At 49.2% G+C, this 70334-nt stretch overlaps 4 protein-coding genes, 2 long non-coding RNA genes and 1 pseudogene across 8 annotated transcripts; 4 read left to right on the top strand and 3 right to left on the bottom strand.

The window, feature by feature from the left end:
- Window positions 1–1393, top strand: part of LOC136486553 (uncharacterized) — a 5605-nt pseudogene extending 4212 nt beyond the window's left edge.
- Window positions 1131–6862, top strand: LOC136486554 (uncharacterized). Its single transcript, XM_066483468.1, has 13 exons — window positions 1131–1247; window positions 1359–1394; window positions 1483–1602; window positions 1681–1772; window positions 1926–1976; window positions 2477–2799; window positions 2875–3058; window positions 3145–3264; window positions 3359–3697; window positions 3770–4474; window positions 4677–4754; window positions 6283–6323; window positions 6444–6862. Exons 3-10 carry the CDS (start codon window positions 1545–1547, stop codon window positions 3905–3907), a joined length of 1305 nt encoding a protein of 434 aa, XP_066339565.1. The 5' UTR covers window positions 1131–1247; window positions 1359–1394; window positions 1483–1544; the 3' UTR covers window positions 3908–4474; window positions 4677–4754; window positions 6283–6323; window positions 6444–6862.
- Window positions 6863–9738: 2876 nt separating this feature from the next.
- LOC136486552 (uncharacterized) lies at window positions 9739–10551 on the top strand. Its single transcript, XR_010766868.1, has 3 exons — window positions 9739–10058; window positions 10143–10268; window positions 10362–10551. It is a non-coding gene; the product is annotated as an uncharacterized lncRNA (long non-coding RNA).
- A 115-nt stretch (window positions 10552–10666) lies between these two features.
- On the bottom strand, window positions 10667–19237 carry LOC136486551 (uncharacterized). 2 transcript variants are annotated; one of them, XR_010766867.1, is made up of 4 exons: window positions 18830–19237; window positions 17298–17555; window positions 11455–11532; window positions 10667–11356 (listed from the first exon to the last, which is right to left on the bottom strand). XR_010766867.1 is itself a non-coding variant. In XM_066483467.1 (4 exons), the coding sequence occupies exons 1-4, from the start codon at window positions 13838–13840 to the stop codon at window positions 11273–11275; spliced, it is 594 nt and encodes a 197-aa protein (XP_066339564.1). In that variant the 5' UTR covers window positions 13841–13879; the 3' UTR covers window positions 10667–11272. The 2 variants fall into 2 exon arrangements, 1 of the variants encoding a protein (XP_066339564.1); XM_066483467.1 differs by lacking the exons at window positions 17298–17555; window positions 18830–19237 and adding exons at window positions 13320–13391; window positions 13481–13879.
- A 34161-nt stretch (window positions 19238–53398) lies between these two features.
- On the bottom strand, window positions 53399–54330 carry LOC136484862 (uncharacterized). 2 transcript variants are annotated; one of them, XR_010766232.1, is made up of 3 exons: window positions 53696–54330; window positions 53504–53616; window positions 53399–53432 (listed from the first exon to the last, which is right to left on the bottom strand). It is a non-coding gene; the product is annotated as an uncharacterized lncRNA (long non-coding RNA). The 2 variants fall into 2 exon arrangements; XR_010766233.1 differs by having other exon boundaries at window positions 53537–53616.
- Window positions 54331–55895: 1565 nt separating this feature from the next.
- On the top strand, window positions 55896–56663 carry LOC136488522 (zinc finger BED domain-containing protein RICESLEEPER 2-like). Its single transcript, XM_066485431.1, has 2 exons — window positions 55896–56275; window positions 56393–56663. The coding sequence occupies exons 1-2, from the start codon at window positions 55896–55898 to the stop codon at window positions 56661–56663; spliced, it is 651 nt and encodes a 216-aa protein (XP_066341528.1).
- A 4548-nt stretch (window positions 56664–61211) lies between these two features.
- Window positions 61212–65506, bottom strand: LOC136488521 (uncharacterized). Its single transcript, XM_066485430.1, has 3 exons — window positions 65135–65506; window positions 61525–62603; window positions 61212–61479 (listed from the first exon to the last, which is right to left on the bottom strand). Exons 1-3 carry the CDS (start codon window positions 65504–65506, stop codon window positions 61212–61214), a joined length of 1719 nt encoding a protein of 572 aa, XP_066341527.1.
- Window positions 65507–70334: the final 4828 nt, after the last annotated feature.

Raw genomic sequence — 70334 nt, 5'->3', positions numbered from 1 at the left:
TCACTCAAAACATATATGGCTGTGCCATTTTCCTGCTAGTAAATTTCTTTTCATCCATCCATCTTTTTATTTATTTTTTTCAGCTTTCCTACCACCTAACAATGTATGGTTGTGCCAATTTTTTTCACCCCTTCTTTTTTGTCAACAGGTATACTATCTCGACAACATTGACCACCCTGTCTCATTGGTGGACCGGACTTCGACTCCACGCCTCACCTTTTATGATAATGCTCTAATAGATCGCTTAACTGTTGCTGATACAACTATAACCACTCAGGGTGCACATGCTTTTGGTGTCCAACCTGTGAGTCAGCTATCTTATTTGTTATATTCCTTTTCTTTTTTACAACCATATTATTAAGAAGCTTGTTTTCTTCACTTCAATGCTATCTCTAACAGTTCAAGCCATGGAGTACCACCTGCTATGCTGCTGCAGATGTCCGTGGTGCTCCCTGTCATAACATAAATGTTCCTGCGGCAGTAATACCCAATTTAGACATCCCACGCCTCCTGGATTTGTTATTTGAGCCGCTAGATGATCTGACTGGCTCGCATAGAGACAGAGTACGGGGTTTCTTTTTTGAGTTTGATCACACACTCTCTCAGAACAAAAGGTCCATTGAGAATTCTATTGCAAACATTGTGAGAGCCCAGTTTCGGTTAGCTGATCAATGTCGTCCATTCATTCATGAACTCGTGGCATCACAAACCTGGGACACCAACATTCCAGGTGACACTTCTAGGACAATGCATACACGCAACGATCATGGTACCCGTCAATCAGCCCATTGTACCCCGCCTTCAATGCCAGGCAAACTCTTGCTTTAGTTGATAGATTTGTTATCTCACCCTGTGTCTTATTGCTACGTATCAAATATAGTCACACAATTTTTCCATTTATGCCCAGGTCATGAGATTTATTCTCATGGTAGCTTTGTTTCTGCTGGTACTTTACTTTGGAGTCAGATTGATGAACAATCACCCGTTCGCAACACTCCAGGTATTGTCTACTTCCCCGATTGCATGCTTTTTTATCTCCATTCTTTGCTATTTCTATTTGTTTTGTTATGTCATTTTCGTTATGTTTCATGTCTTCTACATTTGTAGGTCCTAGTTCATTTAACCCCACTTCACCGACAGGCCCATTTGGCTCCCCTGTTCATTGTGTAGTTTCACCCCTCACATTTCTGAGGACTTACCTCGTCCATCAACTGCACCGTTGTACACCTCTTCAAAAGATGTTTCTGGTGCACCCCTCATAGTTTGTTTTTCCTCATATTTTCGACTATTGTTCCATTGTGCTAACTGCATCACTTTTTACTATCCTTTATTATGATTTCTCTTGACTGATACTTCAGTTTTCTCACATGCTCCTAACTCTTTTCCCACCTCAGGTATGTCCACGGCCTCCTTTTCATGTTTACAATTTAGTTCTTACAGCAAACTGAAATTATATATTTTATTTCCTTTTCGTCCACACAGGTTCCTTCATTGTCACAAATGATCCTACTGTTCATCCTAACAGTCCAGTTCACACTCCGATTATGGCTCCAGTTCGAAGCACCACCTCGGAAAACGGCAGCCCAACACCTTCTCCACACGGTTACCATGCTTTTCTTTTTGTTTCATAGTTTTTCCCTCAATTTTATGTCTGCTATTTTTCATCCTATGTACTTTCAGCCTATGGGTTCGATTATTCCCCACTTTTTCTGTCAACAATGGACCGATCAGGCCATCAACAATCATCGTCTATTGTGACCAGGCGTACAGATGTTAGTCCATCTAACGTTATTCCAAAACTCATTCCACCCTTATTTTTAAATTAACAACTAAATTACATTTATACAGCATCTATCATTTCCTTAGTTTCAATATTCCTGAGGTGGCATCTGTTTCTAATTTCCTGATTTTTCTCTTATTGGTAGACTGAGTTGGTACAAAATGATCCTCCTTTACATAGAGGCCGAATTATTCATGTAAGTGCACCTATCTGTTAATTCAATAACATTAGTTTTGTATACATGCTTGTGTTTTTGGCACCATCTTGTATGCTGCTAGATAACATTTTACTGCCACAAGTCACTGGTTTTCTGATTCATCTGAAAAGGGATACCTTTTGTCTTGTATTTAGTGCACAGTCATTTTCATTGACATGTCAATGTCGACAGCACCCTTCGTTTGATTCTGAACTTGTACAACAATTTTCTAATACTATTCTACTGTTTTTATTTGAACATTCAATTATTTGTCCACCATACCTTATTTCATTTTCCTATTTGTTATTCAGTTAGTCATGGATGTCTCAATTCCAATTTCAATGTCAGCCCCTCTTTTGATTTTTAACATGCACACTATTATTTCATTGCTATTTTACTGACTTAGCTTCTTGTTCTCTCAATAAATCTAAAGTCTTTTATTTCAAGTTTTATATTATACTGATCAAGAATCTTATCTTATCTTTTTTTTCTTCTTTTAGCCACAAGGCTTCTCTTATACTGAAACTATTCCTACTTCATCTGCCTCCCACCATTCCCGTTCTGAGCATAACTCTCCTTATGCTCCTGAACTTCCTGAAGCATGCAGTAACAAAACAATCGGAAAAGACACCACTTCTGCATTAAAGTGGCCGATTCTAGATGATCTGCCTATGTTCAAGTTTCCTGGAAAGAGACTAACCAAGAAGCCATCCAAATTTTATTCACCCTTCAAGCATGGCATTTTGTCTCGTCCTCCACCCAATTTACAGTTTTCTTTGCGTATGCATGCCTTCCTTTGTGCAGATGACTCTCCATTGAAAAGGTTCATTCTGATTTCATTTTCAAGCTTTTATTCTTTTCCTTCCATACTCCAGAATGCTTATTGAATTCCATTCAGGAAAACTTTGATGCACTTTGGGACAGAGTCATTGACTGGCCGAGATATTACACTTTCCTTTGGTATTGGGAAATTCATAGACCCTGTGTTCATGGATGCATTTGTCAAATGCATAGCTGAAGATGACTTTAATGTTCGTCCTGAATGCCATGGGTTCAGAATATTCCTACAACCTCTTGTCTCGGTACGTCTCCCTCATTTTTCAAACTAATCATTTCAAATTTTATTTTTTGATTACAACATTGATAACAATCCAATCATACTGTACAGGATATTCTTAAGTCAGACTCCTTCAGTATTCACAAAACTCAGCCTCAGTGCAGCCAGGAAATTGTACTAGAAACTATCAAGCGATGCCTCCCCACGACTGACTTACAAAAGGCAAAGATGGTATGTGTATCACGAGTACATTTTTTTTCTTTCTTGCTTTCATCCCAGTAGTATACTGCTAAAATCGTATTTCTTTTGTATACACATCTTGCAGATATTTCTTCCGGTTTCTCATCTTAGTCACTGGTCTGTATATTGTATCAATCTTGGCCAATCCCGTGTCGATGTCCTAGACTCAATGAACTATACTTCTAACAATGAGGTCACATGGGATACATATCATTCACCTATGGGCCAAATACTCATGGAACGCCTTTGTGCTGCACTATCTTTAGCTGCACCCCGCAAATTCCCCCAATTTGCAAACTGGAGACGTGTACCAATTCGGGTTCCATTTCAAAATAATATATGCGACTCTGGCATATTCTCCATGAAGTTTATTGAGTTCTATGACGGTGAGGGCCATGGTTCTCTGCAAACTACTATAGATCCGGTACGAATCCTTTTTCTTCTTAATATATCCCTCATTTTATTTTTTGTTCTATCTAACCTTTTTTCCTTGCAGGATCGATCAAAGGAGATGAGGGCAGAAATGCTACAATATCTAGCCTTTCATACTGCCAACAAAGTCCATGCTCCTCCTGAGCTTCTTCAATTCCGTATTGGAGAGTTCCATCCTTCTTTCCATCCTCTCTTTTATTAGTGGAAGGCAGCTTTATTCCTGAAGATGCTCGTCATTGTAATCCTTCACAGCCTCAAGGTCCACTCCCAGAATGTGCATTTATTTTGTCCAACATCACTTTTCCAAGAAGAGAAGTTCATCCGCAACTAATTCCAAGCCTGGTTGGGCAGCAGCAGATAAGGAGATCAAGACGACCAAGGTGGCAAGTGAAGAAGCAACAGGAAACTCTAAGGATGAAGCCAAGTTATTTTAGATGCAACAAAATTAGCTGGTCACACTTTTGGACACTGCATTACACTATGTAGCTTTTGAGCAAGGCATTGAGTAGTTCTGTCTTGCCTTTTTGTTCATATCAGCAGCTTTTGTAAATTTAGAAGCATCAAAACAATATACATGCTATGTTGTGCTTATCAGGTTTGATGCATCAAAAAAAAATGGATGGAATCCTGTTTAATTGTAATCCATTCAGCTAATACAGAGGCTAGGAGAACTTATTTATCCTCTTTTCTCACTCTTTGTTTTTTATGCAGATCTCAGGCGCTCGCCATCAAAGCATCCTCCATCTACTCCCCATGATTACTCACATAGGTAGTTTCTTCTACTTCTACTGATTTGTTTGTGTGCTTAATTATGGTTGAAGATTTACAAGAGTATAAATATTGCATTTGATTCCTTTGGAAATTAACTTCTTTTTCTGCCTTGCTAATTTTCCAATTTTACACATTTAGTTTATGGCGGCTGTAGCTTCGAAACCATTAACACTAGTTATTTCTGATTTTTGTTATTTTAGTTAGCTTTCCACCAGTATGAGACGTCTTCTTCTTCTGCACTCCATCAGCAACAGTGGCATGCCGATAGCATGAAAATGGTATGCTGGACAATGCTCTACACTTTTTTGGACTTATCACTATCTCCACCAGTCATAAATTTTGTATTGTTTTTATGATTTATCTATCTTGATCTATGTATGCACTTGTTCATATTATAGATTTAAGGTTTCTTACTGTTAATCATTGTGGTGTTCTTTTGACAATTGCATGTCTGAGCACCTGATGCTCATATGCTCTTGAATCCCAAAGCTGATAATTGTTGTTTAAAATTACAGGTTTATTAGCTATTTGGCAGTTGAATCTTACTCAAATTGGTGTATGTTGAATTATTGAATTATATGAAGGCCCTGCTAGCTTGCTATGGTCGACCGCTTTTTAGTAGTAGGTACCATATTCATTCGGCACCAAATCATAGCTTTCGACTGTTGCCACTCATGCATTTACTTATATCTGCTTATGGCTATTGCAAGTGTAGTATCTCTCACAAACTGAAACAATTTATCAGACTGCTAGCTTCTAGTGGCACCAAGCAACAATGGATCATGGATAGTACTTTCAGCTGCACAAGTAATACATCAACTAATAATGTCTGGAGCTGAAATAATGACACCATCAAAGAAGTTGACACTCCATCAAAGAAGTTGCAGCAACTTCTACTGTTATTAACTGTTGTCATCCCCAGAACATGGGCAGCACAACATTGCTTTAGGAAACCTATACCTTGCACACACTGCCCACAATTCCCACTACACTCTCGCTGCCTTTCTTCCTGACTGAGCACATGGAGTCTCCACTCTGCTATCAGTTATCACCGTCTTGTGTAACACCTGACAGAGCACCTCTCAACCAAGTTGAAAGACGGCCATGGTGTAGGCTGTAACTCAGCATCACAACTCTTCGACCTTAGTTCGTCAGGTGTCGGCCATGGTTGGTTTTGTTTGACTCCCTGCACCCATGATGGCCACAAGGACATGCCACTAGATTCAAAGATAATACATTACCACCCAGCCCTAGCTCATTTAGGACTATGCAGGATAGAATATGATTGGGCATTATCAGCATAACAGATAGCATATGCTTCTTGCTGCATCCATTGAAATTTAGGAAAACAAAAAGGCCACTGAAAAGCTAGGGAAAAATTGCATCAAGAGTGAACAATTGGCCCTTATCCTGAATTAAAACTAGAAAATGATCCATATTAGCACCTGAAATCTCATGCATAAGGATTGGCCACATGAAGATTTGCACCATGCTTCCGCTACTCTGCCTGGACAGTACAAGTGGACAAGGCCATGGAGACTTGTACTGCACAGCAACCCAACCTAAATAGAATGGCGACCAGAAACCAAAACAAAGCTGTGTGGAGGCCCCAAGCATAGTATTCACTGAGAGTGATGTCTTCCCGTGCACAGGGGCTGCATAACCACATAAAAATGTCAAAGGGATCACCCTGGATCTCAAACAACATAAATGGCGACCATGGCGCCTTGGCAACCATTTGGTCTTGTTCATGCCTTTTTATAAGCACTCTGTAACGTCTTGTTCGCACTCGCGCTGCTTCCACAGGCCCATGGAAGGAAATGATGGATTTATACAAAGATGGAAAGGTGTGTTGTTTAATTGAATAATATATTTTTGTATGGTGCAATTTGTCTCATTTAATTTAGCTTTGGCGAGGATCATGGTAAATTGGGTGTTGTCAACTTTGATATGTTTAATACATGCAGGATTTGGAATTACCATTACAAATGAAACGTAGACCAGCATGGTTTGAGAAGATGCAAGCAGCAGCAGCATATGGGACTTCGACACTCAGCAGGGAAGAAAAAGAAGATATGGCTGCAAGGTTTCCCACCGATGAGGAGCAGTACGATGAGACGCATTGGTACAATCGGGCTTGGCATGATGTATGGGATGAAGATGTGTGGGGCTTGTGCGCTATATGCGGATTTCAACACCATGATCCAAAAAATTGTCCATCTCGATTGAAGATGCGGCAGGAGCTAGATGGAACGTTGGATGAGAAGTGGAAAGCGTGTCATTGTGTTGCTTTGAATTTAGTTGCATAATTAAATGAGAACAACTGGAAGGTTGTTGATGCCTTTCATTTTTTTTGAAATGAAAATGCATATTATGAAATTGTGTTTCAAATAACAAAGAAATTTCGTCTCTAATGTGAGTAAGTGGATTGAAAATGTATATGGGTGTCATGATGAAAGTGTTGATGAAGCTGGCCTAGTTTAAAACTTAGGCACAATATGAACAATAACAATTTTCTATTAAATCATTCTGGTAACTTGACAGTATATATTTGATCCATGTAATGTCGGTTGCATAGAAACGACTTGTCTATTCTTATGACATGAGGTGTTGTACACATGAAGATATGAAGATTTTTTGAATTACATTTTTGTATGTTGGGTTATTCGTGAGTTGATGCATGTATGGAAGCGCATGTATGCATGTGCAAAAAAGTTGCCGGTTTCATATTCCCAGTTCAGTTGAGCTCCAGGCTTGTACTCCAGCTTTTAATCGGACGAATCTATAAACTACTTGACGCCTACACTGGTCATGCGGAGTGGGGTGTGCGGAGGCCACATGTTGCGCACGATCATGGCTACAAGCTTGTTATGTACTTGGCGTAGTTAGCGGCACCAAAAAAAAAGACATGATAAAAATGAATGGTTGCATGAACTGTTACATTCGGAACAATATAAGTGCATCAAAACATACAAAAATGACTAAATTCATGTGCTCCTCTTTACAAATAATGAAAAAAAATTCTATTGCCCAAGACAAGAATGATAACATTTGATGGTAGTGTGGAACCAACGTGAGCATGGTAAACAAACAAACAATTCACTACTCAGCTTATTTGAATATAATGCATAAATCAATAATGCTAAACAACAAATGAACTAGAACAACAACTTCTTCTTGGCTTTAGGTTTAGATGTGTCGTCGTTTTCATGTGACTCATTGTTAGGCTCTTTGCGAACTGGACCCTTAACTTCATTTGAGCCTTGTCCTTCATCTTCGGTGCCAGAAGACTCTTCCGACACTTCAGGGGTCAGTAAATCTTCATCACTACTATCACCATAAGGATCATTGTCGATCCTTTTAGGTTTCTTGATGATCTTGTCAACGGTCGAAGGATCTAAATTTTTCTCCCTAGGAACGGCAAGAGGGTTTATATTTACCACTGTGCGAGAAGGATTCACCTGCCCTTTAGGTGGTGGGTTAATTGAATTGTTGTGATTCCTCATTGTGTACCTTGAATTCGATGAGGTTGTATCCCTAGCTCCATGCTCATGTAATGCCATACGGTTTCGATAGTACTCCCAGTACTCCTCGTTAGACATACCAGGGGGCTTGGGCATGGTTGAATTTGTGGTTGAAAGCAACAGATATAAGGATGAAAGGTGAGTTAGCAATTAAAGGAGGGAGGTAAATATAGAAAGAGCTATCCTCTGCTTGGTCTATGCCTTTGCATGGGCTCCAGAGATGCCCTACCTTTGCTTGGTCCTTTGCCGCTGCATGGGCTCCAGAGATGGCGTGATCAAGGCTTGGTCCTGTACCGACGTGAGCGCGGCTTGGTCCTGAGCCGCTACATGGGCATGAGAATGGGCACGCTGGTCCTGTGCAGTTGCATGTTCCTGTACAAGCAACGCGGGTGCGAACAAGACCACCAAGTTTTGGTGTCTATAAATAGCAAAGAATACTGAATGGCTGCATGTATAGCTTAGAGAAGAATATATATTCGTGGGTGGAGCGTATTCATTTGTCAAAAGCAGAAAAGAGGGGCAACATGGCAGGAAGAAGCGAGGGTGACAAAGGAAAAAAAGTAGAGCCTTACAGGGAGGAGGAGGTTGATTATGACGTGAAGAATTCACGTGCAAGGAAGCTCATGGAAAAAGCCATGAAAATCGTCAAGAAAGCAAGTAAGTCCAAAAATAACTATAGGAAATGCATGGGTGACCTACAAAAGATAACTTCCTTGGATGGGCCTAAATACAAGGATGATGCACACACAGATGGAAAGGTGAGTTGATTAGCAATCCGAATAGTTTAATCTAAAATTTTATCACAAAGGGAGTAAATTTGTATCATACTTGCAGGATTTGAAATGACAAATGAAGATGAAGAAATTACCAAATGGAGATGAAATGAAGACAATGAGTCAGCAAATTGTTAGTCTCCAGGGAAGATGCTTATGGAGTTAGTCGGTGTGTGCAAACACATGTTTGAGAATTTGTCTGGATAATGTAGGCATTTGTGTTTGAAATAATAGATATTTTTGTACTATAATGTGAGTTACGTGTTTGAAGGTGTGTACATGTGTCATGTGAGTAATAAAATACTGACACACACAAAATCTGATTTTAAAATTTCTAGATTTTTGTTGTTTTGATTATGGATTGATCAATGGAAAAGCAATAAAATTAGCCAGATGCAGATGTGTTTATTGTATAAAGAATACATGGTTGGAAACAAACATCAGACAAGGATTGTTCATGTCTCGGCAGATGGATTATGTGAAATTGTATATGGAAATATTGTAATGAAAAATGTGAGGACCCACATTTATATGGTTCGCTTCAAGTAGTAACGAGTGAATAGATCACATGTAACGAGTCAAACTCGTCTTAATACAGCATGCCCATTATTGCAGACGTCTTTAATTTACATGGAAATTAATAGCACCATGAATAAGAAAAATGCCTCCAGGGAAGCTCGGATAACTCTTTGCTAAGCAGTTTTACCCTTTGGCAATTAAGTTAACTACCACTCCTGTATAGAGAATGTTAAGGCAATTTAGGTCTTCTTTATTTAAAATAATTAGGGAAAATAACTCTTGGGAAATAACCGGAAATGTTTTGTCACTAGTGAACCAAGCCATGCAAACTCTTGGGAATAAAGCACATGCAATGGATCTACCTAAAAAAATTATTTATGGTACTTTGAATACAAATTTATCCACCTTTATAGCCCGCCTTGGTCCTGTGCCGGTGTGACCATGGCTTGGTCCTATGCCAATGCATGATATCAAGACATGGCATGCACGAGAATGAGCACGCGGACACGGTCTTGCGCCCCTGCATGGGCCTGTGGAAGCAGCGCGAGTGCGAACAAGATGTTACAGAGTGCTTATAAGAAGGCATGAACAAGACCAAATGGTTGCAAGTACGCATCCATATCACATTACTTCATTGCTACTTCCTGGTTAGTCATTCATACACAGACAACACGATATGGAGGGAATAAGAAAGGAATCTTGTAAGGAAGAAATTGCGGACAAAATGCAAAATGGAATGGGCATCGGCAAGGGAAAGGATGGAAAGGTAATAGCTTGCATGAATCCATTTTGTTTTGTTTTGATTGTGAGTTTTGTGATGAGTATACTAACAAAGTTTCAAATCATAAAGAAAAAAGATGTATTCAACTAGCGGTACTGGCATGGAATACAAATTTATGAGGACCTATGCCTGGTAGACGGCGAGTTACCACCACTCTTGGCACGGAATGGATCAACCAAGGGTCAGATAACCAAGGTGAGTGGTGATCCTCGAGGCTTTAGTTAGTTAAAGGGAATATTATATAGAGGTCGTGAGAGGTAACAGTAGGTGCTTATTAAAATCATGCAGGATGAGGTAGAGGAGGAAGGGGAAGATGCAACAAGTAAGAATCGGAAGAATAGATAAAATAGACAAAACAATTTGACCAATAAGTGCATTGATGTACTGAAAGGTAAATGTTGTGGCCGCCGACGCCATCCGCCAATCGCCCGGTCAATATCATCGTCATCGCCTCGTGGGGGTGCCAAATCCAGTTGTGAAGTGCCAGAAATAGGCATGGTAAAAAAGAATATTTGCATTCAAGGACCACAGATGGTTGCGGACCACACAATTTTTAAGGGTGAAATACTCATGCATGTAATTAATTATAAGTGTTAGATAAATACTCATGCATGTAATTGATTATAAGATGGAAAGGCGTGTTGTTTACTTGAACAATACACAATTGTATGCATGTAATTACTGTTCATATTGTGAGTAACTTTCAAACTAGGTCAGCCTCATCAACATTTTCATCATCAACATATTCATCATCGTCATCGGAATTTCTATGTTTTTCTATGTAAGAACGGTCTTCCAACTGCCTCCTCCTTTCCATCGGCCTTTCCTCCTGCATGTTTCTATCATTTCCATGATCAGACAAGTTTTTCTTGTTATTTGCTCCTGCAGGTCTGCCCCTCTTTTTATTCTTTTTCGCTTCAAGGCGGTCTTTATTCTTTTCCAATGTTGGGCATGTCACTGAGTTATGTGTTGAATAGAGGTGACAAACGCTGCATCTTCTGTTTCCCTTCTTCTCTCCTTGTGCTCCAAGAGTGACTTTATTCTTTTCTGATGATGTCTTGCAACGTCCCTTTGTCTTTGCTTGAGGTGGTCGATCCATTGAAATCCCCGTCTCCTGTGTTACACCGACCTGTCCATGTTTTTATCATAAAAATTTGCTCAACCATAATATAATATTAGTTCTTTAGTGACTGCCCAGATTATCTCACATTGTCTGCTCCTATAGTGTTCTGGACACTGGACTCCCTATTCTCTCTCCCATCCCATCTTCCTTTTCCAACTCCCTGCAGTTCAATAATCATTTACTCATTGTCAGTTAAAATTTGACACATACAATTATTATATGCACTCCAATTCCAAGTTTCATCCAATTTGAATTTACCTCTGCTGATACTCTTTCAACATGATCATGACATATGTCAATTACTGTGCCAAGTGCATTATTTGTTTGCCTGCTCCCCTGTAATCAATAGAATAGCATACTGAAAACCATGGAAATAACAGGATACTCACAATACAAAAAAACTGAAACACACTAATATGAGGAACAAATTAAAAAAAGACATTTTAAATAACCGACAATCTCTAGATGACATTTTGAATAACTTTACTCTCTTCCAAAGGATGCAAAGTACTAGTTCGGTCTTGGTGTCTGCGGTTCACCAAGCCAGTGAAAATCCTAGAGACTGACAGCATCCATATATCTATGGCACCATATAATCAGCTTATTTACTTTGCAGTCTTTTACGGAACAAACAAGACCCTATCCAAGCAGGTCCTTCAAAAAAATCAAATGGAGACAGAGGTGATGGCCTCTGCAGTATGCAATAAGCCTATTGTACGGAGACGCAAGGTATAGGACACATCATGGTTCTATTAACTGAACTGAGATTCAGCAAAAAAGAACTGAAATGGTTCACACTTGTACAAACAAAAGCACAACCAACACACGCAGCAACGACAGAAGAGTTAGCTGTACAAACCTTGAAATGGAATAACCAAGCACTAACTGCATCTGTATCTGTCACCTCTAAAAAAAAGACTGCATATTATTATTGGGAGTGACTACCCATCACTCGGTTGATAGTTGATACAGTTATCATCCACTTTTTGAGCCAATCATAATTAAACACGTCATCGGTATGATATATATATATATATATATATATATATATATATATATATATATATATATATATATATATATATATATATATATATAACGTCACAGAAACAATTATTGAAAAATATGATAAAATCAACCAGATTTTCTATGCTGTAAAGACAGATACTGCTGCTAAACAATGATTGAAAAGCAATACTGTAAAGACAGATACTGCTGCTAAACACCAAAAGTTTAGAACCAGCACACACGTAGACCACTGACAAAAAATCATTGAACCGATTACTGAAAAAAATCATGCAAGCAATAAAATAAATATTGATAGAATTAAAAATTTTAATAATTTATGGCTATCGAGCACCAATTTCTGAACCAGAGAATTGCAGTGTAATTGAAAGCTTGGGTATATGCAGGCTACTGAATCTGAATAACTTTGCAGTCAGAGATGGTTCCTTTCTTTTTCAGTCAAAAGGCACCAGAAACATAGTAGCCAACAGATACTGTGCTGGAAAATGATTTTTGAAGTACAACTGAACTGTCTATATTGCTATTATGGATTCTTGTTCACTGACAGAAAAGGGAAGAGCGCTCTGGCTGCAAGAAGCCTAGAACTGAAACTTTTAGCATTACTCGTGGTACATATAACCTGAACTGAAGTTATCTGCTGAAGACAATGACGGAGCATAGTAACACAAGGAAACACTTGAAGTGGGTCAGCAAAAAAGAAATGAAACGGTTCACACTTGTACAAACGAAAGCACAACCAACACACGCAGCAACAACAGAGGAGTTCGTGTGTGAAGAAATGGAGCATGTTTGAGTTCTGGGCAAGTCAGCATTGGCATTTCTTCAGACATGGTGCTAAACGAAAAAAAACACCCCAACTGAAAACTGACTGAGCAGCAGCTATCTACAGTTCTAAAAAACCAAACAATTAACAAGAATAAATAGAATAGCATACTGAATAACTGAAATAATAGGATATTACTCACAACAAAATAAATTTTCAAAACTGATCGGACTCTGAAACTTGAAACAATAATTCACATGTAATGGTACTGCAAAACATATTATCTAGCCAAACAATGCCACCTTGTTGGATGGCCCAAATAAAAATCAATTACCTGTGTACCCTCTTCGTGCCCCCGCACATCATGCTGACCCCCCCTCTCCCTATCATCTTGCCTAAATGTTTCCTGTGTTTCACCAACATTACCACAATTTTCATAAAAAACTTTATAACTTGGAACCATTACCATACACTCTCAATTCACCATTCAAATACCTGTCCAGTTGTATTCCTTCCTGTCGCATTTGAATTTGGCCCAATATCATGTGGGACGTCTTTTATTTCGTTGAACAGGTTATCCATTACTTCAATTGCTCTTTGGAACGCAGCATTCGACATGGTACCTGCTTGCACAACTTTTGTGCTCTTGGTCAGTAGCAACTTTGTTCTATAGCTTGTTGTGTTGCCATCGGCTCCTGTCAAAAGCTTGTCTTCCCTGCTAAATGCCAATTCATTTCTTGCAAACTTGGTGTATCGCTTAAAAATGTACTTCACAGGTATTTTATCAACTTGAATGTGAATGAAGGTCCGCAGCAAATGCACGCAAAATAGGCCTACATGGTACGATTTCAACATCCTTATGACTTAGCAGAGTACACCAGTACGAGATTAAGAGATCAAAAACTAATGTTCAAATATTTATGATGCCTGTGTGTTCCCATTCTCTACACTCGCAACTGAAATCACCCTTCTCTTTGTCTGCCCTTACTTTGAATTTGTGTTGCCCCCATGTTATCTTCGCAGTCTTGTTTGTGTGACATACTAGGTAGCAATTCCTTCCGCTTCAGTGTTGTCCTCAATCTTATATGCAGTGCAGTCTACTACTTTCTTCTCAAAGTCTTTAAACACATTTCTAGTGTAAATTCTTCCCATTTGTATCTCGAATTCACATTTGCTCTTCGTAAGCGTCTTGCTCTGCATCAGAAAACAACACACCTACATTATAGATTTCACTAAAACCAATAATGCATTCTTATATTATGGGTTCAAAATTTGTTTACCGTTCCCTGGTAAGTCTCTGCAGATTCCTTCATCTTCCTTGTATGCACAAAATTCAGCACTTGCTTTGCAAACCGGTGCAATGCTGTTTTCTTTCCCACAAAACATTTTTTCATTATAAAATTAGTGCTTTCGCTGCGCTGTGTAGAAGCCATTCTTCCACAATATTCACCTTTGAAATACGCGGGGATATACCTGCTGCGTTGATCATAAAGGCTCTAAAGTGCACTATTTTTTTCTAGATTAAATTCTGTTATTAGTTCCTTCCATGCCAACTCGAACTCTCCTGGTGTTAGTGGATGGTTTAGCACAGAATTAAATTTTTCCTTGAAGTCTTCTTTCTCATACATGCTATACAATTCATTCAGGTTGGCTGATAGCTTGTTGACTACATGCCACCTGCATATTTTGTGAGTTATCCCTGGAAACTCCTTCTTGATTGCTGCTTCCATTGCTGAATCTTGGTCTGCAAGTTTTGTTTCACATGCTTTCATTTAAATCATGAAAATTGACAGTATATCACAAAACCACATTACACTTGTTTATTCCAAGCAACTAAATTTATCATATAAATAAACTTATGCAAAATATAAAAAATTGGATACCTGTCAGAATGCATCTTGTTCGGTTTTTTCCCATGCATTTTTAAATGCTCTGAAAACCCACTCGAATGTTTCCGTTGTTTCATCTCCGAGTAGTGCACATCCAAAAACAGTGTTATGGAGGTGATGGTCAGAGCCAACAAACATAGCCAGTGGTTTATCATAAACATTTGTTTTATAGGTTGTATCAAATGACATTGCATCTCCAAAATCTACATATTCCCCTTGCATGCTGGCATGACTCCAAAATATGCTGTGTATACATCCATTCAAGTCAACCTTTGCCTCCCAGCGGAATTGGGGGTTTTCTAACTCACAGTCTTTGAAGAATTCTAGCAGCTTGTTGACGTCATTTGCATGCTCCGCCCTCATATTAGCCGTCTTTCTGCAGGTTAGTCATACATAAGCTCATCACATATCGATAAGAATTGAAAAATATATTATGTTTTGCCACTCACCGGTTTTCCAAATCTTGATCTGTCATCGCTATATTCTCCTCACCTCCATGCATATCTCTTAATATGTTTCTAATGCTATGGTTAGGGACATCATTTGATTGTAAGTCATCAACATATTCTAGAAGCAAAGGATTCTTGTACTTGTGCGCCCTCATCTGTTTTGTTTCTGTAGGTTTTGGGAGCAACACGTGGTTATGGTTCAGTCTGACATCTGTAATCTCTGCAAATTCTTCACTATTTTCTTTGTCACATCTAAACTTTAGCTTGATGAATGCCAGGCATGATGTCTTCTTTGTTGTCTTGCCCCTGACGCGTTTTGCCTCGTTCCCCTTGTAGTATTTACCTATTCCATAATTATTGCACCTTAAGTACCTAGTATAATCTGTTTTGTTAGCCTTCTTTGGCTGGAAACCTGCCCTCTCAGCATATGTACAGTAGAATTTATGTGCTTCATCCTCTGTTTTGAAGCACATACCCACTTTAGGAATCAAAGCTTGGTCCAAGTTTTCTTTCTGTTCAAAAAAATAATTCTCATAACCATTTCAGAATTATATGTTTACCATTTACACTACTGAAACAAATAGACTGTTTTTAAGATCTACTCAACTCAAATTACCGGCAAGGCCAATATTACACTTACATGGCTGTATTTATGCTCTTCGTCTGGTGTCACAATCACTGATGGGTCAACAGTTTCAGGCGGTGAGAACAAAGTTATGCTACGTCCTTCTTGACCTGAATGAGAATAAAGCTTAAAATGTATGAAGCTGTGCAAACCTTTAAATGGAATAACCAAGCACTAACTGCATCTGTATCTGTCACCTCTAAAAAAAAGACTGCATATTATTATTGGGAGTGACTACCCATCACTCGGTTGATAGTTGATACAGTTATCATCCACTTTTTGAGCCAATCATAATTAAACACGTCATCAGTAGGATATATGTATATAAAACGGCACAGAAACAATGATTGAAAAATATGATAAAATCAACCAGATTTTCTATGCAGTGCAATAAAAAACTGATTGACAAGTAACAAAATAATCAAACCAGATTCTCCCTCTCTGCCCAAACGCAACTACTCACAGGAAAAGTCACGTGCCCTCTGTTCACATCCAACCACTCCGATTCCTTTTGGCAAGCTAACTGAAACTTATCATCTTGGAGGCCAAGAAAAAAAAAGAATAAAAGGAAGATAGAGCCAAAGATAAGAAAAGAAGTGCTATTTGCTGATCAGAAATGGACATTCTAAAAGCAATAATGTAAAGACAGATACTGCTGCTAAACACCAAAAGTTTAGATCCAGCACACACGTAGACCACTGACAAAAAATAATTGAACCGATTACTGAAAAAAATCATGCAAGCAATAAAATAAATATTGATAGAATTAAAAATTTTAATAATTTATGGCTATCGAGCACCAATTTCTGAACCAGAGAATTGCAGTGTAATTGAAAGCTTGGGTATATGCAGGCTACTGAATCTGAATAACTTTGCAGTCAGAGATGGTTCCTTTCTTTTTCAGTCAAAAGGCACCAGAAACATAGTAGCCAACAGATACTGTGCTGGAAAATGATTTTTGAAGTACAACTGAACTGTCTATATTGCTATTATGGATTCTTGTTCACTGACAGAAAAGGGAAGAGCGCTCTGGCTGCAAGAAGCCTAGAACAGAAACTTTTAGCATTACTCGTGGTACATATAACCTGAACTGAAGTTATCTGCTGAAGACAATGACGGAGCATAGTAACAGAAGGAAACACTTGAAGTGGGTCCCAGATTAGCCTACTTTGGAAAAAAAAAGTGTAACATTCAACTGCGAAGAAGGATTGGACAGCAATGAAAGTTACTGCAGACTGAAATACAGAGCAAAATAGTGGAGAGAAAAATTCAGAGGGAGCACAACTGAAGACTGAAAATATTCAGACTGAAAATTGAAACAATAAAATACTGAAATCTGAAACACTAACCCTCGGTTTGGCAGCATGCTTGCGGTGTGCGGTTTCCTTCGGTGCTTCTTTCACTTGAACCATTCCCCTGGATTCCTTGATAGACAAAGTTGCAGCATGGAGTGTCAACCTGTTGCATCCCTATATTGCATCTTGTCACCTCTTCAACAGCGACACCCTCTTCGTTCATCTCTGCAACACATCTATTCTTTCCTACTTCATCAAATTGCAGCCTTCTCGTTGCCATCCTTATTCACTGATCAACAAATGTTTAGGGCCCTTCAAGACAATTGTACATATTTATCATCATTACTCAATGTCAAACATTTTGGAAACAAAAACTCTCGAAGCCTACACCTCTCCTTTCCTTGTCTCAATCTCTTATATTTTTCTTTCCTTATGCAATTCATTATTTTTTTTGCCTATTGATGCATGCAGATTCATAAATTTCTTTCATAATAATCGGATTGTTTCTATAAATCTAATTTTCCATCTCTCTTTCCCATGTTGCTTTCTTTGCTCCTACCTCCAGCTTCAATTGGGTTGATTGGGATCAGTTGTCATTTCAGACATGGCACGTGTATGCACAGAGCAGAAACTAATCTCCACAAATTAGTCAACAATCAGTCCCATTGAATGAACTGGTTCAACAATCTATAAGAGTGCATCCATAAATTGGGGACCCAATCAACAGGAAAAGAATTGATAAGAGCCTGTCCCATTCACTGAACATGTAGTTCATTTTTCATACCACAATCTAATCCCCAAAACAAATTTATGATCATGTAGGTTATTATGGACCAGAAATTGTACAGGATGCACTCCTATTGAATGAGCCGGTTCATTCAATCCTATTGAATTGATGGACGCTTTTTGCGACAGTGACATTCAGAAAAACCAAACTGGACTTGCAATCACTTTCAAAGCTTGCCCATACATGTTGAACAGAGAAGAACCAAGGACTAAGGTTTCCAGCAGTGATTTACCCTACCCCAAAAGTAAATATAAAGTGTCAATAACAATCAACTGTGATTACCCTCCCCTGACTTTACTACCCTGGAAGTGCCCCTCACCTAAGATTTATCAGTATGACTCCATGGTGGCATTTAGTATCGGAAAGGTGCTTTCTTTCCCTTAAGCAACTTAATGGTATGACAGCGACTGACAAAAAATATCAGGACAAAAGTTTGACCTCATAGCTGATCCAAGGAAACTGGTGAATCAATCCGTATATATAGAGTGACAAATTTAGTCACTGGAAATCAATCAAAAGCACATCAAGTTGCAAGATTTGAATGAATGAGAAGCGAAATCCTCAGGTCAACTGCTACAGCCAAGATTCTACAGTGCAATATTAGGCCCCAAAGCAAAGGTAGCACAGATTATTCATGCATCCAATGAATCTCGCACAAATCAAGAACGTATATGCTACTACATAGTGATAACATACAGGATCGTGTAAGGCAAAAAGGAAACCAGGATGGAGAGATGAAGCAAATGAACGCAGCAGCAGGGCAGCTACAGGATAAACAGAGAGAAGGTCATGGTCTGACCTCGCTGTCCGATGGTGAGGGCACCGGGCGCTGGCCAACGGGGGGTGCCGGCCGCCGGGCGCGCGCAGGGCCGGAGGGGACGGCAGCGGTGGCGGCGTCGGGCTTCCGGGGCGGTGGCGGCATCGGGCTTCCGCGGCGGCTCGGGAGGCCAGCAGGGTCGCGGGTATGGCGCGCGTCAGGCCGGCGTGGGCGCGCTAGGCTGGGAGAGGGCACGGCGAGCGCACGGCGAGGGCTCCCGCTCGTTCGTCAGGCTAGGGCGGCCGCAACCGCACGGCGAGCGCTGCTGCGACCGCAAGGCGAGCGCACTGTGGTCTCGGTCGTTTAACCGGGAAATTGACTTCCTGCTCGGAGTAGCAACCGCACGGTGGTGTTTTTTCGGAAGAAGATGCGTGCGGCCGAATCCAATTTTTTTTTGGAAGAAGTACACTGGGTACCAAATAACTCAATAATACTCCCTCCGTACTGGTATTAGAAGTTGTTCTGGGAAGATAGCCACGCGTAGCAAAGGAAGTCGCCGGGGGTGCGCGGGCGTGAGTTTGGACTGCTTTGCCCTTGTCGCTTCGACTGGCGTGCATCATTAAGTCGTTGCCTCGCTAACACTCCAGCACGTTCAGCTTCCGCCGCCTCGCCTCGCCTCCCACTCCCAGCGTTGAGGTCTAACCCAGCGTTGCCTTCTTCAGCTTCCGGTACAGGCACGTTTAGATCGAAGGTAGCAAGTGAGCTGGCCATTTGTGCGGGTGTTTTGTTTGTGCTTGTTAATTTGCAGCCGGCCGGGCGTATAAATACGAACGGGAACCCAATCATCGTCGCAGCCGAGCGTCCAGCGAAAACAAGGAAAATTTGGCGTGGCAAAACGTCCAGCGAGCGCGCAGCTAGGCGTCCAGTGCGCGTTCAACGAAACGCAAAAAATGAAGCGCGCCATCGACGGAAAAACGGAAAAAGACGCGCCCAGGCACCAGCGTGCACGTCCCGCACAGTGCCATGCAAACACATGCAAAACAAAAACAAGCAAAAAATACGACGCGGTAGGGGATCGAACCTGCACCGCGATGGTCCCCGCGCCCACCACGCTGGCCTAGCCAGTCCGCCATTGGTTTGATTCTCATATGAAACATACCGCAATTGCATTTAATAGGGGTAGACAGGGAAAACTTACCCCTAATTAATGACTCATTGGTATGCACAATCATGTCCTAAACGACTTCTAATACCAGTACGGAGGGAGTATATATATATATATATATGTGTGTGTGTGTGTGTGTGTGTGTGTGTGTGTGTGTGTGTGTGTGTGTGTGTCTGTGTGTGTGTGTGTGTGTGTGAATTTCAACACTTGACCAACTGCTTTGTATAGCTTCTGACATACTCACCTTTAAGTACTTTATCGTCTGTGTGATCTCCTGTCTCAGCAAATTCCGCGTACTCCTTCCATCCCGAAATAAGTGTTGCTGTGGTATCCGTACTAAGTTTGACTAGGTTTGTTGAAAATATTAGCGACATTTGTATCTTTAAAGAAGTTTATTTTGAAGACAGATTCAATGGTCTATCAAATGATACTAATTATACATTATAAATATTGTCGGGTACCACGAGAAGGGGTCCCCTAAGCAACAATCGAAAAAATCGCTTAGACCCCGTCAAAGTCAAAGCCAAGGGACAACTGTTGGCCAAACCTCGGCCATGTCCGACGACCTATCGAATCTCCGCCTCGCTAGAGGCCTCGCACGGAAGGCCTCGGACGGGGAACCGATTTTCCACCTTGCTCGAACGGCCTCGGCCGGGGAACCGATTCTCCGTCTCGCCCGAGGCCCCGCGAATACAGCCTCGGACGAGATGCCGATTCTCCGCCTCGCTCAAGGCCGGCTCGGCAAGACAACCCCACCGCCCCCGCCTCGACCAACTTCTCGGACAAGATGTCACATCCGCACGACACGTACGACCGCTCCCGCGATATCAGCCGAACGATGGCTCGACACAGCGGCGTGGCCAACTGGACGCTAGTCACATCAAAGCCATGCCGTCCAGGACAGGACAGGGCGGGGGTTACCAGCCACTATGCTCGGTGTTGTGCCCACGACTGGCGCCCATCCTGCACTGTGCTACCTAACCCCTGCTCCAGAAACAACGCGGCGTGCAGAGTCAAGTCTAGGTTACTATAGCCTCGGAATTAGTGTACAGAACCAATTGCTCCCTCCACGCCTCGGCAGTCTACTTCAGGGTCTCGGCAACCTCGGGAATCGCGTCTGCCAAGCCCCCTGCGACGGCTTGGCCTCAGTACCAACTGAGCCTCGGCTCTTCACGCAGTCAACGCACAGCAACCAGCACGTCGCTCGTCAGGCCCTGCGTCAAGCCATCACTGGAGCTCCCACGTCGCATAGGTTCGGATGTGACCAGCGCGTTGCTCCAGCACTTCAAGGGTAGGACCACTCCATCAACCATGCCGCCATAGTAACAAGCTACAGGGCTCGGACATGCCGCCTCTGTTCGCACGACGCCGCGTAGCTAATACATGTATCACCCCTGTCCCCCCTTCAACTATAAAAGGGAGGGATTTGGGCCGTTTCTAGGGACGGAAAAAGGCTCACGGGTTCACGAGGTAGACGAACACACACTCGACATTCTATAACACGCACGCTTCTCCGCCGCCTGAGACCAAGATCTCAAGCAATCCACGCCGCTCCACGCAGAGACCTAGGACTAGCTCCCTCTCTCGCCCTGCTTGTAACCCCTACTACGAGTATTTCGGTGCAAGGAATACAAGATTGATCTCTCAAACCGGACGTAGGGCACTCATTGCCTGAACTAGTATAAACCTTGTGTCTCTTTGCATCACCATCCGGGATTAGGGGCACGCAGTACGTTTTTACTAGTTGGTTGAGGGCCCGTCGGTCCAAAACACCGACAGTTGGCGCGCCAGGTAGGGGGACTGTGTGTCAGCTTCACCTCCCTAACAAGTTCCGGATGACAGATCCCGTACGACCACTGCGTCTTGGCACGGTGATCTGGTTCGGGAGCCTAGAGTTCATGTCTCTAGGATGTGAGTACGATATGGTACTTCTCACACCCCGAGCCCCACCGACCGATGACGACGTCACGCACCCGTGGCCCAGGCGCAGGCGGCGCCCGAGCGGTCGCTCTCGTCGCGCTCGCCAGGCACGATGCGAGCGGGGCCACCCCAACACCATGTGAACTCAGGGTGACACGCCGCCCTCCACTAGTATCCCACGCCCAACTGTTGGCACAAGGTCCCTGGTTGGGGACCTGTCTAGCCTGAGCCTGGACGAGGGAAAGACGCTGGTGGCGCACGACGATGCCCCATCATCAAGCTCTGCCCCGCCACGTCCTGAGGAGTCGACTTCGGCGGAGCAAAGCTCGGCGATGGCACCATCCCCGTACCCCTTTGGGTTGAGAAATGCCGCCACCACCTATGCTTCCGCCTACGCTTCTGCTCACGCAGAGCCCTTAGGATGCCACCAACGCTTCGCCCTCGACTTTGGCAACACAACTTCGACTCACGCCCACGCTAACTCCTTGGAGGAGGACAAAGCGTGGGTCGGAGCGGACTTCTCTGGACTTCGCGACCCTAAAGCCATGCACCGCTTCTTGGCCACAAGCGACTACTGCTTCGGCCACTCTGACTCTGATGACGAAGGCACTTACGATCCCACTCGTGAGTGCTTCCACGTCGGACTCAGGATGCCGAGCACGGGCGATGAGGATGAGGGGGCAGGCAACCGTACCCCACTTTGCCAGGGAGCGGGCGATGCCACACCCTCACGCGTTGTCCCAGCAGCAGCGTGGAATGAGAGCCTCGCCTTCGGACAACTTCGACGCCTGGACCTGGAGCAGCTCCATGAGCTTCAGGCCAAGGTTGAGCAAGACCGACTCCTTCTGCAGCAGCTCCGAGACACTCTCGAGCAGGAGCAGCAGGGTCGCGGTGATGGCGGAGGAGCCCGGCAGAGGGCCCGCGATGTCCACCACCGCATTAACGATGATGAAAGGGGTGAGCAACCCCCAATCTTCAATCGCGCTAGCCAGAACATCGCGGCTGCGACAATGCTAGTCCGAACAATACCCGAACCCTCTACTACAGAGGGGCGACAGGTCCGCGGCGAGCTCCGGGATCTCCTCAAGATCGCTGCGGTGCAGCAGGCCGAGAGTTCCGCCTCTCGACGGCGCGGAGGCGCCTCGGACCATCCCACAGCACTGCCTCGGCAGGACAGGGAGGCCTCGGCTCATCCCGAACCCGCTCACGCACCGACGATCAACAGGGTCCCCTTGTTGCACGACCGCCTCGACAACCAACATGAGGCACAGGGCGACCACGAAGTGATCAGCAGGCGATGGTGACACGATAATGAGGGGCCCGCCCGAGGCTACCATCCGCACTGAGGTGGCCGCTACGACAGCGGGGAATACCGCAGTCCTTCCCCTAAGCCGCCTGGTCCTTCAGTCTTTAGTAGAGCCATCCGCGCTGCTTGTTTTCCGGCCCGGTTTCGGCAACCGGCCAACCTCACAAAGTATAGCGGTGAAACCAATCCCAAACTTTGGCTGGCCGATTACCGCCTGGCTTGTCAACTAGGTGGCACGGACGATGACCTGCTCATCATCCACAACCTCCCGTTGTTCCTATCAGACTCGACGCGAGCCTGGCTTGAACATCTCCCTCCCTCACAGATCCACGACCGGCGCGACTTAGTAAGGGTCTTCGTCGGGAACTTTTAGGGCACATACGTGCGCCCTGGGAACTCCTGGGACCTCAAAAGTTGTCGCCAGGGCCCTGACGAGTCTCTCCGAGACTTCATCCAGCGCTTCTCCAAGAAATGCACTGAGTTGCCAAGCGTCGGCGACTCGGAAATCGTCCAGGTTTTCCTTTCCGGCACCACCTGTCGAGACCTGGTCCGAGAATTGGGCTGGAACATACCAACCTCGGCGGCCGCACTCCTCGACATCACCACCAATTTTGCCTCGGGCGAAGAGGCCGTTGGGGCCATCTTCCCCGATGATGACGCCAAGAGGAAGCGAAGGGCCGAGGCCCCTAGGGCCTCGGCTCCCCACCTCCCCAAGAAAAAGAAAAAGGGTCGCCAGGGGAAGCAGGAAGCCCTCGAGGCCAGCCTAGTCGCGACTACAGAGCGCAAAAATCCCTGAGGCCCTAGAGGCCCTAGGCTCTTCGATGACATGCTCAAGAAACCCTGCCCTTACCACCAGGGCCCGGTGAAGCATGCCCTCGAAGAGTGCACCATGCTCCGGCGTTACTACGCCAAGCTCGGGCTCCCCGATGACGATGCCAAGAAGAGGGGTGCCGGCGATAAGGACGACGACAAGGACGACGGATTCACTGAAGTGCACAACGCCTTCATGATCTACGGCGGGCCTTCGGCGTGCCTCATGGCACGACAGCGGAAGAGGGAACACCGAGAGGTCTTCTCGGTGAAGGTGGCCGCTCCCCGGTACCTCAACTGGTCTCGAGAGGCAATCACCTTCGACCGGGACGACCATCCCGATTACATCCCGAACCCCGGGCAGTACCCACTTGTCGTCGACCCCATCATCGGCAATATCTGGCTCACTAAGGTATTGATGGACGGAGGCAGCGGCCTCAACATCCTCTACGCCAACACCCTGGAGCTCCTAGAGCTCGACCAGTCGTAGCTCCAGGGTGGCGCTGCGCCTTTCCATGGCATTGAGCCAGGGAAACGCACGCGGCCCCTCGGGCGCATCGACCTGCCTATCTGCTTCGGTACTCCCTCCAACTACCGCAAGGAGATCCTCACCTTCGAGGTGGTTGGGTTCAAGGGAACCTACCACGCCATCCTAGGGCGGCCGTGCTACGCCAAGTTCATGGCGGTCCCCAACTACACGTACCTCAAGCTCAAGATGCCAGACCCCAACTGTGTCATCACTATCGAGTCCACATATGAGCATGCATATGACTACGACGTCGAGTGCATCAAGTACGCTGAGGCTATTGTGGAGGCCGAGACCCTCATCATCAACCTCGACCAGCTTGGCAGCGAGGTGCCCGACTCCAAGCGTCACGCCGGGACTTTTGAGCCCTCGGAGGCCATCAAACTCGTCCCGATCAACCCCACCTGCCCCGACGACCGGGCGCTGAGGATCAGTGCCACACTCGACATCAAATAGGAAGCCGTGCTCGTCGACTTTCTCTACGCGAATGCCGATATGTTCGCATGGAGTCCCTTGGACATGCCAGGCATACCGAGGGAGGTCGCCGAGCACGCCTTAGACATCCAGGCCGACTCCAAGCCAGTGAAGCAGCGCCTGCGCCGATTCGACGAGGAAAAGCGTAGAGCCATCAGCGAGGAGGTGCAGAAGCTTTTGGCGGCCAGATTCATCAAGGAAGTGTCCCATCTGGAGTGGTTAGCTAACCCTGTGTTAGTCAAAAAGAAAAATGGGAAGTGGAGGATGTGTGTAGACTACACCGGTTTGAATAAAGCCTGTCTAAAAGTCCCTTTCCCATTACCTCGGATCGACCAAATTGTTGACTCCACTGCAGGATGCGAAACCCTATCTTTCCTTGATGCGTATTCCAGTTACCATCAAATCAAGATGAAAGAGTCCGACCAGCTCGCAACTTCTTTTGTCATGCCATTCGGCATGTACTGCTATGTGACTATGCCATTCAGCCTCAGAAATGCAGGGGCCACATACCAGCGGTGCATGACCCAGGTCTTTGGCGAGCACATTGGGTGAATCATCGAGGCCTATGTGGACGACATCGTGGTCAAGTCTAGAAAGGTTGAGGATCTCGTCGACAACCTGGAGATAGCCTTCAAATGCCTCAGAGAAAAGGACATCAAGCTCAACCCCGAGAAGTATGTGTTCGGGGTTCCCTGAGGCATGCTCTTGGGATTCATAGTCTCAGAACGCGGCATCGAGGCCAACCCGAAGAAGGTCTCGGCCGTGACCAACATGGGACCGATCCGAGACCTCAAGGGAGTACAGAAGGTTATGGGATGCCTTACGGCTCTGAGCCGCTTCATCTCTTGCCTTAGCAAAAAAGGCTTGCCTCTGTACCGCCTCTTGAGGAAATCGGAACGCTTTTCATGGACCCCCGAGGCTGAAGAAGCCCTCGCCAAACTCAAGGCATTGCTCACTAATCCTCCCATCCTGGTACCGCCAGCCAAGAGCGAGACTCTCTTACTTTACATCACCGCAACGACCCAAGTGGTCAGTGCGGCCGTAGTAGTCGAGAGGCAGGAAGAGGGGCATGCTCTACCCATCCAATGACCTATCTACTTCATCAGTGAAGTACTCTCCGAGGCCAAAATGCGCTACCCCCACATCCAGAAACTGATCTACATCATAATCTTGGCTCAATGCAAGCTGCGTCACTACTTCGAATCCCACCCGGTAACCATGGTGTCGTCTTTCCCCCTGGGGGAGATAATCCATAACCGGGAGGCCTCAGGTAGGATAGCCAAGTGGGCCATCAAACTCATGGGGGAGGCTCTATCCTTTGCGCCTCAGAAAGTGATCAAATCTTTGGTCTTGGCCGATTTCATGGCAGAGTGGACCGACACCCAACTACCACCTGCCCCAGTCTAGGTGAAATGCTGGACCATGTACTTTGATGGGTCCCTGATGAAGACCGGGGTGGGCATGGGTCTGCTCTTCATCTCGCCCCTTGGAGTACACATGCGCTACATGATTCGGCTCCACTTCGCCGCCTCCAACAACGCAGCCGAATACGAAGCCCTCGTCAATGGCTTGTAGATCACCATCGAACTTGGAGTACGGCACCTCGATGTGCGGGGCGACTTATAGCTTGTCGTCGATCAGGTGATGAAGGAGTCGAACTGCCATGACCCCAAGATGGAGGCGTACTACAAGCTGGTACATCGCCTTGAAGACAAGTTCGACGGTCTCGAACTTAACCACATCACGTGCAAATTCAACGAGGCCGCAGATGAACTGGCAAAGATGGCATCGGCGCGGGCCCCGGTCCCTCCGAATGTTTTCACCAGAGACCTCCACAAGCCTTCCATTGACCATGTCTTAGTAGCAGGAGAGGGCCCACCGGTCGAGCCCACCGTAGGGCTTGAGCCCCCCTCTATCGCCGAGACCCCTTCGGCCGAGCCTGAGGTTATGGAAGTAGACATAGAGCCTTCCGAGGGCAACCAGGGCATGGATTGGCGGGTCCCGTTCCTTGATTACGTCATCCAAGGAGAGCTCCCTATAGACAAGACTGAAGCCAGATGACATGCGCGACGAGCCAAGACTTATGTCCTCGGCAACGGCGAGTTGTACTGGCGAAGCCCATCTAGCATCCTCCAGCGATGCATCACCACCGAGGCAGGCCAAGCCCTACTTTGGGACTTGCGCGTAGGGGCCTGCGGGCACCATGCGGCGTCTCAGACGCTCATCAAAAATGCCTTCTGCCAAGGTTTCTACTGGCCGACGGTGGTTGCCGACGCCATCAAGCTAGTACGCTCCTACGAGGGATGCCAGTACTATGTGTGGCAAACGCAACTCCCGGCCCAAGCCCTCCAAACCATCCCCGTTACATGGCCCTTCGTCGTGTGGGGGCTGGACATGGTTGGGCCTCTATAGAAAGCCCCCGGGGGCTACACCCATGTGTTGGTAGCAATCAATAAATTCTCCAAGTGGATCGAGGCTCATCCGATCAATCAAATCAAATCCAAACAAGCGGTGCTGTTCTTCACTGATATCATCCATAGGTTCGGGGTTCCAAACACCATCATCACTGACAACGGGATGCAATTCACCGGCCGCAAGTTCCTGACGTTCTGTGACGACCACCACATCCGTATGGCCTGGTCAGCCGTGGGACACCCTAGGACAAATGGCCAAGTAGAACGTGCCAATGGCATGATCCTACAGGGCCTCAAGCTGAGAATATACAACCGGTTGAAGAAGTTTGGCAAGAAATAGCTTGCCGAACTCCCGTTAGTCATCTGGAGTCTGAGGAATACCCCAAGCTGAGCCACGGGGTTCACACTGTTCTTCCTGGTCTATGGGGCCGAAGCCATCCTCCCCACTGACTTGGAGTACGGTTCCCTGAGGCTTCAGGCCTACAATGAGCAGAGCAACCGCACTACCCGCGAGGACACCCTCGACCAACTAGAGGAAGCCTGAGACGTTGTGTTGCTACATTCGGCCAAATACTAGCAAGCTCTATGGCGCTATCAAGCCCGGCGCATTTGAAGCCGAGACCTGAAGGTGGGTGACCTCGTGCTGAGGCTGAGGCAGAGCAACAAGGGCCGCCACAAGCTGACCCCGCCATGGGAAGGACCATACATCGTCGCCCAAGTGCTAAAGCCCGGGACCTACAAGCTAGCCAACGAGAAGGGCGAAATCCTCACCAACGCTTGGAACATAGAACAGCTACGTCGCTTTTACCCTTAAATTTCCAAGCATTGTATACATTGTTTCTCGGAATACAATTAAGAAGCGTTCTTTAGTTGTTCTAATTTTTTGAGAAACCCCCCGAGCCCATCACAGGTCTCGGCAGTACGATAACACCATAAGGGAGACTCGGCTCTACCTTTGCAGAACTGAGCCTCCCTCGGGGGCTAGAAGGGGGGACTCCCCCCTAAGTCCCACGCACCATTTTTAGTCGTTTTTTGAAAAAATTCCTATGCCAAACTCTCTAGCATGCTCTGACAAATCGATGGTGAAAAAACCTAAGGATCGAAAGACTGTCTCAAGGCCAAAAGGTCGGCTGAGTCGCGAGATGGCCTACGCCTCTGGGCTATGGCACTCCCTCACCACCTTTTGCCCAAGGGGCAGCTTAGGCTCCGAGGAAGTTTTTTGCAAGAGATTTGTTCAGAGACGAGACAGAGGGCAGAGGCTCGAAAATACAATGAAAAACGATTAAAGAAGCATAGACGCATGATTACTTTAAAAAGGCCTCGACGGCCACCAGCGTTATGATAGGGTAACATAATCCCTAATCTATTTACATGGCCTCTCGGGCCTAGGTCAAGGCTCAGGGTCTCTAGCATCGGGGAATGACGTAGGAGGGACCCTCTTCGAACAGTTTGGTCAGCGCCGTGCCGGGGCCCTCCGTCGCCTCCATCAGCTTCGTGACCTCCTCGACGGCCTCCCCGTCATCATTAGGCAGGATGTAGCCATCACTAATGGCCTTGAGGTCAACGCCAATGTAGTGCGAGGCGATGACGGCCAGAGCATGTTTAACGCCCATGTGCAGTGCCCCTCGGAGTCGCTCGCGCACTTGGCCGCTCAATGCAATCAGGCGACTCCCAAGGGAGCTGCCTGACTGGACCCCCTCGACTTCCAAGGCCTCACAGGTGGTACGGGCGGCACTCTTCGGCACATCATGCTCCCCGATCTTGGTCTCAAGCACCGCCTACACTACGACGGAGGCCTCGGCTGCCCAGGTGACCTCCTTCTCCAGCTCTGCGCCAAAAGAAATGAAATGGGGTTGAGCGCAAAGGAAAACAAGCCAAATAGGGGCAGAAGCCTATGGGACTCACCCTCGGCCTTCTCCTACCAGCGTTGGGCCTCGACCCAGGAAGCCCCGGCTGCCCTAGAAGCCTCTCCCTCTAGCTCTGTATCACACCAAGGAGTTAGGGGCCGAACACAAGAAAAACAAATAAAACAAGGGGAATAAGACTCACCCTCGACCTTTCCCCTCCAGACCATAGCCTCTGTCCGAGAAGCCTCAGCTGCCTTGAGGGCCTCATCCAAGGCACCTTTCGTCAGCTGGTGCGCACCCTGCTCCGTCCCTAGCTGCCCAGCAAGGGCCTTGACAGAGGTCGTGGCTTCTCCAGCATGAGACCTGAAGGCGTCTTGATCACCGGCCACACGGGTTAGCTCCTCCTCCAACTCCTTGACCCGTGCCGCCAAGGGGGCGACCTGCTCCTGAGTCGCCACCGCTGCTGCCTTCATGTCGGCACCGCATAGGTGGAGGTCCTCCACCTCCGCGCTCCGCACCGATAGAAGCTCGTTGGCACGGGCGAGCAGGTCCTTCTACCATTGGAGCTGGTCCCAGACGTCCCTCTCCCACCAGAGAAAGACCGACTTCCCAAGGGACCGGGTCTCAAGCTCCTAGATAGGCAAAACAAGGGTCATTCACTACAAGAAAACTCAGAAAAAGATGACACCACATGAGAAAAGAAGGCGCGAACCTAGGTGACCCCGGGCAGATCGTTGGCCACTATGGACAGCGCCGTCCGTAGTGACCACTCCGCTAGCTAGCGGTATTGCTCGAAGGTGTCCCAGCGCCCACCCTCGGTCGTGTCCTCGAGGGCGAACAGAGGCTCCCCCTCAGGGTCGTCCCGGCTCTGCCATAGGACACATGGGTGGTCCCACCTGTGGGGCTCGGGTCATACCCACACGAGGGCCGAGCTTCCCTCGCCCGGGGTCGGAGCCAGCTGCTCCATGGTGCTGGCCACCTCAGTGTCGACCACCTCCTACGCCCGGGAAGTATCGTCGGAGGAGATCGAAAGGACCTCCGCCTCTCGGGCGCTCTCTCGCAGCAGCGGCAGGCCTTGGACCAGGGGCGCCACCGAGGCCTCTGCCGCCTTCATCTCCACTTCCTAGTCCGCCGGCTTTGCCGCGCTCATGTCGGCCTCTGCCACCATGGCCTCGGTGGTCCCAGGGGCTCCGGCCCCCGCCACCATGGCCTTGGTGGTCCTGGGCACCCCGGCCTCTGTCGCCTCGGCCTCGGAGGCCTGGGGGGCCTCGACCTCGGTGGCCTCAGCAACTGAGGGTGCCTTGGCCCCATTTGACTCACGAACCTCAGCCTCGTGGGGTGGAGGCACTCCCTCCCCCGTCTATGTTGGGGTCGCCTCGGCAGCCTCTCCTTGGGTGACCGACTCCTTCAGGTCAGCCCTCGCCGATGCCGCGCCATGTTGCTTGGCGGCTTGTGCCTCCACCACCCAGTGGGCGGTGGAGCTAGGGCTCTCCTTGAGCGCCTTAAGTGGCGCCAAGGCGGGCACATCCGCAGGACACTTCCAGCTGAAGACAAGGTACTTACGGGGTCAGCATCTGACCGAAGAATGAACGGAAAATGCTACAACTCTGCCAAAAATATGCTTACCTCGAGCGGGGCTGCAACCGCTTTGGCACGGCGACCCTCCTCTGCGGAGGCAGTGGTGGTGGTAGAGGCACGGCCTCTGTATCCGTCGGTGTCGGCCGGTCCTCGATGGACCCCGGCACCCCCTCGGTCCTCTGCGGGGGCAGTTGCATCACCCCCGCCGCCACCTGCTCCACCTCTGCCATCGAGCCCACCAGGCTGACGGCATGCTTTCCCAACGCCCGTGCCTCGGGCGTGTCGGCCTCGGCCCCGGGGTGGGCGATCGCCGGCCCCGAGGCATCTCCTCCTCCTCCTAGGAGCGTTGGGCTGCTCACCAATGCCTCGGGCGCCGTCTCCCCGACGCCAGGAAGATGGTCCAGGGGACCCCGCCCTACTTTGCTCTCGTCATCTTCATCCGAAGCTTCCACCAACAGTGACGGCGATAGAGACGACTCCACCGGGAGACCGTCCTGCCTCTGCTGTCGGTGGCGCTTCTCTAGTCCCTTGCGCACAAGAATCTTCCTCGTGCGCTTTGCCTCCTTGGCGTCCTTCCGCTTCTTCTGCGCCTCAGCGTGTGCCCGGTTCACCGCCCGCTACGCTGCGTCCTCGGGAATGGGCGGCGGGGAGGCTTGCATGTCCCTCATTCCCTACCGGGACGGCAAACATGGGTAAGGGAACAGACAACGGTGAGGAACGGGGAGGCCTTAGGGGCTGTAGCGACGCATGACTTACCAGGGAGAGGAACCCCCACGATGGGCGCATTGCGATAGGGGTCAGGCCACCGCTCCTCAGCTTCGCCTCCACCGTCTCCCTCACCCGGCGAAGAATCTCCTCGTCGGAGAGGGCGGAGGCGGACATCCGGATGCCCTTGATTGGCTCATTCGGCCTCATCTTGAACAGGCACCACCGCCGAGCCATCAGCGGTAGCACCCTCCAGCAGTGGAAGGCGACCACGACCATGGCCGCCGTAAGGCAGCGGCTCCACAGCCTCTCTAGCCCCTTTAGGAGCGGCTGTAGCTTGGGCTGATCCTCCCTCGGGACACCATACTTCCACTTCCACAGACAGCTCTCCACGATTCGCCCGGTGTAGGGGGGAAGTCCGCCATCGTCATTGCGGAGGTAGAACTAGCTGGTGTACCAACGGCGATTGGTTGACGCCAGCTGGGCCAGGATGTAAAGATGCTAACGGTCCTGGCGCACTTGGAGAGTGCAGTCGCTAGCCCTCACCGCCTTCCTTGTGCCCGACATGCCCGTCGGCTTGGTGGTGTGCCCTGCCCGGAAAAGGTGGAGCCATAGCTCCCAGTGGGGAGCAATCCCTAGGTACCCCTCGCAGACAGCGACGAAGATGGCCGCCTACACGATGGAGTTGGGGTTGATGTTGTGGAGCTCCACGTCGTAGTAGTGCGGGAGCACCCGCATGAATCGGTCCACCGGTAAGCCGAGGCCGCGCTCGTGAAAGGACACGAAGCTCACGACGTAGCCGTCGTGTGGCCTCGGCTCTGGCTCGCCCGACGGAGCGATCCACTCTAGCCTATTGGGGTCGGTAACTGGACAGAGAAGGCTGCCGTCGATGAGCGACTGGAGCGTCTCCACGGTGACGTCGGACTGACCCCAAGGGTCTGCCTCAATGACAACGGCGCCGGCCATGGGTGCGACGGAGAATACGACTATGATAGTGAGCCTCTCTTGCTCTCTCTACCTCGCCTCTCTCTCTTCTTCTCCCCGGCGCTCTCTGTTTTAGCAATGGCTCAAGGGCGGCAAGGGCAAATGCAGGCATGGTAAGGAGGGGAGAGGTGAGGCTCATTGTGTATTTATGCAGGAAGGAGGCTGTCGGGTACCTTAGAACGGGGTACCCCGAGCGAACAGTCAAAAGGGTCGGTAAAGTCCCATAAAGAAAATAATAAAGCTAGAAGGTAAGCCGTGGGCCCCTCACCCGCAACGACCGAGCCCACCAGGCCCTCCGCCTCGCCTCGAGCCTCGCGCAGGAGGTCTCGGCACCCTGACGCAAATTCCACCTCGTGCGAGGCTCGCCATGGAAGGCCTCGGCAGGGGGTGCATTCTCCGTATCACGCGAGGCCTCTCACGGCATGCCTCGGCAAGGAATCCGATCTCCGTCTCGCGCGAGGCCTCATTCTCCATGTCGCTCGAGCCTGGCTCGTCTGCAGCCCATCGCCCCCCGCCTCGACCGACCCTCCAAACAGCGCGTCATGTCTCATTAATGCTTCAACCACTCTCGCAATCCCAGCCGGATAATGGCTCAACGCCATAGAATGGCCGATGGGACCCGAGGTCGCATCAGCGCCATACCGACCGGGACAGGGCACGACGGGGATTACCGGTCACTGTGTCCTAACGCTATGTCCACGATCAATGCCATACCGGTTGGGACAGGGTACGGCGGGGATTACTGGCCACTGTGTCCTAACGCTGTGACCACGATCAGCCGCCCACTCGAGGCCTCGGCACTATACACCAAGGTCTCGGCTATCTTGGGGTTCATGCCTGCCAAGACCCCTCCACTGCGGTGCAGCCTTGGCACCGACCAAGTCTTGGCCTTGCGCATAGTCCATCCACAGTGGCTCGCACGTGCACCACCGCACCCACTCCGAGGCAGTCCCGGGGCTCCCACGACGCACAGGATCGGATGGGACGACCACGCCGCCCTAGTGCTCCAAGGACTGACCACTCCGACGACCACGCCGCCACAGGAACACACCACCTCTGTTCACATGACACCATATAGTTAGCTCATGTACCATCCTTGTCCTCCCTTCAGGCTATAAAAGGAGAGGACTTGGGCCGTTTTAGGGGGGACGAAGGAGGAGGACACCTGGGAACACACACACACGCACACATCCTAGCCGCCTGAGAGCAACATCTCAGACGGCCCTCATGACACCCTGCCGAGACCTGGGACTAGCTCCCTCTCTCCCTTAGCTTGTAACCCCCTACTACGAGCACTTCGGTGCAAGGAATATAAGATCGATCTCTCAGACTGGACGTAGGGCATCGATTGCCTGAACCAGTATAAACCTTGTGTCTCTTTGCATCACCATCCAGAATCGAGAGCACGTAGTTCAAATTCACTGGTTGGTTGAGGACCCCCCAGTCTGAAACTCCGACAGTTGGCGCACCAGGTAGGGGCCTCTGCGTGTTAGTTTTGTCATCCCAACAGGTCCTGGATGGTAGACCCCATACGACCATTGTGTCTCAGCACGGTGGTTTGGTTTGGGAGCCTAGAGTTCGTGTCCCTAGGGCATGAGTACGACATGGTACTCCTCACCCCTCGAGCCCCACCAACCGACGATGAAGTCACGCACCGGCAGCCCAGGCGCAGGCGATGCCTGGGCAGCCGCTCTCGCCGCGCTCGCCAGACACGACGCGAGCAAGACCACCCTGATGCTACGCGAATCCAGGACAGCACCCCGCTCCCCGCCGATATCCTATGACTAGCTGTTGGCACGGGGTCCCTGGCTGGGGACCTGTCTAGCCTGAGCTTGGACAAAGGAAAATCGCCGGTGGCACGCGGCGACGCCCAGCCATCAGGATCTACTCCACCACTCCCTGAGGAGCCGATCCCAACAGAGCAGAGTCGGGCGACGGCACCATCCCCATACCCCTTTGTGTTGAGAAATGCCGCCGCCTCTTACGCCTACGCTTACACTGCCGCTCACGAGGATCCCTCAGAGCGCCGCTAGCGCTTCGGCCTCGACCTAAGCACCCATGCCAACTCCTTGGATGAGGACGAGGCATGGCCCGGAGCGGATTTCTCCGGACTCTATGACCCTGGGGCTTTGCGCTAGTTCTTGGCTGCAAGCAACTACTGCTTCGGCTACTCCGACTCCGACGACAAAGGCACTTACGACCCCACTCATGAGTGTTTTCACGTTGGGCTCGGGATGCCGAGGGCGGGCGAAGAGGACGAGGGGGCAGGTAGCCGTTCCCCGCTTCACCCAAGTATGAGCGCCGCCACGCCCCCACGCAATGTCCTGCCGGCCGCACGAAATGAGAACGTCGCTCTTGCACAACCTCAGCGCCCCGACCTAGAACAGCTCCATGAGCTCCAGGCCAAGGTCGAACAAGACCAACTCCTTCTACAGCAGCTTCGAGACTCTCTCGAACAAGAACAGCGAGGTCGCGGCGAAGGTGGCGGAGCCCGACAGAGGGCCCACGATGTGCATCACTGCATCCATGACGACGAAGGGAGCAAGCAACCCCCAGTCTTCAATCGCGCTAGCCAGAACGTCGCGGCTGCGGCAATGCTGGTCCACGCAATGCCCGAGCCTTCTACCACGGAAGGGCGACGGGTCCATGGCGAGCTCCGAGATCTCCTAGAGACCGCCGCGGTTCAGCAGGCCAAGAGTTCCGCCTCCCGACGGCACAGGGGCGCCTCGAACCTACCCACGGCACCGCCTCAGTAGGACAGGGAAGCCTCGGCTCGTCCCGAGCCTGACCAAGCGCCGATAGCCCATAGGGTCCCCATGCTTTTGGACTACCTCGGCAATCGACGCGAGGTACAGGGAGACCATGAGGTGGTCAGCAGGCGACGACGCCACGACAATGAGGGGCCCGCTCAAGGATACCACCCACATCGAGGCGGTCGCTACGACAGCGGGGAGGACCGCAGTCCTTCCCCTGAACCGCCAGGCCCACGGGTCTTTAGTAGGGCCATCCGCGCTGCACTTTTCCCTGCCCAGTTTCGACAACCAGCCAATCTCACGAAGTACAGCGGCGAGACCAACCCTGAACTCTAGCTTGCCGATTACCGCCTGGCCTGCCAGCTAGGTGGCGCAGACGATGACCTGCTCATCATCCGCAACCTCCCCTTGCTCCTATCGGACTCAGCACGAGCCTGGCTCGAGCACCTTCCTCCCTCACAAATCCATGACTGGCGTGACTTGGTTAGGATCTTCGTCGGGAACTTCCAGGGCACATACGTGCGCCCTGGAAACTCCTAGGATCTTAAGAGCTGCCGCCAGAAGCCGGACGAGTCTCTCCGAGACTTCATCCGGTGCTTCTCCAAACATTGCACTGAGTTGCCCAGCGTCGGCGACTCGGAGATCGTCCAGGCTTTCCTCTCCGGTACTACCTGCCAAGACCTAGTTCGAGAGTTCGGGTGGAACATGCCACGCTCTGCTGCCGCACTCCTCGACATCGCCACTAGCTTCGCCTCAGGTGAGGAGGCTGTTGGAGCCATCTTCCCCGACAACAACACCAAGGGGAAGCGGAGGGACGAGGCCCCCGAGGCCTTAGCCTCCCACCTCCCCAAGAGAAAGAAAAAGGGGCACCTGGGGAAGCAGGAGGTCCTGGAGGCTGATTTGGTCATGGCCGCGGAACGCAAGAACCCCCGAGGCTTCAAAGGCCCTAGGCCTTTTGACGACATGCTCAAGAAACCCTGCCCTTACCACCAGGGCCTGGTCAAGCATGCTCTCGAGGATTGCTCCATGCTATGGTGTTACTACGCCAAGCTCGGGCTCCTCGACGATGACGCCAAGCAGAAGGGCACCGACGAGCGGAACGAGGACTAGGACGACGGTTTCCCCAAGGTACGCAATGCCTTCATGATCTTCGGTGGGCCCTCGGCGTGCCTTACGGTGCGACAGTGCAAGAGGGAATGCCGAGAGGTCTTCTCAGTCAAGGTGGCCACCCCCTAGTACCTCGACTGGTCTTGAGAGGTGATCACCTTCGATCGAGATGACCACCCTGACCATGTTCCGAATCCTGGGCAGTACCCACTGGTTGTCGACCCGATCATCAGCAACACCTGACTCTCCAAGGTGTTGATGGACGGAGGCAGCGGCCTCAACATCCTCTACGTCAATACCCTAGAGCACTTGGAGATCGACCGGTCGAGGCTCTAAGGCGATGTCGCCCCCTTCCACGGCATCATGCCAGGGAAGCGCACGCGACCCATCGGGCGCATCGACCTTCCTGTCTGCTTTGGCACCCCCTCCAACTACCGCAAGGAAGTCCTCACCTTCGAGGTAGTCAGGTTTGGGGGAGCCTACCATGCCATCCTGGGGCAGCCGTGCTACACCAAGTTCATGGCAGTACCCAACTATACCTACCTCAAGCTCAAGATGCTAGGCCCTAGCGGTGTCATCATGATTGAGTCCACGTATGAACATGCATACGACTGTGACGTTGAGTGCATCAAGTACGCCGAGGCCCTTGCGGAGGCCGAGACCCTCATCGCCCACCTCGACCAACTCAGTGGCGAGGTGCCTGACTCCAAGCATCACACGGGGGCATTCGAGCCTGCGGAAACCATCAAACTCATCCCGGTCGACCCCGCCTGCCTCGACGACCAGGCACTGAGGATCAGCGCAACCCTCGATATCAAATAGGAAGCCATGCTCGTCGACTTTCTTCGTGCAAACGCCGACATATTTGCATGGAGTCCCTCGGACATGCCGAGCATACCGAGGGAGGTCGCCGAGCATGCCCTGGACATCCGGGCCAGATCTAGACCGGCGAGGCAATGCCTGCGCCGCTTCGATGAGGAAAAGCGTAGGGCCATCGGTGAGGAGATACAGAAACTCTTGGCGGCTGGGTTCATTAGGGAAGTGTCCCACCCAGAGTGGTTGGCTAACCCCGTGTTAGTCAAGAAGAAAAATGGGAAATGGAGGATGTGCGTAGACTACACCGGTTTGAACAAAGCCTGTCCGAAAGTCCCCTTTCCATTACCCCGAATCGATCAAATCGCTGATTCCACTGCAGGGTGCGAGACCCTGTCTTTCCTTGATGCATATTCTGGTTACCATCAAATTAAGATGAAAGAGTCTGACCAGCTCGCGACTTCTTTCATCACACCATTCGGCATGTACTGCTATGTGACTATGCCTTTCGGCCTCAGAAACGCAGGTGCCACGTACCAGCGGTGCATGACCCAGGTCTTTGGTGACAACATCGGGCAGACCGTCGAGGCCTACGTAGATGACATCATGGTCAAAACCAGGAAGGCCGAGGATCTCATTGATGACTTGAGGATAACCTTCAAATGCCTTAGAGAAAAGGGCATCAAACTCAATCTCGAGAAGTGTGTGTTCAGGGTCCCCCGGGGCATACTCTTGGGATTCATAGTCTCGGAACGCGGCATTGAAGCCAACCCAGAGAAAGTCTTGGCCATAACCGGCATGGGACCAATCAGAGACCTTAAGGGAGTACAGAGAGTCATGGGATGTCTTGCGGCCCTGAGCCGCTTCATCTCATGCCTCGGCGAAAAAGGTTTGCCTCTGTACCAACTCTTGAGAAAATTGAAGCATTTTTCGTGGACCCTCGAGGCCAAAGAAGCCCTCGACAGACTCAAGACACTGCTCACAAATCCTCCCATCTTGGTACCCCTGGCTAGGGACGAGGCCCTCTTACTCTACGTTGCCGCAACGACCCAAGTGGTCAGCGCTGCCGTAGTGGTAGAGAGGCAGGAAGGGGGGCATGTTCTGCCCACCCAACGTCCTGTTTACTTCATCAGCGAGGTGCTCTCCGAGACCAAAGCACGCTACCCCCACATCCAGAAGCTGGTCTACGCCGTGGTCCTAGCCCGGCGCAAACTATGTCACTACTTCGAGTCACACCCTGTGACTGTGGTATCATCTTTCCCCCTGGGCAAGATAGTTCATAATTGGGAGGCCTTGGGTAGGATAGCCAAGTGGGCTGTCGAGCTTATGGGGGAAACCTTGACCTTTGCGCCTCGAAAAGCGATCAAGTCTCAGGTCTTGGCCGATTTCATGGCTGAATGGACAGACACCCAACTGCCACCTGCTCAAATTTAGATGGTGTGCTGGACCATGTACTTCGACGGATCCCTGATGAAGACCGGGGCAGGCGCGGGACTGCTCTTCATCTCGCCCCTCGGAGTACACATGCGCCACATGGTGCGACTCCACTTCGCCACCTCCAACAACATGGCCGAGTACGAGGCCCTCATCAACGGCTTACAAGTCGCCATTGAACTTGGGGCACGGCGCCTCGACGTCCGAGGCGACTCACGGCTCGTCATAGATCAAGTAATGAAGGAGTCAAATTGCCTCGACCCCAAAATGGAGGCTTACTACAAGTTGGTACGACGCCTGGAAGACAAGTTCGACGGTCTTGAACTAAATCACATCGCACGGAAGTACAACGAGGCCACTGACGAGCTGGCAAAGATGGCCTCGGCACGGGCCCTGGTCCCCCCGAACATTTTCGCTAGAGACCTCTACAAACCTTCCATTGGCTACACCTCGACAACAGAGGAGGGCCCACCCGTGGAACCCACGGCAAAGCTCGACGCCCCCTGCTACCGAGACCCCCTCGACCGAGCCCAAGGTCATGGAAGTCAGCGCCGAGCCTTCGCAGACCGACCAAGACGCGGATTGGCGAATCCCGTTCCTTGATTGGATCGATCGAGGGGAACTTCCTAGCGACAGGACCGAAGCCCGACGGCTCACGCGCCGAGCCAAGGCTTACGTCCTCTACAATGACAAATTGTATAGGCGAAGTCCCTCAGGTGTCCTCCAACGATGTATCAGTGCCGAGGCGGGCCAAGCCCTACTTTGGGACTTACACGCAGGCGCCTGCGGGCACCATGCGGCGCCACAAATGCTCGTAGGGAACGCTTTCCGCCAAGGGTTCTACTGGCCGACGGCAGTCGCCGACGCTACCAAGCTAGTACGCTCCTACAAAGGATACCAGTACTATGCTCGGCAGACACATCTCCCGGCCCTGGCCCTACAAACCATTCCCCTCACATGGCCGTTTGCCGTGTGGGGGCTCGACATGGTTGGGCCTCTACAAAAGGCCCTCGGGGGCTACACCCATCTACTGGTATCAATCGACAAGTTCTCCAAATGGATTGAGGCTCGTTCGATCAATCGAATCAAATACGAGCAGGCGGTGCTGTTCTTCACTGACATTATCCACTCGTTTGGGGTCCCCAACTCCATCATCACCGACAACGGGACGCAGTTCACCGGCAAAAAGTTCCTGACGTTTTGCGATGACCACCACATCCATGTGGCCTGGTCGGCCGTAGGACACCCAAGGACCAACGGCCAAGTAGAGCATGCCAACGGCATGATCCTACAAGGCCTCAAGCCAAGGATTCACAACCGGTTGAAAAAGTTTGGCAAGAAATGGCTCGCCGAACTCCCGTCGGTCATCTGGAGCCTAAGGAACACTCCAAGCCGAGCCACGGGGTTCACGCCTTTCTTCCTGGTCTATGGGGCCGAGGCCATCCTTCCCACCGACTTGGAATATGGTTCCCCGAGGCTACAAGCCTACAACGAACAAAGCAACCGCACCACCCGAGAGGACGCCCTTGATCAACTGGAGGAAGCCCGAGACGTCGCGCTACTACACTCGGCCAAATACCAGCAGAGCCTACGGCGCTATCAGGCCCGATGCATCCGAGGCTGAGACTTGAAGGTAGGTGACCTGGTGTTGAGGCTAGCACAGAGCAACAAGGGTCGCCACAAGCTGACCCCGCTGTGGGAGGGACCGTACATCATCACCCAAGTACTGAAGCCCGGGACCTACGAGCTGGCCAACGAGAAGGGCAAAGTCTTCACCAACGCTTGGAACATAGAATAGCTACGTCGCTTTTATCCCTAAATTTCCAAGCATTGTATATATCGTTTCTCGAAATACAATTAAAAAGCGTTCTTTAGTTGGTCTAATTTTTCGAGAAACCCCCCGAGCCCATCGTAGGTCTCGGCAGTACAATAACACGACAAGGGAGACTCGGCTCTGCCTCGGTAGAACCAAGCCTCCCTCGGGGGCTACATGGGGGACTCCCCCCTAGGTCCCACGCACCGTTCTTCAGTTGTTTTTCGCAAAAATTCCTATGCCAAGACTCTAGCGGGCTCTGACGAATCAGTTGTAAAAACTCCTCGGACCAAGGTCTGTTTCCTAAGCAAGAGGCTGGTAGAGTCGCGAGACGGCCTACGCCTCCGGGCTATGGCACTCCCTCACTACCTCTCGCTGAAGGGACGGCTTAGGCCCCAATGGGGTGCTTTGCAAACGAAATCTGATCAGGGGCAACAGAGGGCAGAGGCTCAGAAACATAAGAAAAACAACTAAGAAACACAAATACTTCAGAAATAAAGGCCTCGACGGCCACAAGCGTTACGATGCAAAAAATAACCCCTACTCTACTTTTACATAGCCTCTGGGGCACGGATCAAGGCTCAGGGTCTTCAGCACTGGCAGATGGTAAGGGAGGAACCACCTCCTCTTCGAAGAGCATCGCCAGCGCCGTGCCAGGGCCTTCCGCCGCCTCCATCAGCTTCGTGACCACCACGTCTGCCTCCTCATCATCATCAGGCAGGACATACCCATCACTGATGGCCGAGAGGTCGATGCCGACGTAGTGAGAAGAGATGACGGCCAGCGCGCGCTTGACACCAGTGTGCAGCGCCCCTCGGAGCCGCTCGCGCACCTGGTTGCTCAGCGCGGTCAGACGGCTCCCCAGGGAGCTGCCTGACTGAACCCCCTCGAACTCTAAGGCCTCGCAGGTGGAAAGGGCAGCACGTTTCAGTGCCTCATGCTCCCCGATCTCAGCCTCGAGCACCGTCTGCACCGCACTGGAAGCCTCAGCGGCCCGAGTGATCTCCGCCTCCGACTCTGCACCGAGGAAAATGGAATGAGGCCGAGCGAGGGAAAAAACAACCTAAGTTAGGGACAGAAGCCCACGGAACTCACCCTTGGCCTTCTGCTCCCAGCGTCGGGTCTCGACCTGACAAACCTCGGTCTTCTCCTTCCAGCGCAGGGCCTCGGCCTGGGAAGCCTCGACCTCCTCCTTCAAGCGCTGGGCCTCGACCCGAGAAGCCTCGGTCGCCCTAGAAGCCTCACTCCCCAGCTCTGCGTCGCGCAAGGGAGTTAGGGAGTGAACATAAGAAAAAGAAAACAAAATGAGGGGACTAAAACTCACCCTCGACCGTCCCCCTCCAAATTACAGCCTCGGTCCGCGAGGCCTCAGCTGCAGCAAGGGCCTCGTCCAAGGCACCTTTTGTCAGCTGGTGCGCCCTCTGTTCCACCCCCAGCTGCCCCGCATGAGCCGCGGCCGAGGCCGTAGCTTCAACGGCTCGGCCCCTGAAGGCATCCCAGTCGCTAACCATGCGGGTGAGCTCCTCCTCCAACTCCTTAACCCGCGCCGCCAGAGGAGCGAGTTGTGTCTGGGCCGTGGCCGCCTCGACCTTCGCGTCGGCACAACGAAGGTAGAGGTCCTCTACCTCCGCGCTCCACACCAACAGGAGCTCGTTGGCGCTGGCAAGAAGGTCCTTCTGCCGCTGAAGCTGGTCCCAAACGCCCCTCTCCCGCCGGAGAAAGACCGACTTCCCAAGCGACCGGGTCTCGAGCTCCTGGGGAAGCAGAACGAGGGTCAATGGTTGCAATGAAACCAGAAAAGGACAACGTCGCGCGAGAAAGGAAAACACGAACCTGGGCAACTCCGAGCAGTTCGTCGGCCACCGCAGACAGGGCCGTCCGAAGCGATCGCTTCGCCAGCTGGCGGTATTGCTAGAAGGTGCCCCAGTGCCCGCCTTTGGCTTTGTCCTCGAGGGCGAACAGAGGCTCCCCCTTAGGGTCGTCCTGGCTCCGCCACAGTACTCACGGGTGATCCCACCCACGAGGCTCGGGTCGCGCCCGCACGAGGGCCGAGCTTCCCCCATCAAAGAACAGCGCCGGCTGTTCCACGGCACCGGCATCCTCGGCATCGACCACCTCCCACGCCCGGGAAGTATCGTCGAAGGAGATCGGATAGACCTCTGCCTCCCGGGCGCTCTCCTGCAACAACGGCGGGTCCTGAACCAAGGGCGCCACCGAGGCCTCCGCCGCCTGCATCTCCGCCTCCTGGACAGATGGCCTCGCCGCCATCACGACGGCCTTGGTGATCTCGGGGGCTCCGGCCTCTGCAATTATGGCCTCGATAGTCTCGGGGGCTTCGGCCTCCACCATCGTGGCCTCGGCAGACGCAGAGACACCGACCACGGCCACTGCAGTCTCGGCTGTTGTGGGCGCTGTAGCCTCCGTCGCCTCAGCCTCGGAGACCCCGACGGCCTCGGCAACCAAGGGCACGTCGGCCCCGTTCGACTCGTGAGCCCCGCCCCCACGAGGTGGAAGCGCTCCCTCCCTCATCTGTGTAGGGGCCGCCTCAGCAACCCCTCCTTGGGCGGCCGGCCCCCTTGGGTCGACCCTCGCCGACGCCGCGCCGTGTTGGATAGCGGCTTGTGCCTCCGCCACCCAGTGGGCGGAGGAGCCGGGGCTCGCCTTTAGCACCTTAAGGGGCGCTAAGGGGAGCTCATCCGCAGGCCGCTTCCGACTAAGGAAAAATAACCTATAGGGTCAGCACGAGACCAAAAAGGCGAACGGAATACACTATAACCCCGCCAAAAATACACTAACCTTGAACGGGGCGACAACCGTTTCGCCACGGCAAACCTCGTCCGCAACGGCGGAGGCGGCGGCAGAGGCGTCGCCTCCGTATCCATCGGCGCCGGTCGGTCCTCAATGGACCCCGGCGCCCCTTCGGTCCTCTGCGGGGATGATGGCGTCGTCTCCACCGCCACTCGCTCCACCACAGCCGCCGAGCCCACTAGGCTGACGGCTCATTTGCCCAACGCCTGGGCCTCGGGCGTGTCGGCCTTGGCCCCGGAGCGGGCAACCGCCGGCCCCGGGTCTGCTTCTCCTCCTCCTCCCAGGAGTGCCGGGCTGCTGGCCAGCGCCCCGGGCACCACCTCCACTACATTAGGAAGGTGGTCTAGGGGACCTCGCCCCGCCTCGCCCCTGTCATCCCGGTCCGAGGCCTCCATTGACAGCGATGTCGACGAGGATTCCTCCAGCGGGAGACCCTCCTTCCTTTGTTGATGGCGGCGCTTATCCAGCTCCTCACGCGCGAGGAGTTGCTTCGTGCATTTCGCCACCTTGGCATCCTTCCGTGTCTTCTACGTGTCGGCGTGCGCCCGGTTGATCGCCCGCCGCCTCACGTCCTCGGGAACGGGCGGCAGAGAGGAGCGCACATCTCTCATCCCCTGAAGGAACAACGAACACGCATAAGGGAACAAGGGTTAAGGGGAGACTGAGGAGGTTTAGAGGCTACAGCGGCACATGACTTACTAGCGAAAGGAACCCCCATGACGGTCGCATCGCGAAGGGGGTCAAGTTGCCGCCCTTCAGCTTTGCCTCTACCATCTCCCCCACCTGATGAAGGATTTCCTCGTCGGAAAGGGCGGAGGAGGACATCCGGATGCCCTCCATGGGTTCACCCAGCTTCATCTCAAACAGCCGCTGCCGCCGAGCCATCAGCGGCAGCACCCTTCGGTGGTGGAAGGCAGCCACGACCACATCCACGGTGAGGCCATGGCCCCGCAGCCCCGCCAGCCCCTCCAGGAGCGGCTCCAGCTTGGGCTGGTCATCCTTCGGGACACCCCACTTCCATCTCTCTGGGCAGCTCCCCACAATCTGCCTAGTGTAAGGGAGAAGTCCTCCGTCATTGTTACGAAGGTAGAACCAGCTCGTGTACCACCGTCGGTTGGAGGACGCGAGCTGGGCCAGAATGTAGAGGTGCTGGCAGTCCTGGCGCACCTGGAGAGTGCAGCCGCCGGCCCTCATCGCCTTCCTCTTACCCGACGTACCCGTCGGCTTGGTAGTGTGCCCCGCCCGGAACAGGTGGAGCCACAACTCCTAATCGGGAGCAATCCCCAAATACCCCTCGCAGACGACAACAAAGATAGCCGCCTGAGCGATGGAGTTGGGATTGAAGTTGTGGATCTCCACGCCGTAGTAGTGCGGGAGCGCCCGCATGAACCGGTCCGCCGGGACGCCGAGGCCCCACTTGTGGAAGGAGACGAAGCTCACGACATAGCCATCGCGAGGCCTCGGCTCCGGCTCGCCATATGGAGCAATCCACTCTAGCCTACTGGGGTCCGTCACCGGGCGAAGGAGTCCACCGTCGACAAGCGACTGAAGCATCTCCTCGGTGACGTCCGACGGGTCCCAGGGGTCCGCCTCGACAACGACGATGTCGCTGGCCATGGGTGCGATGGAGGAATCGGGTGCGGTGGTGAGTTTTTTTTTCTCTCTCCCACGCTCTCGCTTTTTTCTCGCTTTCTCCCTAGGCTCGCTCTTCTCTCCTCTTCTTCCCAGCACCCGCTGCTCTAGCGACGGCTCGACGGAGGTGGTGCTAATGCAGGCAAGGTAAGACGAGGAGGGGCAAGACTCCTCGGGTATTTATGCAGGGAGGAGGCGAAACGAACGGGCGACGAAATCGGGGAGGTTTTCCCCCCGATCCGGCGCGGTTAACCAAGAGCCGATTTTGCCAGCCCACGCGCCCATGTCTCCCGCATTAAATGTGAGGACAGTTACGTCCCATCCACCACGTCACGCTCGGCCACTACGGCAGCAGGCGTCGTTTCAACTCCCCATGAAACCGCCTCAAAAGGCGTGCCGCCCGTGCCGAGCCAATAGGGAAGATATTCCCTGCGGCCTATTCCTTTCGTATGATGGAACCGGGCTCTGAACCTATTATGATCCAGGGGTTCGAAAGCTGGGCCCCAAAGGGTTTCGACAGCCGCCCCAGGATAACAGAGTCAGGGACAACTGTGGGCGAGCCCATACGGGGCCGAGGCCCAAGCAAGCGAAATGCTTGGGACGCCCAAAGTCGTGTCCGAGACCGGAGGAAAGTCTCCGAATGGGATCCCACCGTAGGGAGGCACCGAGCCACCGAGGCCCAGCGAATGGCCTTGACACCCACTAGAGACATCCTCTGGTACTCTTGGAGTGTGTCTCTGGACCGCTAGCTGACCCCTAGTGAATGATGGCTCAACGCCACAGAATGGCCGATGGGACCTGAGGTCGCATCAGCGCCATACCGGCCAGGACAGGGCACGGCGGGGATTACCGGTCACTGTGTCCTAACGCTGTGTCCACAATCAACGCCATACCGGTTGGGACAAGGTACGGCGGGGATTACCGGCCACTATGTCCTAACACTGTGCCCATGATCAGCCACCCACTCAAGGCCTCGGCACTGTACACCAAGGTCTCGGTTATCTTGGGGTTCGTGCCTGCCGAGACCCCTCCACTGCGGTGCAGCCTCGGCACCGACCAAGTCTTGGCCTCGCGCATAGTCCATCCACAGTGGCTCGCACGTGCACTACCGCACCCACTCTGAGGCAGTCTCGGGGCTCCCACGACGCATAGGATCGGATGGGACGACCACACCGCCCCAATGCTCCAAGGACGGACCACTCCGACGACCACGCCGCCACAGGAACAGGCTACAGGGCCCGGACATGCCACCTCTGTTCACACGACACCGTATAGTTAGCTCATGTACCGTCCTTGTCCTCCCTTCAGGCTATAAAAGGAGAGGACTTGGGCCATTTTAGGCGGGACGAAGGAGGAGGACACCTGGGAACACACACACATGCACACATCCCAGCCGCCTGAGAGCAACGTCTCAGACGGCCCTCATGACACCCTGCTGAGACCTGGGACTAGCTCCCTCTCTCCCTTAGCTTGTAACCCCCTACTACGAGCACTTCGGTGCAAGGAATACAAGATCGATCTCTCAGACTGGACGTAGGACATCGATTGCCTGAACCAGTATAAACCTTGTGTCTCGTTGCATCACCATCCAGAATCGGGAGCACGCAGTTCAAATTCACTAGTTGGTTGAGGACCCCCTGGTCCGAAACACCGACAGAGGCGAAACGGGCGGGCGACGAAATCGGGAAAGTTTCCCCTAGATCTGGCACAGTTAATCCAGATCCGATTTTACAGCCCACGTACCCACCTTTCCCTCATTAATCGCGTGAACAGTTATGTTCCATCCGCTGACACGGCATCGCGTCTGACCGCTACAGTGGCAGACACCATTCCGCCTCCCTAAGAAAATTGCCTCAAAAGGCACGCCTGCTGTTGTCAAACCAATGAGGGGAGGGAATACCCCCCACCCGATTCCTTTTGGACAAAGGAACTAGGCGCCGAGCCCGTTACGGTCCAGGGGTTCGAAGGCTAGGCCCTCGAGGGTTTCGACAGCCGCCCCAGGGCAATAGAGTCAGGGACGACTATGGGCGAGCCCATATGGGGCCGAGACCCAAGCAAGCGAAATGCTTGGGACGCCCTAAGTCATGTCCGAGACTGGCAGGGAGGTCTCCGAATGGGATCCCATCGTAGGGAGGCACCGAGCCACCGGGGCCCATTGAACGGCCCCGGCACCCACTAGAGAAACCCTCTGGTACTCTTGGAGTGCGTCTCTGGACCGCTAGCTGACCCCTAGTGAACGGGGCACGGGCCTCCACTCGGACTTACCCGATAACAGCTCACCAGAAGTGCCACCGCTTGCGCCCATCGAGGGTAGCCTGGCATATTCCACCCCTCCTTCCGAACGAAAAGGATGCGCGAGGGTCGTACAAAAATCCAGGAGAACCCCTGACGACCCTCTTGCCCCGTATAGAGGCTAGGGGGCTCTTACTGCAACCTTGCCGAGACACAGTGACCTAGGCTCGCACTCGAGGGGCTCGGCAAACAACCCCTCCTTCCGAACGAAAAGGATGCGCGAGGGTCGTACAAAAAGCCAGGGGAACTCCTGACTGCCCTCTTGCTCCGTGCAGAGGCTAGGGAGCTCTTCCTGCAAATATGCCGAGACCCCACGACCCAGGCTCGCACCCGAGGGGGCTCGGCAAACAAACCCTCATGCGCAAGGGGCGCACAAAAAAGCCAGGGGAACTCCTGATCGCCCTCTCGCTCAGTGTAGAGGCTTGGAGGCTCTTCTTGCAACCTTGCTAAGACCCAGCGACCCAGGCTCGCACTCGAGGGGGCTCGACAAACAACCCCTCCATCTGAACGAAAAGGACGCGCGAGGTGGCACGAAAAGCCAGGGGAACCCCTGACTGCCATTTCGCTCTGTGTAGAGGCTCGGGGGCTCTTCCTATACCCAGGACGAAGACAAGAGACCCAAGCTCGCACTCGAAGACTCAGAAAAACGCAATAAAGGGCATCGAGCCCGTTACGGTCCATGGGTTCAAAGGCTGGGCTCCTGAGGGTTTCGACAGCCACCCTAGGGCAGCAGAGTCAGGGACGACTATGGGCGAGCCCGCGCATGGCCGAGGCCTGAGCAAACGATTGCTCGGGACGCCCTAAGTCGTGTCCAAGACCGGCAGGGAGGTCTCTGAATGGGATCCCACCATAGGGAGGCACCGAGCCACCGGGGCCCATCAAACGGTCCTGGCACCTACTAGAGAAACCCTCTGGTACTCTTGGAGTGTGTCTCTGGACCGCTAGCCGACCCGTAGCGAACGGGGCACGGGCCTCCACTTGGACTTACCCGATAACAGCTCACCGCGGGTGTCACTGCTCGTGCCCACCGAGGGTAGCATGGCACCCTCCACCCCTCCTTCCGAACGAAAACGATGTGTGAGGGCCACACAAAAAGCCAGGGGAACCTCTGACGGCTCTCTCGCTCCGCGCAGAGGCTAGGGGGCTCTTCCTGTAACCTCGCCGAGGCTTAGCAACCCGAACTCGCACTCATAGGCTCGGCAAACGCAATAAAACCCCTCTCATGATGTAAGAAAAGCCCCTGGAGGAATAAATCCACTCCTCCAGGGCCTCGGGGGCTACACCCGGCGGGTGCGCTCACGCACACCCACCGAGGCCTCGAGTACGCAACACCATTGATGAGGACATCGCCAAGATGGAGTCGAGGACGACTCCAATTCGAGAAGGGGAGGATGATGAGGACATCGCCACGCTGGACACACCGACGCCATGGTCTTCCCCAAGTTACAATTCGTTCCCAACTCAGCTTCCACGTCGCCCTCGGATTCAGCAGACATGTCGTCACTGTTTTGGTCATAACTTTCTCATACGACATCGAAATGGGCCGTTCTTGGATGCGTTGGAAAGGGGACGACGACGCCGTCGTTTTGGATCTGGTCCCAGCTCTAGAAGGTCCGTGGATCATTCTGTGTGACCACGGCAAGGTGCTGCGTCACCTATTTGGGCCAACTTGGCCATGTATCGTGTCGGGCCTTAAGCCCAAGTTGTGGGTGCCCAACCCCTGGCCGTCTCCAACCCTAGGTCGAGTCTTAGACTATAAACACAGCCGCCGCCGCTGCTACACAATTGGGTTTTTGTTTAGAGTTTAGTTTTCCATCGAGAAACTGAATCGTTCATTGTAACTGTGGTGACAAATCCTTTTACAGTGATCCAGGGCCCCCGTTCTTGATCTCCTCCACTGTGTCGATTAGTCCTTTGGAACCGAGTTCTTGAATCCTCTATTGATATTCGCGTCATTCATATTTGCAATTTCAGATTGCGTGTTTTACCTTCTTGCTTGTGCTATTTGATTCGCTTGCAGGAAAAGCCTTCTTGACGAGGTCAATCAAGTTGTGCTTGGTTGATAACCAACGGAGCAGTGGTGTAACGGTTGCAGGGTTCGAATCGCGTCTGATTTGAAGCCAGATCGCTAACGTCGAGATCTCCACAAAATCGAACTTACCGGCTACCTCTCGGAAGATCGGGTCTGTACTCATCAACCATCCTGCCCGAAGCGGCTATGAGCCGAGTCTCGACAAAACCTCAAAGAGAGCGCTCACACTCTCCCTGAGGCTCGGGGGCTACTGTCGGGTACCACGAGAAGAGGTCCCCTAAGCAACAATCGAAAAAAATCGTTTAGACCCCGTCAAAGTCAAAGCCAAGGGACAACTGTTGGCCAAACCCCGGCCATGTCCGACGACCTACCGAATCTCCGCCTCGCTAGAGGCCTCGCACGGAAGGCCTCGGACGGGGAACCAATTTTCCGCCTCGCTCGAGGCCTCGCTCGAACGGCCTCGGCCGGGGAACCAATTCTCCATCTCGCCCGAGGCCCCGCGAATACAGCCTCGGACGAGACGCCGATTTTCCGCCTCGCTCAAGGCCAGCTTGGCAAGACAACCCCGCCGCCCGCGCCTCGACCAACTTCTCGGACAAGATGTCACGTCCGCACGGCGCGTACGACCGCTCCCGCGATATCATCCGAACGACGACTCGACATAGCGGAGTGGCCGACTGGACGCCAGTCACATCGAAGCCATGCCGTTCAGGACAGGACAGGGCGGGGGTTACCGACCACTATGCTCGGTGCTGTGCCCACGACCAGCGTCCGTCCTACACTGTGCTACCTAACCCCTGCTCCAGAAATAACGCGGCGTGCAGAGTCAAGTCCAGGTTACTATAGCCTTGGAATCAGTGTACAGAACCAATTGCTCCCTCCACGCCTCGGCAGTCTACTTCAGGGTCTCGGCAACCTCGGGATTCGCGCCTGCTGAGCCCCCCGCGACGGCTCGGCCTCGGCACCAACTGAGCCTCGGCTCTTCACGCTATTGTTGGAGAGATCGTGAAAATGGGCCAACACGGTTTGGGTGAATGCCCGACCCCTCTCTCTCTCTCTCTCTCGACTCTCTCCCCTCGCGACGCTTCTCTCTCTCTCGACTCGCCATGGCGGCTAGGGTTTGCTAGTTGCTACTCCATCGCCCTATCCACCACAAACCACCGGCTTTCCTCTCACCCCGTTGGCGGTAGTCGAGCACGGAGCCGTGATTCCGCAAACCCGTCGAGGCCGTGGCTGAACGGCGGCGCGCCAGAGGGAGACAGTGGGTAGGGAGCGGCGGCGGGGGAGAGGGACTGAGCGTGGGCAGCACGTGCCTGACGGTGTGCTGTGTGCAAGGACGGAAGCCAAGAAGGGCGCCGCCGGGTCTTCAGCGGGCGCAACATCGGCAAGACGGCAAGACTCTGCTGTCCAGGACACAGGGGACCAAGGCATGCCTGCTCCTCTTCTCCTGCTCCCTCTGTTTGTGAATCTAATCGCTGCCTTCGTGTACTGTGATAAACTACTTTAGTAAGAGCACTAAGCTGCGAGAATGAGGTTGGAATTGTGCCGTTGAGCTTATTGTTAGACAAGTAAATTTCCTCCAGCATCGTAGATGGTTTCTGGAATTCCTCGATATGACCTGATAGATGGTTATATCTAAGGTCCAAATACTGCAATGCTGGCTGGGAGAATATGGATGCTTGTATATGGCCGGTGAATGAATTGCTACTCATATCCACTCTCTTGAGGTTACGGAGTATATTTCCGTCGCTCAGAGGAATTTCCATGTGACTTTGGTTTTGTTGTCATGTGTGACCAAATTTCTATTTAAGAATCTGTCCAAATCACCAGTATTTACATGTATGTATCCTACACACTTTGATTTTTTGGCATTAACTAGGTAGCGTGCCTGTGCATTGCTATGGGATAACTAAACTTTTGTACTAAGAACACACGGATCACACGATAAGATAACAATACTGCGAAATTAAATATCGACGTTAAAGTGACATTTAATCCAAAAAGCAAAGTTCGTGAAATTAACACAGTCACGGAGAGCGCGGCGTCGCAGGCTCACCAACTCTATTGTATAGACATTTCCGTGCGTTGCAACGGGAACCTCACCTGCCGTCCATTCGGCGCTGGATCACCGCCGCCGCCCGATCCGTCGCGGCGACGCCCCTCCCACGGCTTCAACTGCACTCTGCACCCCACCCACCGTCCCTCTTACTCGCCAAATCTCGTTTTTTCAGAAGAAGAAGAAAATGGGTGAGGGGTGGGAATCGAACCTTTGTGGTGTGGTGTGCGGGGGTGGATGGCGTTCGTGGGGATGGCATGCTGCGCGTGGGATCCAGCCAGGAGCTTGGGATCGCACGCAGGCAGACCGACGTTTTGAGTCTTTTTAGTTGTAAGAGATGTAGCAACTCCATGGGCAATAGATTTCGTCATGTTTTTCATGGATTATTATTTGGTGCATCTGAAGGGCGGGCCTGGTGCAAGCGGTAGAGTCTTACCGCCTGTGACCGGAAGGTCCCGGGTTCGAGTCGCGATCTCCTCGTATTGCACATGCGAGGGTAAGGCTTGCCACTGACACCCTTTCCCAGACCCCGCACAGAGCGGGAGCTCTCTGCATTGGGTACGCCCTTTTTATTATTTGGTGCATCTGGTCTCTATGTCACGGTAGAATATGAAATTCCAAATTTTAGATTCGAAACGCTGTTGGAATAGTATGAGTCCTGTTTACAAACTTTGAATTATTGTGATATATTGCAGTGTGTAGTACCTTTGAAAAAAAAACAATGTTTTGATTTGTTGTTTGCACCCAATCATCACTTGTACTGATAGAGTTACCCACTACAAGGTTTTCAGGATAATGTGATAATGCACAACTGATTTTAATAGGAAATGCACTTCAGACTTGTAGTTGTCTGAACTATTTGCAGAACTTCAATTAAAATTCAATGTGATAGACTGTTCTACACAAAGGTTGGTGAACGCTAGAAGAATTATGAAGTCATAGTATATACTGGAAAAGTGGTAAATCAAACCTGCTGATGTGATATAAAACACTTAGAGATCAGTAATGATCTCTATGCATCTCCAACTCTTCACATATGCAACTGAATGAAGTTGAGTTCCTTGTTCCTGGCACTTGATTTGTTTTATTCTGCACATGAATGTGCAAAGTTAGAAGCATACTTCCTTAATTTTCCAACAATTCTGTGCAAACTATTCTTTAATTGCAAGTTTTTTTTCTGCAGCACAAAATCAAAGGCTTTATTGGGAGCCTAAGCCAATTACAGCTTCCTCATATTTCAGTTTAATTTAAGTTTATGCTTTTTCGGCAATATTCATCTAGAACATTAAGGAAGTATCTTCAATGTTAGCAGAAAAAAATACTAATCACACATATTAACTGGTCCTAATACAGTGGGGTAATAAATTATATTTGGTTGTGAACATATATTACAGAAATTAAATACTTTTGCTGACATTTTCATGATCATTTATTCTGAAATACATGCTGCAGTATATCAGAAACCAAATTGCTTGTCTTAAAACAGAGAGAAAAAACTCATAAGCACTGCCAATTGCCAAATCTAATTTCCACATGAATAGGACAGGAAGCAAACTGAACTTACATCCGTTCCGGAGGATGTTTTCCATACTGAATTGTCATCAACCCTCACATACACCTGAAATCACAAAGTAAAACTCATAAGCACTGCCAAACCAAACTGATCAGACCACAGGATAGTGATGTTAAATGTATATTTGGCAATGCACAAGCAAGCTGCAAATGACATGAAAAGGCAATAATTTTAGGATGCTTCAAAAGTTATAGCGTGAGATAAATCGGTCAGGACTCAAGATTCAAGCCTGAACCCCATAGAAATAGCAAGGATTGAGATTAAAGTTCATAGGTAGAAAACACCAAATCAATAAGACTTAGTATAAGGCAATAACATCAACCAATAAGACTTAGTATAAGGCAATAACATCAACTAACTTGGGGGATGAACTGACCAGCTGGTGTAGTGTAACTTACTTTCTCCATAGAACCGGGCAGAATGAAGAGCAATGTGGTGCTGCATCAATGTGTTCTCAAAAATAGTCAGCAATACAGTCAGCAATCATTACGGGTCAGTGGCATGCATCTACATATCACCAACAGCTAGTCTTCAAATAGCCATAGATGGAATTCAACATCATAAGGACATACAGATCTCTGCCTGTGATGACATCTCTAACACCTGGAAATATAACAGAAGAAAATTTATTTAGATAGCATCACAGATCACATACAACTACATTAAACCACTACCTAGCTTCTTTGTCTGAAATTCCCACAATGCACCTTTGTCAAGGGCACACACTGAAACACCCACGAGGAATATACATATATCCTGACTTAAAAGCAATGGTTTTTAGAGTGTGCTGCATACATAATAGAGGGGTGAGGACAATAGATAAAAAAGTAATAAAAAGGTAAATGATTGCAAAAAAAAAGCCCTGCCATGTTCAGCCGTGTCAGCATCGTTGCCGCCCTTGCCGGGATCCTCTGCCTGCCGTGCGCCGGCTGTGCACCGTCCTCGGCCACACCCCTGAATTTAGTAAAGTAGCATATACATCTTAATTCAGTAAAGGTAGCAGATGCATCTGAAATTCCCATACTGGTTCCATGCAACAGGTCAGATGAAACAGTGCACTATTGTGTGTGGCGAGACCATTGAATTTTAGTCATTTTACTGTAAAGATATGTCTGAATAAATACATTATACATTCATAGGAATAGGATATAGCTTACTATAATTTAAACCAGTCAAAAATTGCAGACACAGTACATAGAATCCCTCTGTGACATTCTATCCAACATAACTCCAGTGTCTTGTCATTTTACAGTTTGAGTTCAAAAGTAGAACACCAACCCTGAGAAGAAACAAACCTTTGTTTTGATATCCCATGATAATTTCAGAGTTGAGATACAGTATGGGGTCCAGTGCTACATTATTAGGGCCAATCCCATCGTCCAAAGCTAAACCAATTGCTGGTATATTCAGGTCACACATGGATATATGTTAAACAGAACCAATTGCAAGCAGTAGATAAATGAGTTTAGTGGCTGCTAGTATTCAGAAACACAAAGCACTAAGGAACATGTCATCACCGAAAAAATTAAGAACGATGAATACGATTCTAGAACCAGAAGACACTTGAGACATAGAGCAAAATAATGACCAGGGCAGAAACAGGACCAATCCATAACAATAGGGGGGGGGGGGGGGGGGGGGTGTACCCAGTGCAGAGAGCTCCTGCTCTGTGCAGGGTCTAGGAAAGGGTGTTAGTGGCAAGCCTTACCCTCGCCTGTGCAATACGAGGAGACCAATCCATAACAATCTCTACACTAAATACTTTGAGTCTTTGATCCAATCGGATCAAAACAGTAGCGTTAGAAAAGGAGGATTGGAGCAGGTAGAGGGCTATGGTGCGGAAGGCGAGGATGAGGGATCGGTTTGGGTTGGGCTTGGTGATGAGAATGGAGAGGCCGCCATCGGTGAGGAGCAGGTTGGTGGGGCCGTCGACACGGACGGGGTCGTTGCCGTTGAGGAGCTCCTGCCGAGATGGATGGGTGCTGAGTCAAGCTGGAAGAGCCAGGTCCCATCTGCGGTGGCTGCGTAGAGCCAGGCAGGGTGTGGCAGGGGCGGGGCGTCGGCGTCGGCGGCGGAGAGAAAGTAGAGGGCGCTAGGACGGTGGCGGGGCTGGGAGAGCCAAGTCCCATCTGCGTTGGCGACATTGAGCCGGGCAGGACAGGATGGCGGTGCGCGTGATGGAGCCGAGGGGTCCGGCATTGTTCCATGGCGCGTGATTGATGGGGCAGTCGGGGGAGCGAGGGAGCGCGATTAGCGCCGCAGGGCACCGTGTGCGAGCGAGAGCGATCGGGATCGCAAGCGGGCAGACCGATGACCCGAAGTCGATTGTCGCACCAAAACGGTGTCCACCCTTTAGTCTTTTTAGTTATGAGAGATTATCGAGTGTACCCATAAGTTGGGGCTTAGGGCCTACCTGTCAGGAGCTAAATCCTGTGAAAACTACCATAAGTGCTTGCTCTCTGTTATACATTGTTATTAGAATGACTTTTTCTGACAACCGAGTGAATAGTGGACATCTATCCCTACCATATTTAGGCTGAAACTGCACTGACTATGTACCTTCCAAAGCTGAGTTGTGTTAGGTTGTTTTAAGATTTTAATAATTTTATTTTTTTTACTCTTGTAGAGTTTGTCCTCCTGTGTTTGTAATTTCAGTTTGGAACTCACGAGAGTTTGCACCGACTATGTACCTTCCAAAGCTTAGTTTCAGTTTTCCTCTGTTTCTTCAGGTGAAAAGATGGCATCCAATACAACAGAGGGGTCTGGAACTCATGAGAGTGAAGAGGGCCACACATCTTTGACACCACGTCGTACATGGTCCAACGTTTGGGAGCACTTCCAGAAAGATTTGGTTGATGTGGATGGTGAACTCAAAGCTGTTTGCAAGTATTGCCAACTGAAATTGGTTACCAAGTCTGGCACCAGTAGTCTTAGAGGCCATGAGGCCATATTGCCAATCCTTGTCCAGCAATTGATAGTGCTATCAGAAAGAGATTTCAAGCAAGCATGAGCAAGCAACCAGTAGATACAAATTTTGTCTTTGATGCCCAACTCTGTCGTAAAGCAATGATCAAGTATATCATTCATGCTGAGGTCCCATTTCTGCAGTTTGAAGACCATTACCTGCAGCCTTGGATTGATACAATGCAGCCAACTTTCATAGTCAAGGGTCGACATACAATCCACAGTGATTGCTTCAAAAAATTTGAGGACCTGAAGAAAGAGCTTCATACTGAACTTCAGAGTTTGGACTCTCGTGTTTGCCTAACATCAGATATTTGGACGGCATCACAGAACTTAGGATACATGGCCATAACAGCCCAGTACGTTGATGCAGAATTCAAGATCAAGAAAAAGATCATTTCGTTTAAAGTACTAGAGTATCCTCACTCAGGCTTTGCAATTGAAGAAGAAACAATGAGGTGCTTGACAGAATGGGGCTTAAGGTATAAATTGTTTACTTTGACATTAGATAATGCAAGCAATAACACTTCGGCATGTGAAGAGTTGGTCAGAAATCATAAGCATGAGTTATTGTTTGAAGGTGAGCATCTGCATGTTAGATGTTCGGCTCACATTCTTAACATCTTGGTTCAGGATGGCATGACAGTGATCCACACAGCAATCAAAAAGATTCGTGAGCTGCTGAAGCATATTGATTCATCAGTTTCAAGACTTCCAATGTTCAATTCACTAGCAAAAGGGATGGGTTTGGCCTCAAAATCTGGCATATATCTTGACATCCCAACCAGATGGAATTCAACCTTCCAAATGCTTAGGGAAGCATTGAAATACAAAGCTGTCCTTAATTCTTATGCTCCTAAAATATTTTGAAGAACCACCTACTGAGGAAGAATGGGCAAAGGCAGCAGCAGTTTTCTGAATTTCTGAAAGCATTTGAAGAACTAACACTTGTTCTCTCAGCGTGCAGGGAGCCTCCAGCACATAGGTTTTTGCCTTTAGTGCTTTGTATCCTTCATGCCTTGAAGGACCTGGCCTGGCAAAGTACCGATCTGCTCAAGGAGTTGGCTGTTTCCATGCACTCCAAGTTTGAGAAATATTGGAATCCTACTCAAGATGATCTTCATAATGTAGCTAACCGCAAGAGAAAGAAGAAAGAAATTGCATTTAGTGTTGTCTTAGTCATTGCCGCCTTGGATCCAAGAAGGAAGGCTGACTACTTGAAGTTCTTCATTGAGAAGGTGTTCAGTGATCCAAGTAAGACTAATAATTATGTGAGGTATGCCTTGGAATGGATGAGAAAGTACTTCACATTGTATGAGCAGCGATGTGCAAGAAGTAGTGTGGACATGATGACACGTGCTAATCACGCCTCTACTACTATTGGGTCACCCGTTCTTGGAAAAAGAAAGCTAGAAGTGGAATTTGCTCAATACACAACACAACTAAGAGTTGCACAGGCACGAAAATCTGAAATCGATACATATTTAGAAGAGCCAATTGAGGGGGATAATGATGATTTTGATATCCTAACATGGTGGAAGAGCAGATCAGACAAGTTTCCTGTATTGTCAACTATGGTTCGAGACTTCCTTGCTATTCCCCTTAGCACAGTTTCATCGGAATCTGCTTTTAGTTTAGGAGGAAGAATTCTTGGAGAACGTAGAAGCTCACTAATGCCGGAAATGCTCGAGGCACTTGTATGTGCTAAAGATTGGCTATTCAAGACTGCTGAAGGTACAAAGCCTTTTCTATGGGACATCTTGCTGTATAGTTTTCATTCCTGGTAACTAATCAAAATTTCATTTTTCAGATCAAGATCTGGAACATGAAGGTCTGGAACTTGAAGAGGGCTCTAGCAGTAGCAGGTATGTTTTCAAGGTCTATACATTAAAAAAATGTATACTCTGTGCTGTTATTATTGTTAGCTTTCATTACTGTATATTCTATATTGTGTTGCTATTATTGTTAGCTTTGATTAGCTGTCATTGTGCCACCTTAAACAAATGTTCTGTTCTAGTAAACTGAACAAACTTTTATTTTTTAGGCCAACATCTAGAACCTGAAGAGGGCTAGGTATGTTGATCGCCCATGATTGGTACAATTCTACTGCTTGCTGTTGTGCATGGATTTCTGGCTGTCAGAAACTGTCTCTAAGCTGTGGGCTTGGATCTCAATGACACACTCATAGTTGTTATGGCTATAATACCTCAGGGATCTTCTCTGCTATATATTTACTATTACTGGATACTAGTCAATGTGTTGTATTGTGAAGTTGGCAGATAAGGAGTAGGACTGTAGGAATGAGTTGGGGTTGGATGCTGAAATTGCTTCCAACTTGATGGAAGTTGTTGGATTTGTGTTTTTATTGTTTTCTGGCATCTGAAATAAATTATTAGCATATCTGTCTCTAGTATAGGCAGAGGGTGCATTTTGTGGTAATTAACGATGGTACAACTTCAATAGTGCAAGTTCTTTGATTTTATTAGGATGTGGCAAAGGGTTCATCCTGTTCTAGGCAACTTGATTTATTCATGATAACAAAATTTGTTTTTTAGAATTGTGACATTGTGGAAAAAAGCTCATTCATATGCTCTTTTAGAATTGTTTTTTAGATTTATTGGTTTGAGCAGTAGAGCTAGACCTGTAGCACTAACTTGTGGAAAAAATAGAATTGTGACATTGTGGAAAAAAATAGCTGACAGAGTACCTCTTAGAAATACATGCAACCAACTGAAAATATTCAATGGCTGAATGTGGCAGTTTTATGTTTCTGGTCATGGAGATTAAGAGAAGGAAGCAGAAGTTTTTTTTTTGGACAAAAACAGTGGTGAAATACTCAAAATTCTGTAATATATGGAGGCTAAATATGATGAAGACTTGAATTTCTGTAATATATGGAGGCTAGATAATATGTGATTTTTCTCTGTTTTGTTAAATGCCTAGTCTAGTTCATAAACTAAATTATTTTCTGGTTTCAAGTTTTATAATTCTTTGGATCCTTTTAATTTCGTGTTCATTTTATGATTTGTCAAACTTTCTATGTTTAAATTGCTACCTAGAAAACGTACAAAGCACAGACCCACTCACTAACAGTACAGACCCACTCGCTTTTTTCGGGCCCAAGAGACTGACAGGCTGTATCAGTTTGGTTTATTGAGGTGGACCAGAGGGGTGCATTGGGTTGGCTCTCTGGTCGTTGATGGAATGGTTTGGTGTGGGTGCGGTCCGGATTTCTGTACATGGCACTACTAGTTCGGGGACTTCAGGGGATCTAATGGTTCTTTCCCTGATCTTGGGCTTGGGTTGGTCCCATTTTGCTGTTTAGTTTGAGATATGGAGTCGATCCTACTTTTTTTGGTTGGAGAGAGAAAATAATAGGCAGGGTGTTGTTTTTTATGCCGTTGGCGCACACTTGGGCCATGCATGCCATCTATGGGGTCCAATCATTCTCTATGATTATCTTCTACCTTTCCCCAACTGTTCCTCTGCCTCGTCTGCCACCCGATTTTGCCTGACACTCCGGTCATCCCCGCCTATAGCAATCAACCCCCTCTCCCGACGCTATACCCACCGCCACCCTCACCAACACAACCCAACACATCCGACGTTGTTCCCAGCCGCCACATCCGTTCCCACCCTCAACTGCCCAACATCTCGAAGCTTGGCTGCCATCTTTGAATCTTCAAGCTTGGGGGTCGTTTAAGACTCCGACGCTAGCCACCGTCCTGCCTTGCAGCCAAGGGAGCACCGAGACCTTCACCGCTTCCCTTCGCCTTGCCCTCGACTTCGGGTCTGCTCGCGCACCACAAGGGCTCACACACCTATGTCAACCCCAATCTTGTCTCTATGACTGTGCCAGATGGTCCAACAACGATGTGCGAAGGGGACAACCCGTCCCCTAGATTTTATGGGACGGGGCGTCCTAAATCTGAGGATATTGTCGTGGGTTCGATTCTGCAACAGTGATTAGTGATTCGATCGTGGGTTGATACTAGGGAATTCGGTGGCTTAGCACTCAAGACACAAAGGGTTTATCTTGGTTCGAGCATCTAAGCCCTACGTCCAACAATGGTGGTCTTTGTGTTAGAATGCTCAATGAGCCCTTTGCTAATGATCTTGGGTTTGATCGCTCGATTTGGGATCCGATCATTCGATAGCTTCATAGGTCAATCTCTTTGATAGGAGCCCATGCCCTACAAAAAGCATGGCTCACGGGGGGGGGGGGGGGGGGGGTGTCTAGGGTTTCGTATCCTAATCTTTGACTGGTAGCCGAAAGTTCTAAACCATCCCTAGCATCCTTTGCTGGAGCCTAGAGTTGACCGTTAGAGGTGGAGTTGCCATCGTGTTGTCCTCGTGGCGTCCACCGCATGCTAAGGGCCTGGACACATGTAGGGAGAGACTAACCAGCAACCTCTATTTACGAGTAGGGATGAAAACGGTATGGATATTTTCCGACCGTATTCGAAACCGAATCCGTTTAGAGGGGTTGAGATATGTCCGTATCCGAGTCCGGATATCCAACATCCGATACCGCATCCGTATCCGAATACTCAAATCGCATATTTATGATGTCGATATCCAATCGTATCATATCCGACATAGTTGACACTATCCGTATTCGAATCCGAATCCGGATAGAAATATAAAAACAAATGTAATATCGGTAATATCCGTTCGTATCCGATCCGTTTTCATCCCTATTTACGAGGCAATGGTTCCATTTTTTTTCAAAGCATAGGGCCTGGCCACATGTAGGGAGAGACTAACCAGCAACCTCTATTTATGAGGCAATGATTCGATTTTTTTTCAAAGCATAACCTTTGTTGATCGCCTTCACAAGAGGAACAACAGTTGCGGTAGCAGATGAGCCACCAGCAGGCAGAACACAAAAGGAAGTAGCAGCCGTAGCTGCGATACCAGCGATCAAGACAACAACACATACATTATACATGTGATTGGAACTTGGAAGAGACAGACAGAAGAAATAAATGCCGTACGTCCATGCAGAAAATTAAAGGAAACCAGGATGGCAGATAATATATACGGAGGGTCTCCAATGCTTCTTCGTGCGCACCGTTTTGCCAGTCAAACATTGTCGCTGCCGGTTGGCGTTGGTATCTCAGATGCAGCCGGCGTCATCGGGCGGGTGGCGCCCATGTCTCCCTGCGCGTGCAGCTCCGTCCTCTGCAGCCTCTCCGCCAGTGTCTCCATGCCACGGAAGGACATGAGCATCCAGACGTAGGAGAGGTACTCCCCACCCTTGCCTAGGCTCTTGGCATGCAGAAAACCTCGGCACCTGCCGGCAGAGAAGCAGAGCATCTCCACCCACACTCCCTGGATCACCCTCCACATCTTCTCCTTGCCTGCTGCTATACCCATGAGCTCCTGGGCGAGGACCCAGGCGTCAAGAACCAAACCTTATGAACCCTCCTTGGCGCTCTGCAGCTTCTGCATGATCTGAGAGGCAATCATCTGTTGCTCGTCCAGCAGTGACGGCTTCTTCGTCTTCGTCTGTGTGGGTACCGTCCCATTTGGAATTGGTGACGAGGTGCTGTCGTCCTCGTCCCCGGCCATTTTCTTGAGCTTCTCGTAGGCGTCCTTGAACAGTCTCCGCCTGGAGCCGGGCATCAGCATCTCTGGGTTGGTGAACAGCAGGTAGGCCATGTAGTTGGAGATCTCCCGGCTGCTGCGGCGGCGGGCGTCAACATCTCCATGGCCGCCGGAAGCTGACTTGCCTGCGGCGTCCATGCGGTGGTGGAAGAAGCAGAAATCGGTGGCGAGGTGCCAGAGGATGACACTCTCATCGAATGGCCTCTGCAGGCTCTCCAGCGGCATGCCGTCGTTGCAGCCCTCGCGCTGGAGAGTCTGCTGGCCCCGGTTGTTGTTGAACTCATGGAAGGTGGCCGCGTCCTTGATGCTGTTCTTCCACCCATGGTTGACGACCTGGTCGAAGACGAGCTCGGTGATGTCGCTGGAAGACTGGCACGGCTTCATGCACCAGATTTCGTCGATGGAGTCCCTGCAGATCAGCAGGAGGCTCCTGAGCCTCCTGTGCTTCCTGTTGCGGGCCAAGTACCATACGAGATTGTACTGGGCAACAAGGTCAGGCCAAGTCGCGTTGATTCTCTGGAAGCAAACAACGTACGGCTTGATGTCGGATATAATGTACTCCAGAGCGGCGGTGCAGCACAGCAGAGTGTAGGTGATCTTGACGTCGGTGTCGTCGTAGTTTTCTCTATGGCTCTTGTGGAAGAGCGCAATGGCCGCAAACGTCAGATACACAACCACGCCCCGTAGCAGATTACCCCAAAAACCTTTGCAGGTCAAGTCACAGAGGTTCAAACCACCGCCCCTCGTCATTTCGTGCTTGGTGTAGAGGCGATCGAAGGTGTTGGAGAGGCGGGACCGCAGCCGACCATGCACTTTGTTTTTTTCTTGCATCATGTACTTTAGATTCTTAAGCCGATCAGAGTAAGGGAAGGCAAGGTCTACGAATAGGTTGTAGGGCTTGTCATTCACTCCCGTTTCAGCTGTTTCGCCTGCATGGTCGCCCTGAACGTACGTAGATGCAGCTTCCACATAGTCGTCCAGCGATTTGATGTCGTCGTTGTCCTTACTCTCGTCTTCGAACAACCTCTCCACCCATGTCTTGTTGGAGGTGTCCCCAATGCTGTGGATGCTAGCGCTCTTGAGAGCGAATGGCTTCTCCAAGCATTTGAGAATACCGGGAACAAAGATCAAGATTGCGGCCTGCAATAATCTCTTCTCCCCTGACCATGACTTACGGAACACGTAGATGGCTACAGTAATCTGACACGGGGGTGAAATAAAAGTGAGCACACTCTCTCTATATATCTTAAATAAATTAATATAAGGACCTTTGAGTTTGTCCTAAGTTAAACTATATATCTTAAATTTAATCAAGTTTATAGAGACAGTAGTAACGTCTACTACGTTTAAAAGTAAACTATAAAAATATAAATATTTATAGTACATCCAATGATGCCCATTTGATATCATCAATATCATTGTTTTTTTTTAAAAATGGCCAACTTAGGATAGCTTGACTTATACGACAACTCAAACACAAGAATTCGTTATTACCTCCTTAATTTTGTGGCCACGAGCTGTGATACATGAGGTCTTTAATTAATCAGTTATTTTATTTGTATTTCAAATCACAAAATGGGTATAAGTTTCTTATTTTAGTCTTGTGTTATTTCATAGCTGACCTGGAGGTGGGAACTAGCCTTACCAAAGTTCATTGTCTTGTCTTACTACATGGACAAGAAAAATAAGCCTCTACGTTTGCTCTCAATGTCTAAAAATTGCCAAGTCAGTCAATCTTAATATTAATAATTGGATACTCCACATTAATCTTCATAAGACACATTAGAAAAAAAAATAGGTAAATTTTAAATTTATCAAAAAAATTAAAAACATATGACCTTTAATCTGGTAGGATCTAATTATATTGTTAATAATATTCATGGGATCTATCCCATTTTTTAAAGATTACCCACTTCTATCATAATGAAAATACATAAAGTAACACCTTAGATTTGCATCTCAACTACCTACCTCTGCCATTATAAAAAGAAATACATAAATTAACCCCTTGATTTGCATCTAAATTACCAACCTCTACTATTATAAACGATAATTTAAAGTAACCCCTAAACTCGCATCTAATTCACTCTACCATTATGAAAGATAAAGCAAAGTAACTCCTTAAATTTTCTTTTCAATTAGTCACATCTATCATTTATGAAAAATAATATAAAATAACTCTTTAATTTTTGTATCTAAATTATCAATCTTTGTTCTTCTAACAAAATCCCACAAATCTATGTCTAAATAGCAATATAAGCCACTATAGAAAATAACTCAAGTACCATAAAGAAAATGCTACCATCATGTATACCAAGTAAATATGCATACAGCAGGATACATGCTTATTTAAAAAAATGTCTCGTCGACAAACCACATACCAATGTCACTTACAAGTTAAATTATAGTAATATACTCCATAACAATAAATTTTATAAGTTGTTACTTCAGATAAGTATATGAATTTTGATTGAAACATTATGACATATCAATACTAGTAATTTACTTCCTAAAACTCTATATATTCTTTTGAAACAATACTAATACACATAAAATTCTTTGTTATAGTAAATAAAGTCAACATCTTGACTGCCTAGGTTCATGTTGAAATGGCTAAGAGTGTAACTAAGAGTGTAGTCTAGGATCTAGAATCCACTTTTTAATAAAATAGAAAAGGATTTTTCAATAAAATACACAATAAGTGTTAAGAGTTTCGACTTAGCATGTACATAAAAAATTGTAACAACTAATAAGATCAAAAGTGAAAAACAAAAATATATATTCATGATGTTATAAAAAATATCCAACAGAGAGTTGACATACTTAAGCTTAGGTGTTAACTAAATACATATGAAAGACCAACTCAGTTTGCAATGCAATGGTTAATAACATATATATATATCTTAATATTACTAATGGGTGGTCCCCGGCGGAGCCTCCAAATTAATACTTGCAAGATAGGTTGAGAAAAAAGATAAATGCTAGAAATTATCATAACAATTAGAAACGTTTGGCTCATAGAGATTGGCAACCATTGGATCTATTATGTTTCCTAAAAAATTACCCACTTTTGCCATTGAAAAAACATTAATAGCCCTCTATATTTGTATCTAAACTACCAACTTTATCATTAATGAAGATAATTTTATAGTAACCCGTATATTTCCATTTCAATTACCCATATTTGATATTATAAAAAGATAATATAAAGCAACCCCATTAATTTGCATTTGAATTACCCACGTATTTTGTTGTAAAACATAAACTAAAATATCCCTCAAATCAATGTCTAAATTGCACATATAACAAGTAAACATGAATACACTAGAGATAAATAGTATATACTTTTGTAGTTTACTGATCGCCAAATAGGGATTAGAGAGTATCTATGAATTTTGTATATGATAAATTTATCGAAACTTTCAATCTGTAACGTACTTTTGTAATCTCAGATTCTAGATCGTACTGAAGCATGGGTTCATGCCTAGTTATATTACTATTTGGTTAATAAGAGAGACGTCAACATTTTCTTTGCTCAATTTATGATAAAGTTAGGATGATGCAACAGTAATAACAGCATAGGTGTACCAAGAGTATGAAATTTATGATGAAATTGTTGGTACTAGGCATGCGATTGCACAGATCATCCTTTGTTTAACACAAAACAAAATATTGAAACATCGAATTTGAAATTTAATACAAAGATATATATTTGATGTTGTTTCACCAACCTGAGACACGGCAGTTAGAACATGACGCCTCCACAGCTCATTGTCCTCGATGTTATAGGCCGTTATGCCATCTTGCCCACCAAGGTGCAGCAAAAGTATAGGTGCCCACAACACCTCCATGCTAGCGCTACTGCGGTGCGTGGATAGCCATTCTTGCCTTTTGTGACGATTGAATAGGGTGGCAAGTGCGTATATAGCTACGGCATCGCTAGCTAGGTAGGCGAGCCAGGTTAAGAATTTGAACCAAGCAGGGAGACAACGCTTACGCAAGGATGCGGCGATGAAGAGGAAGTATTGAAGGAAGAGGCTGCATAGGACAAGGATGCGCAACTGCCACTCCTCCCACCACTGCACTGCATCTGAGAAAGCCATGATCGAATCACCCTACACACTATTGGATATTGTGAAGTCTCAGCTCTAGAACTGCTGGAGATGTCCATCCTCCTTCGCCGCTCCTCTCTTTAAATGGCGTTAGCTCTAAGGAGGTATCGGATGATGGCTTCTGTCACACGTGCTCCGAGCTAGCTGTGCCTGCCTGTGTTGTGGTACTTGTTCCTGAGTGCATGCGGCTCTTTCGTAAGATGTACATGTCTCTTTTTTGTTTTACAAGACTTGTTTTTCGATACTCAAGGCATCAGCCGAGCTTTAAACAAAGAAGCTTAACTAGGCTCTCATACAGCACAGAAATTTTCAAACACTTCTTTTAATATACGGCGTGGCTAGCGCCCGGACGTCCGGACGGACGCACGTGTCTGAACGCCCGCGCAGCCCGCATCCGTCCGGCTCACTCTGACGCGAGACCTGAGAGCCAGCCTCCAGCTTGCTGCGCCCTCGTCCGCCGGTGCCTAGCTCGCCGCTCCCCATCCCTGGCGCCTAGGCCATGCGCCCATCACTCAATGTGCCTCTGTGAAACATTTGCAACATGAAACACTTGGATGCAATATACGTTAGGCACATGAAACATTTGAAATATACTGTTGCAACATATGTGTAAAACATATGCAACATCCAGATAACAACACTTGTAACATGTGGGTGAAATATATGTAATATCCAGATAAAACACTTGCAATATGTGGGTGAAACATATATAACATCCAGATAAAACACTTGCTGCAGCACATGTCTGAAACAGATAAAACATTTTTTCAAAACGCTTGCAACATACCACTGAAAACACTTGCAAAAATATGCAACATGTGCAACATCCTGATCTACTTTTGCAACATCCATGTGTAATAATTGCAACATACCTCTGAAACATCTGAAACATACATTTGCATCATAGGATAGGGAAAGGCCAGGGCTGGTCGATTCCAACCGTCGGGGTGGGATCCGGCAGCGAGCGGCGACAAGCGAGCACCACCCATGCTTGTGGGTGCCCTTGGCTCGTCCGGAGAAGACATGAGGCGCCATGGCACATGCGCCCCAGTGGCGCACCCGGCGACGATGGGTGACGGACTGATGCCGAGGGAGCGAGCGGCACAGGTGAGTGAGGGCGTGCGGGCAGCCACTGATCGGGGGAAGGGCATGGCGCGGTAGCCCGACGAGTGCGCGGTGGGGGAAGACGGCGGACGGATGAGCAACCACGCTACTTCGGGCTGACCAGATAAGCATACGAGGGAACGGGGATTTGTGTTTTTGTTTCTAAGAGAGATGGACCCGCTCCTATGGAGCCACGTCCGGACAGGAGTTACAGACGGACGCCCGTGTTGGATCATTATCGTTTAATAAATTGGTTGTAGGGGCCTAAAATCCCCTCCAGTTTCTAAAAGAAGGCTTCAGCCCAGCTAGGATCATTGTATAGTTTGGTTCGAAAAAAAAGGGGGCGCGTATTTCGTTAATTTTCTCTTCAATTTAAACTAAATTTAAGTGACCTTGTGCTGTGCAGGACCTTGGGATATAGGAATTTAATTACTGAAGGGATTGATTTGTTAATCCAATCACCCCTTGCATAGAAGGGTTCGGGGCTCTACTATATATATGCTTGCCCCAAGTCACATTATGGGAATTGAGAGGTTCTGTATTATAGGAGCTTTTAATTAAGTGCGATTCTAAGTAAATGATGATGATGATTATGATGGCAAACAACCATTTAGCACGCCGACATACACTAGAGCAACTAACTCGAGGCTTTACTAACACAAAAGGCACTCTAATTTCCATGTTCATAGCTTTCGCACAAAGGGCTTGCCACACTACGCAAGTAATTCTACCCCAGCTGGCTGAATGGAATATATTCTTAAAAGAAATGCTTTACATAAGAATGTCGAAATCTTTGTCCTGACAGTGGGATCAGATGCATCATCCATATCATTCAGGCCTCGTTTGTTTAGGGTGGATTGAGGGCGGGAAATAATCCGGCTCATCATTGCTACTATAAATAGACCTGCCATTCCATCGGGAACCGTTCCAGTCACTACCCCAGATCTGGATATCGCTGTCGTTTTAAAAACCCCCTTTACTGCCGGATTTTGAACCGCCAGTGGCATACTGGCAGTGATGGGGGTTGATATCACTGTCAGTTCTTAAAATCCGACACTGATCTACAGGAAACAGTGTCGGTTTCTGGATCCACCCGATAGTGTCTAGTTGAACAACACTGCCGGTTTGTAGTCCTAACCGACAGTGAAGGTTGCTTCAAAAGTGTCAGTTCATGGATCAAGCCGGCAGTGTTGGGCTAGCCAACACTGTCGGTTCATGGCTCAAGCCGGCAGTGTTGAGCTAGCCAACACTATCGGTTGAGGGCTTAAACCGGCGGTGTTGAGCAAGACAACATTGTCGGTTCATGGCTCAAGGCGGCAGTGTTTTGCTAGACAACACTGTCGGTTTGTTGATAACCAGCAGTGTTTTGCAAGACAACACTGTCGGTTCATTGCAAACCGACAGTGATGGCCCATTCGTATTTTATTGTTTTATAATTGATTTTAATTTATATTTTTTCATGGAATCGGGTTTCGCTTTATATACGCTACGTAGACGACATGTCCATCAATATTAAACATTACAAATGTTACGGTTACAGTTCAAATGTTCTTATTCAGATCTCGATCCCTCAAAATAAAAAAAAAATGTTTTCGGACTTCTTACAATAATCTGGCGAGCTGCTCTGGGCCATACTGGTCCTTGTACCTCACGGATTGTGCAATGGAAAATACTCCAGCTTTTTCCAATACCTCGGCTAAGATGAATTTTGCGAGCTCCGATTGCAGTGCGACGATCTCCATGTCTAATAGCCTTTGGTGGTTATATTTCTTGCGTTGTCGTTCAAAAAAGATGATATCCAAAGAGGAACATTAAATCATTTTGTTGAATTATTAACAGACATAAATGAAATAGGGATTATACACACCAACTTATCGGCTTCTTTCGATTTTCCCGCCGATGTAGCGAAGCATTGCCCACATTACATAAAACCCGCATTCATTGTTTCCCGCCGGCTGTGACAGGTACTTCCTCTCTATTTCGACAACCTTGAATGGGACCGGCGAGGAGCGCACCAGGCCGTGCACTTTGGCTCGCGCGGTGCGCGGCGCCACGAGACGCAGGTTGCTGAGCCGGATGGAGTAGGGGTGGCCGAGGTCCACGAGGAGGTGGTACGGCTGGTCGGCCACCTCGTCCTCGAAGAGCTCCTCAGGCTTGGACTCCAACACACACTTGGCTGCATGATTTCTAATCATCTTGAATTTTTTTCTCGCAGTCGGCGTCACATGGTGGCTAGCCTTGCTCCATCTTTAAGGCATTTGCTATGGCCCACAAGGGCAAGGCGACGTCCGACGTTGACTAGAACCCAGAGGACGGGCCCGAGGCGTACAACAATGCGACCGTCCACAACCGCCTCAGTGAGTACATATCGATACAAGGGAGGTCCATGGGTCAGAGTATGATTCGAGCACCGAGGACCTTGATGGAGAAGTCGTCATGAGGTTGGGAGGAGGCAAGAAGCACGGGTGGTACTGGATTGGTGACAGCGCAATCGACTCGGCCGCTACTCCCAGTCTCTCCCAGATTCGAGCAAGCAGCACGAGTAGGAGCCCGGCCATACGACCTCGGTAGGACACTTCACACCACCGGGTGGAGGCATTCGAGGTTATTCCTGATTTATTCGTCGTTCATTGATTTTTTTCATACCTTTCCTTTGCATTATTGTAACATTGGGGTGAATATATTGTAGGCCTAGCTGGAACAAGAGAGGAGGATATGGGAGCAGATGCAGGCGAAGATGGAGAGGGTGGAGGCCGAGCGGGAGGCCGAGCAGCGGAGGATGGCGGAGATTCTTCAGTACATGCAAAGTCTTGGCGCCGCTACGGGTGTAGCTCCGCTACCTTCGCTATTCGCTCCACCTCCACCTCCACCTCCACCTCCACCTCCTCACTATTCTACTCATGTGAGTATAAATGTTTTAGTTTGTATGTTCATGCTTATGGTCAAACCTAGTGAAGTATGAAAGTTTTATTCATGTATGGTATATATTTATCTTGTCTCACACATGCAATCTCTTCTCCTTTGTGCAGAATCAATCGACGACATCGAACGATCCTCATGCTTCAGCGAATCCTTCACCAAATTAGTGATGATACTTGTGGTTGTTAATGATACTTCTATTTGCAATTGTGATTGACGATGATGGAGCACTTGGATTGCTTGTGAACTTATTTGTGATATATTGTGAGACACGTGACGTTTGTGATATATATGTGACATTTGTGATATATATGTGGTGTTGGTGATATATATGTGATGTTGATGATATATATGTGATGTTGGTGATGTTTGTTATATATATCTTCTGTTTGTTTGGATGAGATGTAAAAAACAAATAAAAAGGTTGTTTTCAGTCACTTTGCCGAGTGCAATGGCCATGACACTCGGCAAAGTGACCATCTGGGAACCACCTAGGAACATGCTTTGCCGAGTGCCACGGTCCAGGCACTCGGCAAAGGTCGCCACTTTGCCGAGTGTTTTGTTGACGACACTCGGCAAAGTGGCCACCTTTGCCGAGTGTCTAAGTTAATGGCGCTCGGCAAATCTGGTACCTTTGCCGAGTGCTTGACCTTGACACTCGGCAAAGCCGCCGTCACGGTGGCGCTCGCCATCACGGCCACTTTTCTTTGCCGAGTGTCGGATTGGCACTCGAAAAAGCCTTTGTCGAGTGTCTGATAAAGTGCACTCGACAAAGAGGTCTTTGCCGATAAACTGT

The sequence above is a fragment of the Miscanthus floridulus genome, chromosome 10 (assembly GCF_019320115.1).
Source record: "Miscanthus floridulus cultivar M001 chromosome 10, ASM1932011v1, whole genome shotgun sequence".
Lineage (NCBI taxonomy): Eukaryota > Viridiplantae > Streptophyta > Magnoliopsida > Poales > Poaceae > Miscanthus > Miscanthus floridulus.
The sequence above is the reverse complement of the archived record's forward strand: the minus strand, read 5'-3'. Positions and strand labels throughout refer to the sequence as shown.

What these genes read in the sequence shown, in the direction of transcription:
- LOC136488521 (XM_066485430.1), bottom strand. Translation starts at nt 65,506, where the DNA reads ATGGCTTTCTCAGATGCAGTGCAGTGGTGGGAGGAGTGGCAGTTGCGC. An exon ending in TTCTAACTGCCGTGTCTCAG is followed by an intron (nt 62,604 to 65,134) that starts GTTGGTGAAACA and finishes CCCCCGTGTCAG; the next exon opens with ATTACTGTAGCCATCTACGT. An exon ending in CGCATGGACGCCGCAGGCAA is followed by an intron (nt 61,480 to 61,524) that starts GTCAGCTTCCGG and finishes CCGCCGCCGCAG; the next exon opens with CAGCCGGGAGATCTCCAACT.
- LOC136488522 (XM_066485431.1), top strand. Translation starts at nt 55,896, where the DNA reads ATGATCAAGTATATCATTCATGCTGAGGTCCCATTTCTGCAGTTTGAA. An exon ending in TTGACAGAATGGGGCTTAAG is followed by an intron (nt 56,276 to 56,392) that starts GTATAAATTGTT and finishes TCTGCATGTTAG; the next exon opens with ATGTTCGGCTCACATTCTTA.
- LOC136486551 (XM_066483467.1), bottom strand. Translation starts at nt 13,840, where the DNA reads ATGTTGAAATCGTACCATGTAGGCCTATTTTGCGTGCATTTGCTGCGG. An exon ending in GAAGGAATACAACTGGACAG is followed by an intron (nt 13,392 to 13,480) that starts GTATTTGAATGG and finishes GGTGAAACACAG; the next exon opens with GAAACATTTAGGCAAGATGA. An exon ending in TTGAAAGAGTATCAGCAGAG is followed by an intron (nt 11,357 to 11,454) that starts GTAAATTCAAAT and finishes ATTGAACTGCAG; the next exon opens with GGAGTTGGAAAAGGAAGATG.
- LOC136486554 (XM_066483468.1), top strand. Translation starts at nt 1,545, where the DNA reads ATGGCTCCAGTTCGAAGCACCACCTCGGAAAACGGCAGCCCAACACCT. An exon ending in TTGTGACCAGGCGTACAGAT is followed by an intron (nt 1,773 to 1,925) that starts GTTAGTCCATCT and finishes TCTTATTGGTAG; the next exon opens with ACTGAGTTGGTACAAAATGA. An exon ending in GATGACTCTCCATTGAAAAG is followed by an intron (nt 2,800 to 2,874) that starts GTTCATTCTGAT and finishes AATTCCATTCAG; the next exon opens with GAAAACTTTGATGCACTTTG.